General features: G+C 47.2%; 1 long non-coding RNA gene across 1 annotated transcript; it reads right to left on the bottom strand.

Moving 5' to 3' along the window:
* Nucleotides 1–4354: 4354 nt before the first annotated feature.
* Nucleotides 4355–52356, bottom strand: LOC101678268. Its single transcript, XR_199902.3, has 4 exons — nucleotides 51724–52356; nucleotides 48965–49087; nucleotides 41970–42084; nucleotides 4355–9617 (listed from the first exon to the last, which is right to left on the bottom strand). It is a non-coding gene; the product is annotated as an uncharacterized LOC101678268 (long non-coding RNA).
* Between the last annotated feature and the right edge of the window lie 8592 nt (nucleotides 52357–60948).

Raw genomic sequence — 60948 nt, 5'->3', positions numbered from 1 at the left:
CCACAGCCCCAGGCAAGTCATTTCTCCTGCCTTAGGCCTGTTTACACCCAGGAAAAATGAGCAGCTGGACCAAGTGACCTCCACGTGCTCTTCATGCCTCTAAATCTTGGCTTCGCATGGCTTGTTGGAGCACAGCGAGAACTGTGGGTTTTCTGAGACTCATTCGGGGCATAGTGAACAGATACAGACTTTGGAGTCAGCCGATGGATGTCTGATTCCCAGCTTAGCATCTAATTGGCTGTGTGCTGTGGATTAAGTGGCTTAACATCTCTGAACCTACATGGCTTATCTGTAGATGAGGTCACAACAGAGATCCAAGGGGTTAGGGACATGGCTAAGGACAGGGGAGAGAAAACTCGATCCTCAGAGAGGGGCCAGCCATGGGCAGGGAGAGGTCACAGGAGATAGTTCTCACTCGGCAGCAGTGCCAAGATGGGCTTCTAGGAGGAGGTGACCCTTGAGTAAACCCAGCAAGATTTAGACTCAGGAGACTGCTTTACAGGCACAGAGAGGCCACTTTGGACAAAGCTATGGAGTCTGGAAGGCAAGGCTGGTGCTAAGAAACTGCTCACTGTTTCATCTGGCAAGGGCCCAGGGTACCTGGAGGGGCATTCAGAAGGATAGGTCTGGGAAGGGTTGTGTGATTTTGATTGCCAAGGGCTTTCACTGATGGGCAAAGGGGTTTTGATTTCACCCTTCAGAGAGTAAGGGGCCAAGGGAGCAGGACATGGGACTCTAGCAGGTAATACCGTGGGGAGGTGCACCTGCCCACTTTGTATCCTCTCCTATGTCTGGCATGGAGAGGGGCACCTAGGAGCACATGTGAGTCCTCAGTGGTCTTAGGAATATGCCGATTCTGATTAAATAGGTCCAGCACTGGGGCCACTGTACATTTCTAACCAGCTCCCAGATGATGCTAATGCCTCTGGCCCGTGGGCCACACTTTGAATGACAGTTACATCAAGTGTGCCCTCTTGTGTGGGTAACCTCAGGGTCAGCAAATGACAACATTGTCAGGAAGATGGTGCTTAGGCTAGATACCTTCCTCTCCTCTTTCCTCCTAGTTAGTCTCCAGGCCCCAGATCCACAAAGCCAGATTTCCTGTGCCCGGCTGCCTAGGACTCAGCTGCCAACGCACTGCCCTATCTGGGCTGCCCCTTCCAGGCACTAGAGAGTTTGAAAGTCTCACTTTGCATCGCTCTCATCTTAACTTAGTACATCTCATTCCCTGTAGGCTCTGGGAGGTGAGATGCATGGGACCGCTTTTACCTAAGCCCTCCACGGAAGTTCACGGAGCAGGTGGCCATTTAGCTAAGCCTGGAAGGAAGCCAGCAAGAGGCAGGGGTTCATCCTGCAGAACTAGCCCAGACCAAGTTGTTAATGGCTAACAAAAACCTATAGTCCGTGCCTCCCAGAATACATTCTTGACTTTGGCCTGGGGCTTTGAGTGCCTTAGACCAAGGGAACTGATCTAATGTTGGGCATCATGGAAGACTTTAAGATGAGAGCACATCACACAGGTGCCTCTCACCAGGACTCAGCTGGGACCCTCCTCCTCCAGGCCCTCTCCTCAGTTCCCAGAGTGCTTCATGCCCTCCCACTATCATCCCCCCAATGGCCTGCCTCCCGTGCTACAGTTGGGAACCCCATGAAGAGAGGCAACTTGGGATTTCCAGCACCAGCACCTGCTTCACGATGTTTGAGAAATGGATGAGCGGCTCTACCCAGAGCCCACACCTCTGTACAGATCGGTGGTTCTCAGTGTGGCAACTGTGCCCCCAGGGACACTTGGTACAATATCTGGAGGCAATTTTGGCTGGCACATCTGTGGTGTTGGGTAGGGGGGGTGGGGTAAGAGAGGATGACTGGTGTCCAGAGGCCAAGGACATGTGCTGTAAACAGCCTCTAGTTCAGAGGGCAGACTCCACACAAAGGATTCTCCAGCCCCAAATGCCAATAGTGTTAAGGTGGAGAAATCCTGACATGGGGGAGGGGCAGTGAGTACATACAGGGTACTTCTGGGGTACGGTCACAGGGGCAGTGATAGAGTCCACTGCAGAAATCAAGACCCAAAGTGGGTGAAGTGACTTTCTCTGGGTCATACCACAGGAGAGCATTTTGAGAATTTCTCTTCTCGAAAAGAGAAATGTGTCTTTGGAATCATTCTGCCACCACACCCACGGCCCCCCTTTTCTTCAGCCATGTTGCCACATCTCAAAGTCATCCTTGCCCTGCCTCCCTGACACGGTTTACTAAGAACACTTCAGCAGCAGAGGTGAATGTGTCTTGGAAGACACCAGATGGTTTAAATCTCTGAGACTCTGAGCCTTCACAGGCAGCAAGAGTCTAAGTCCTCTTTCCCCAGACCTGCATCTATGGGAACATGCCCACACAAGAAATTTAAGAAAAGTGTAAATGGTGACAAGTAGAGGCAGGCAACAACAAGCTGGTAAGACGACACCTTGGGGTGTTCATTATGCTGGATTTCTAGACAGTTCTGTTGGTTAACGCATTTCCTTCCGGCTTGCGGATCAGTCTGGGTGAATGCAGCAGCCACCTGGTTACACAGTCCAGCTTAAATGCCTCAGTGACACCAGTGACACCCGGTGACACTCGGTGAAGTCCTCTCCAGGTAAGACCCTGATTCATGAATGGCAGAGCGGAGCAGACCCATGACTCTGTGCCCACCGTTCGGGCTGCTGGGGGCCTCCCTCTAACTCTCCCACACCCTCACATGCACGCAGCGTCCCCCCCAACAAGCTGTTCCATACATGCAAGTGAAAGTAATTTACTCAATTATTTCCTGCTGTTAATTAATTAATTCCTGTAATTATTTCCTATAAGGTTTGGGCATGGGGAAAATCATTGTGTCCTCTCTGCATGGAGTTCCTTTTAAGGAGCTACAAACAGCTAGTATGGCCCAGGGAGGGAGTGGCAGAGGGCGTCAGGGAGATGGTTTGGGGCACTGAGCGTCATGAAAACCCAGCCAGGGCTGCAGTTCTATGGAACGAGCCTGACTTTCAGTTTCCTGGTCTGTCAGAGGGGGGGCTAACAGCCGGGCTTCCAGCCACCTTCTCTTTCTTCCTTTAACAAACATTCATTAAGGGGATGCCTGGGTGGTTTAGTCGGTTAAGAAGCCAACTCTTGATTGTGGCTCGGTCCTGTGCTGGGCTCCACGCTCAGTGGGGAGTCTGCTTGAGATTCTCTCTCCATCTCCCTCTGCCGTCCCCCCCCCCAAATAAATAAATCTTAAAAAAAAAAAACCAACAACAACACTCACTAAGGTCCTGGTGTGTGCAAACTCTGGGCGAGGCACTGGAAATATAATTGGAAGAGAAAGAGAAAGAAGAGGGGTAGGACGGGCCAAGGACAGCGAGATCCATGGAGAGGGTACAAGTTGGGTAAGCTTGAGGTGGGTATGTTATTCAGTTGGGACAGGGCCCACCTGTGAATGCCTGGCCCTCCCCACTGGCCCACAATACCCATGACCTGTCTCCCCTCCCCCAGCCCCAGTATCCCTCCCCCAGATAGCAACCAAGGCCAGATACCCACCCCCAAAGGTCCCTGCCCCCTAGGGTGACACCTTCTCCTGGATCTGAGGCATCCTTCACCCCTCACACACCCGTCTTTTCCAGTGTCTGCAAGGTCCCCCACTCTCCCTCATGGTTGTTGAGCCTTCTACGGTGTTCTTATTCTGCTAGTTAATTTTCACAGGAATTTGCCTTGGCTCAAAAGCTGAGCTAGGTGACCTCACCCCATCAGGACAGCTATTATCAAAAAGCAGGAAAACAAAGGAGGAGGTGGAGAGACTGGAACCCTCGTGCACCACGGGCAGGACTGTAAAATGGCACGGCCACCCTGGAAAACAATACAGCAGTTCTTCAAAAAATTAACCATAGGGGGTGCCTAGGCAGCTCAGTCAGTCAAACGTCTGACTCTTGCCTCCTGCTTTCGGCTCAGGTCATGATCTCGGGGTCATGGGATCAAGCCCCGCATCAGGCCCCGTGCTCAGTGGGGAGTCTGCCTGAGATTCTCCCCCTCCTCTCCCCCTGCCCTTCACCCTCTCTAAAATAAATAATTAAATAAAATCTTTAAATAAAAATGAAGTTAAACCTAGATTACCATTTAATCCAACAACTCCACCTCTGGTATATACACAAAAGAAGCAAAAGCGGGGTCTCAAATGGATACGGGTATACGCGTGTTCCTAGCAGTATTCACGATAGTGTGAGGTGGAAACCACCCAAACATCCGTCCACGGATCATGGATAAACAGAACGTGGTCTCTATGTACAACGGAACATTGTTCAGCCTTGAAAAGGAATGGAATTCTGACCCCTGCTACAAAACGGATGGACCTCGAAGGCATCATGCTGAATAAAGCCCAATCAGCCAGACATGAAGGGACAAATATAGTAAGATTCCGCATACAGGAAGTACCTAGAATAATCAGATACGCAGATCTGATACATATACAGCAAGCATACTGTTGGATATCAGGAGCTGGGAGAAGGGGAGAACCGGTAGCTACTGTTGAATGGGGACAGAGTTTCAGTTTGGGAAGTTGGAAAGGTTCTGGAGATTGATGCTGGTGATGGTTACACAACATGCACACTTCACTGGTTAAAATGATCTGTTTCATGTGTATTTTACCATGATTAAAAATTATCACCTGTATTTAGATTTTAAAAAGAGAAAGAATGAAATCTAAACTGTGAGCTCCTTGGGGCCAGGCCTGTATTGTTTTACTCCTTTGGTTTCTGTTCAGTGATATTAACAAAAGCAGTGGCTGTGTGGAGAGAAGAGGAGGGAAGGAGGGAGCGCATCTCTGGGTCAGTGGTCCACTAGGACTAGAGCTGGGAGCGGCAGTTCTCTGACACCCATGGCAGGCATCTCCTGCGGGCCCTTCTTCTGGAAGCAGGCACTGTAATCACAAACCCCAGGCCTCTGCATACCTGACTAGGCCTTCCCTGCTCCATTCCTGCAGACCAGAAAGGCCCTGTCACTTGTCACTCCCCTGTGCTCCCATGCTCAGATCACACTGGATGGACAACCTCATTCCCAGTTGTGCATATCCTCACTACCCCTGCCCCTTTGCTCGGGCTGTCTTTCATCTGGGAAGTTCATCCTCATCCTCCAGGCTCAGCTCACACCCACCATCTTCCCCTGAACTCCTCCAGAGCTCCTGCTCTCCCCTCGGGGCCCCCACAGTGCCCTGCTGCACATTCCCTCACTCTGCACTGAACACCCGGATCTGCAATTGTAATCGTGGGCGTCTCCAGCTGGAGGGGCAGCTGGACGGTGGGGCACACAGCCCTGATGGGACCTTTCCCCTTCTTCCCACCTTGCTTGCAGAACCTCCCTTTTGTTCAGCTGATCCCCTTCTGCCTGGCCCTGGGAGCGAGGGTGCCTCAGCCCCGGGGAGATGGAGCCTGTTTGATCTACACTCATCACTTACCCCACTCCCCTCCCCAATGCTGTTGCTGAGGAGTGATCATGTGATCTAATTCCGGCCAAAGAGATGGGAGGGAAAATGGGGGCAGGGGTGAAGCCCCACTCCCACTCCCCCCTCAATATGCCATTCTAGGCCAGTTTCCAGCTCTCCCAGCCCCCATCTTCTCATCTATGAAATGGGGATGTTAAGAACAGTAAGAGGAGCGTCCTCCTTGGATCCTGGTGAAGGTGATAAGAGGCTAAGGTCCAGAACTGTCTCCCTGCCTCACACACAGCAAATAGTGGGAGCTGTCCTGACTGGTCAGCGGCTCACACGCCGCTGTTCTGACACATGGGCTTTACACTGGCTCCCCCAAGACCCAGTGCCACCCTGAGCCCCATCGGGAGAGCCAGCCTCTGTGCCTCACCTCCCTGGCTCAGGGCACCGGCTTGGTGCCCCCCACCTCATGCCCACCCTCAAGGCCCAGGACACCTCGCTGTGTCTCTGGGTCAGTTCACCCCGATGCCTTTCTGTTACCACAGCCCATAGCCCACGCTGTATTTGCTGCAGGGGCCACATCCCCTCAGCCTGGACTGCCTTTCCCTCTGCTCTGCTTCTACATTCCATTCCCTTCCCTGCAGATTAGACCATTCCCCCATCCCATCCTGAGACAGCTCAGGGATGCTCATTTCCATGGTGTGGTCCTTCAGCACTGTACAGGGATCCTAGGGCTTCTGTAACAAATAACCACATGTTTGGAGGCTTATGGCATCAGCTGTTTGTTCTAGAGGCCAGAAGTCCAAAATCAAGGTGTCAGCATGGCCACACTCACCCCTTCCTTGCCTCTTCCCACTCTGTTCACCCCACTCATTCCTCAGCATGTCCAGCCTCGCTCCAATCCCTCTGACCTGTCCTGGCTTGCACCTCTCTGTGCCTTGGTGTGTCTTTTCTGTCTCCATGAAGACACTTTCATTCAATGTAGGGCCTGCCCTAATCCCATATGATCTCATCTCAATCCTGAACCTTCATCACATCTACCCTATGTAACTTTCATTACAAAATGTAATGAAAGACCCTATTTTCAATGAATCTGGGGGACACACTCTTCAATCCTCTGTAAGTGGCAAGATCCAGATCCAGAGAGAAAAGTGGAAGACAGAGCAGTGGCTGTCCCCACCAGACACAGGGGTTTCTCTTTCTGGAGCCAGCTGTCACCTGTGAGCCAACATTTCAGCCCTTGTAACCACCCAGACCCTGGCAGTCGGCGGTCACTACTAGAATCCTCCGGCAGGTTACATCATAGCCCCGCTTCTGTCTCACCTACAGGCTGTTGGTATGTTCCGTCTGTCAAAGCACACACTGTAAATAAAGCTGATTCCATCTGGGGACTGGCAGTACAGTAAAGGGAAAAGGGAAAGAATTAAACAAATAAAGGCAAAACCTTCGTCATCCACCAAACAATACGCAAAAACCAGGGCATTCCTCCGGACCATCGATAAATAATCCAGACCACAAAAATAATCTATTAGACAGCTTGTGTAATGGTAGCATGTGAAAGACGGTGGAACTTTCTAAAATTAATTTTCTTCATTTTGGTTTATTAAAATTGCACTCATCTATCTCCCCTGTTAAATATTTTATTTTTTCATATTAATGGCTGCAATTTCAGCTTGTGCCTGTTTCTGTCATTAACACTGTACAAACTTAATATCATTAGTAGTTTTTCCCTTAATTATGTGACTAGAGAAGAAAAACATCAAAGTTTCCGTGAAATTGGAATAGTATATCTAAATTGCCTCATGTTTATTTTAACATTAACAGTAAATGAAGCTAATGGGCTTTTATATTATTAAAAGCACTCATTTGTGTCCTGCCTGTTCTAATATATAACAAAGCTTTAAAAGATGTTAAATAATTAGTTATTTAATAGGGAAGGGTGGAATAGATCAAATGGAAGGAAAAGTTGAGGGTAACCAAGGCACGCGGTTGAGGGGTCTGACCCTTTTTGGGCTTTCAAGAGGAATTCCCTCTCCCCAGGATCCCTACCCCACTGTAAAGTGAGAGCTCTAATTTATAACTACCCTGGAGAGTTAAAGCAACAAAATCTATTGCCCCAGCCCTGCAGAGGACACATGTATATGGTGGGGGGGGGGGCAATAATGTTTGCAATTACTTCTGGGCAATCTCCATTCATAATTCAATACCTGCACAGGGCCCGTGTGAGGCTGGGGCTCAGAGGTCCTCCGTGGGAGGGAGAACTGCTTTCTCCCTTACAGCATCCTCACCTCCTAGCAGGCTCTCCTTGCCTTCGGGGGCTGCTAATGCATGTAGGCCTTCAGCTGCCTTGGGAGCCCAGTGAAACCTCGGGAAGGACTCTGGCCCATGGGTCTGAAAGAGGTGCCAGACTGTTGTCACTCTCCCACTCAAAAACCTGCAATGGCTCCCATGGCCTGCCCCGCTAAGGCTGACCTCCTTCTTGGTACTTGAGGCCCTACCTCTCTGACACTAGCTTCTACTCTTCCCAACATCTGTACCTGTTTCAGCAGCTGGCTTCCTCTCCAGGCCCAGCACAGGCTAAGTTGTCCTATCTCCTCGCCTGTGCTCATGCTGTTGCCGGTCCCCAAAGCCACTTTCCCCCTTCCTTTTGCCTCTTCATATTTGAGTCATGCCTTATGGTTCAAATTCCAGATCCTCTATCAGGCCTCTCCTGGTCCCTCTGTATCTTGATTCCCTAGAGCAGGGGCTCTCAAACCTGAGCATGATCAGAATCCTGGAGAGAGAGGGCTTGCTACCACATGGGCCACTGGGCACCACTCCTTTGCAGGTCTGAGTTCCTAGTTGGTTCCATAGGTCTCAATTTCTAACGAGTTCCCTGGGGATGCTGACTGATGCTGCTGGTCAAGGGAAGCACACTGGGAAGACTCTCCGAGCATAGACAGTCTCTCCAGACCATTAGGCACTGTTCTTGTACTCGCTGGAAAGGCTTTCTGATAATGGTATGTGGCCACTGTTTCCTCAAATAGACAGCAAGTTCCTTGAGGTCAGGGGCACTAGGATACTTCTCCACATCCCTCAAAACACCACCAGCTCAAGGATGGGCTCATGGTATATGGGACAATGATTCCCGATAAACTGACTGATTAGTTGCCATGGAGTTTCATTCAACCATTAGAGAAATCTCTATCATACAGGGAAGGAAGCTGAGGCTTTTAAAAATGAGTTACTGATGTTCACACAGATCTTAAGTGACAAATTTGAACCCAAGTTCACCTCCAGAGCTCAGGCCAATACTTCTTAGTTGAGTGATTTTGGACATGAAGATTTGGAGGACAAGGCACCTGTGTTAGGAGACCAGATGCTTCTGTCACTGCTGTGTAAGGAGCTTGGGCTTCCAAAACAATTCTATCTAGTTGGCAGGGGTGGTGGGGAGGGATTGAGATAATGCCCCCTCCATGGATTTAGTGATCCTTTAGTCTAGGGAAGACACACATGGTAAATGAGCTGCCCTCCAGTCAATGGCTGCACTATGATCTCGATGTTAGGTACAGTCTCAGAATCCTTAATTGATCGGCCTTTCTAATGCAAGATGATATATATTTTCTATTCACAATGTTCTCTGCTACACAGTTGAGAAAACAGGGATTCCAGAGAGGAAATGCAGCGTGGCCAACAGCCAATTAGTGACGTGTATTAGTTATCTCTTGGGCTTAACAGATTAGCCCCAAACTCAGCAGCTTAAAACAAAAGACATTTGTTGACACATAGTTTCTGTGTGACACGAGCAGCTCATCTGCGCAGTTCCGGGTCATGGTCTCTCGTGAGGCTGCAGTCAGGACGTTGGCAGGAGCTGAGTGTCATCTAAGTATCTTGACTAGAACTGGAAGATCTTCTTCCAAGGAAGCCCTTTCACTGAGCTGTTGGCTGAAGGTCTCAGGGCCGCACCGGAGGCTGATTGAGTGCCCTCACAACATGGCGTCCCCCAGAGCAGCAATCCAAGAGCAAACGATGAGGAAGTTACAGGGCCTTTTCCATCCTCGTCTCTGAAATCACACGTCATCACTTCCACTTTATTCTACTTGTAAGAAAGAAGGCACTTAGTCCAGTCCACATCCAAGGAGAGGAGAAGTAGTTTCCATCTCATGGAGAGAGGAATATCAAAGAAGTCAGGGGCAGGCAGCACATGCTGGAAAAGGGGCCAGAACTCAGTATCCAATTTTATTCAGTTGTGAAACAAATCGTGCACACATACATTAATTCTACATACACAGTGTGAAGGGTAATTATAAAATGAGCCCCTGAGCCACCCAGATTACTAGACCTAGAACTTCATCAGCATCCCAGAACACCTGTGTGCCCCTTGTGATTTCAACTGCTTTCCTCCCAATATGTAACCACTATTCTGACTTCTGTGATTTTTAATTCCTTGCCTTTCTTTATAATTTACTAGCAATTATGAGTCACTAAACTATGTAGTTGTTTTTCCTGGTTTTTTTGGAACTTTGTGTCAATTGAATCATACAAAATGATTCTTTGGTGTCTTGCTTCTTTCACTCATCATTATGTGTTGAGTTTCACTCGTGTTTTCAGGTAATTGTATTTTATTCATTTTTTTGTTGTTGTACAGAATACTTATCTTAAATAGTTCTTTTTGCCTTAAAGACTATGCTGTTTGACATAAATATAGCTATACCTGCTTTCTTCTGATATTCGTATGACATGTTTTATTTCATCCATTTGGATGGATCCTTGCACTTTAGATGTTTTTCTAGTAGTTTTAAATGCAGTCCGCTAATCTCGTTTTTAAACTGGAACATTTGCTCTGCTCACATTTGATGTAATTTCTGAAATATCTGGATTTATTTTGCTACATTACTTTGTGCTTTCTATTCCTTCACCTTACTGTGTTTCTTTTGCTCTCCTTTCTTGTATTTTTTGTATTAATGGAATGTTGCTGCTGCTGTTTTTTACCACTCAGAATTGCTCCTTCAATTAGTTCAAAAGCTCTGTTCTCTGTTTTTATTCTTTTAATAGTTAACCCAGAAAATACAACAACTTGCAGTCAAAAGTGATCAACAGCTAACATTAATCGATACATTCTCCTGGACTATACAAACATGTTAAAATACTTTAAATCCATCTGACCCCTATATGTTGGTATTTTCAAATGTTAAATTCTATCTTTTTAAAAATCCCAAATAACACTATTAATTAGTTAAAGCTGTTAATTCTGTCCACATATATAGCTGCTGGCTTCTCTGCTCATCATCTGTTTATACATTTTATTCCTCATTCCAGGATAGCTATCTTTCTCCCTTTAATACAACCTTGCCATTCATCACCTTTGCTAAGTCTCTGCTAACAGCAATTTTTTTTCTTCTTCTTTTTTATTTAAAAAAAAGCTTAATTTTATTTTATCCTTGAAAGATACTTTTACTGACCACAGAATTCTAAGTTGATGGTTGTTTTTTTTATCGATGATGTGCTAAAATAGTCTCCTATCTTCTGGTTCCCATAGTTGCTGTTAAAAGTCAGATGCTAATCTACACTTTTCTTTTGAATAGACTGTAACATGTTTTCCTCCTTCTCTGGTGGATTTAAAAATATTTCCCTTGTCCTTGGTGTTCTCCATTTTCATTTGGAGGAATCTACATTTATTTATTTATTTAAACTTTTAATTTATTTTATTTATTTAAACTTCATTTATTTAACCTTTCATTAAGTGTCTCAAAATGATGGATCAATACCTTTCTCTAGGTCTGGAAATTCTTTGCCATTATTTCCTAAATTATTGTCTTGGCCCCATTCTCTTAAGCTTCTCCTTTTGGAACCCTGATTTGATATAGATTAGATCTTATCATTTTATCTCCCATATTTCTTAACTTCTCTTTCATAGTCCCCATCTCCTTTTTGTCTTTGCTGCATTCATCCAGTTCTCTGATTCTCTCTTCAGCTGTGTCTAACCTGCTATTATACAGATTCACTGCATGTTCATTTCAATTAAGTTTTTCTTTTCTAAATGTAACATTCCCTTCTTTTTATAATCTGTTAAATCTCTTTTTTTAAACATGTTCCTGTTCCCTGCAGATATTATACTTGTCTTTTTACTACTTTTAAATAGTAAGCACCATTGTTTTATATTCTGTATCGGATAAACCCAGTATCTGAAATCTTGCTGATCTGTTTCTGCTGTTGCTTCAGGTTCTCATTCCCAATGCCTTGCTTCCTTGTCTACTTGGTTATTCTTTTGTCTGAGTTGTTCATTTTCCTTAAAAAATTATTTTTGGTCATTCTTTGAAAACTGGGGTGAAAAGATTTGTGTTTACTTCTACCAGGTAGCTTAAAGGCATTACCAGTCCAAGACTACTTTACATTGAGTTCATGGTTACAGTCATTCTGACTATTCATGTGATAAGTAGCTCTTTTTCCCACCTGCCCTCCTCAGAATGAAGGCAACTTTTCTTGCAGTCCCTGGGTGTGAAAGGAATCAGACAGTTTTTCTTCTGGTTCACACATACACTGAGGGTTTCCCTTTGGAGTTCCACCTTTATGAGGGAGGACATCTTATTAGACTCCCCATCCTTGCTGAGCCTTGGGTTTTAGATTCACTTTCCCAAACCCTTGGCAATGTCAAAACTGAAGCTCAAGTTTGCTGGTTGAGCAAATGTCCATAAGGGACAAGTAGCTGCAGCATTCTCAGAGCCCTGGCTTTCAATTAGATTTTGGCCTTACTATCTTGTCAGTTCTTCAATGTCTTTAAGAAGATTTTTTTTTTTCACTTTTTTCAGCATTTCTAATTGTTTCTACCCTGAGAGTTAACCTAAAGGACCCAAACTGCCATATTGCTGGAAATAGAGTGTGCTCTATGCTTTCTCCACAACCCTGGATTAGCATGTTTTCTCAATGGGGGAAACCAAAACAGGAAGTAGGATGATCCAGTCTGGGGGAAGGGGGTGAAGGGTGGTGGTTATTGGGCAAAAAGTCCTGCTCAGGATGGTGGGGGTTCCTAGCTCACTAAATGTAAGCCCTGCCCATACACCTAGGCAACTAGTCTGTGTTCTGCAGAGAGCACGGTCCTGATTCTCCTAACCTCCCCCTGTTTTGTCAAGGTTCTTGGAGGCTTTTAAGCAGGATGATAATACAGTCAGATGTTACTCCAAGAAAAATCGCTGTGGCTGCTGTGTGGAGTTGGAGACAGTGCCAATTTAGATGGAGTAGTCCAGAGGCTGTTGCAGTGGTTATGGTGAGAGATGATGGGAGCTTGGATGGAGCTCAGGGAAGGGGAAGAAGTGGAAGAGGGACTGATATCAGGAAATCTCAAGCAGACTCCACACTGAGTGTGCAGAGCCTGACATGAGGCTCAATCTCACAACCCCAAGATCACAACCTGAACTGAAACCGAAAGTCAGTCACTGAACCGACTTCACCACCCAGACGCCCCAAGAGGTGCATCTCTTCCTAAGTCTCAACTGACATGAATGGCCAGGAGGCAAGTTGATCCCAACAAACCCATCCTGTGACCACACTGAGTTAACTGAGGGAGGCAATGCCCCTTCCTTAAATGGGCACGCCAGATTGATAACCACAAACACAGTGGGCGGCTGAAGCATCCCACCATCCCCAGGTGTGCACAGGGCCCTTCTTCATTTTGATTCCCTCGCACCCATTCATCTTGCTTCCTGGCATAAATACCCATTCCAGGTAAAGATGATTACAAAGAGGGAGCAAGAGGAGGAAAAAATAAATAGAGAGATAATAAAGGTAGGATAATAAAATTATAAAAAGTTGGGATACCTGGGTGGCTCAATGTGTTAAAGCCTCTGCCTTTGGCTCAGGTCATGATCCCGGGGTGCTGGGATTGAGCTCCGCATTGGGCTCTCTGCTCAGCGGGGAGCCTGCTTCCCCCTCTCTCTCTGCCTGCCTCTCTGCCTACTTGTGGTCTTTGTCTGTCAAATAAATAAATAAAATCCTCAAAAAAAAAAAAAAAAAAGAAAAGTCAAAATTAGAATGAGACTAAGAGGATAAAAAATTTTTTAAATGATTATTAAAAGGAACACAAGAGAAAAAAAAAAAAAAAAAAGGAACACAAGAGTTGAAAATAGTGAGTTTAGGGGCGCCTGGGTGGCTCAGTGGGTTAAGGCCTGCGCCTTTGGCTCAGGTCATGATCCCAGGATCCTGGGATCAAGCCCTGCATTGGGCTCGCTGCTCCTCGGGGAGCCTGCTTTCTCCTCTCTCTCTGCCTGCCTCTCTGCCTACTTGTGATCTCTGTCTGTCAAATAAACAAATAAATAAATCTTTTTTAAAAAGAGAGAATAGTGAGTTTATGGATAATAATTTCAATTGGATTTTAAAAGCCAAGATATCAGAAGCTGGGAAATAAAAAGCTGTCTAAGTGAGGGGGATTCCCTTGGAGCAACTGCAAGAGTGGCTTCAATTCAAACAGTGAGAATGATAATAAATGAATTGCTCAAGTGCAAAAAATGGGAGGACTGGTAAAGGGAGTTCAAAGAGGAAGATGGGGAAAGAAAAAAATGAGGTAGGTGGTAAGAATCTAAAATGAGAGGAAGATAAAAGATGATTTAAGGATAATAATTAGGTTCAAAAAGATACATGCACCCCTATGTCTACGGCAGCTTTATGCAGAATAGCCAGGACAAGGAAGCAGCTCACGTGTCCATCAGCTGATGAGTGGATAAAGAAGCTGTGCTCTCTATACAACGGAATATTACTCAGCCATCACAAAGAATGAAATCTTGCCATTTGCCTCGCCATGAATGGAATAAGAGTATTAGGCTAAGTGAGCTAAGTTAGTGGGAGAAAGATAACCACCACAGGATTTCACTCCTATGTGGAACTTAAGAAACAAAACAAACAAAAAAGAAAGAAAAAACAGAATCAAATATGAAGAACAAACAGGTGGTTGCCAGAGGGTCGGTGGGCAGGGGAAGGGCGACATTGATGAAGGGGACTAAGAGTACATTTACCATGAAGAGTACCGGGTGATGTACAGAATTGCTGATTCACTATATTGTACACCTGCAACTAATATAACACTGTACATTAATGATACTTTAAATTTTAAAAAAGGATAAAATTGGGAAACCAAAAAGGAAAAATCCAATGAATGTAAGGCCTAAGAGCTCCTGGGGAGAATGGGGGGGCCCCATCCAGAAGGCTTCTACTCTTTCCGCCTCTCAACCCCCTCAGTTGCAGCACAAAGAGGGAGCATGTGATAGAGAGATGGTTGTGAGAAGGGTCGGGGAGCCCCAGTCTGAGAGGCAAGAGACCTGGGTCCCGGCTGGGTCTAACTTCATTCCTTCAGGGTCCACACCAGCTCCTTCCCAGCCAGACCTCAGACTCCTTGGCTATCCGGAGCATAGAGTCAACTTGATATGTGTGGGGTTCCCTCTGCTCTGATGTTCTGGGTTGGAAGGGGCACCAGCAGGAAGCAGGAGACAGGATCTTTGCTTTATGGCTTCTTAGGGGGAGCACTGAATCTGGAATCTGAAGTTTGATTCTGGTTTTGATTCTCTAAGGCTCCAGAACACAGCAGAAAGCAGAAAATGAGAGGTGTTCAGCAGGCAGTAGGGCTGGGGCGGGGGTGGGGAGGGTGGCAGGACGGGGAGTGCTGCCTTCTCCCAAGTGCCCAGGCCACAGCCACCCATGGAGGTCACCCCACCGCTAGGACATCTATCTGTGTGCTGCAGCATGAGCAGTGCCCCTGGGCAGGGCTGCTTCAGCTTCTTACTCTCTGTGTCCCTGGGCACTCAGCTCCTTGAAGGCAGGCCCTTATCTTATGAAGGTCTGTATCCCACTCCCAGCACAGACCTTGCTAACACACTGCTCTGTGTCTGTATGAGGGATAAAGACAATAAAAATGATAATTCTATCTCTTGCCAATGCTTACTAGGTGCTCTCACTAATGAATGGGCCCATTTAATCCTCACGACAGCCCTAGAAGTAGGAGTATTTTCCCATTTGACAGATGGGTAAACTAAGACTGAGAGCACTGAAATAACTTGCCCCAGGTCACCCAGCTAGGAAGGGGACAACCCGGGGTTTAGACTCAGGTATGCTGGCTCCAAAGTGGTGAGATTCCTCATTCTGCTATGAGGTGAGTGGGAGGGAGCCACCCTGGACCTCAGAGCCCAAATGGTACAGGCATGATTTGGAGAGGAGGTTATGTTGAGCCCCACAGAAGGAGGCAGCCATAGTGTGGCCAGAGCATGGATGCGGTGACCTGACTACATTTGGGGAGCCGGGGCTCCCACATGCTGGCTCAGCCCTCTGAGGTCCCCTCTTCATGGGAGCTGAAGCAAATGGAATCTTCTACAACAGAACAGAGCAGCCACTTTAGTACAAAACCCAGGGAAGAAACAGCCAAGGGACTGGTGTCCCTGGCAAAGGGAGATGGAAATTTCCCTGTGAGGAAGGAACTTTGAGCCTGGAGGACCACAGAGCCTCCTAAGGGCCCATGCCCCCTTCCAGTGCATTCTTCTCAACATCTTCCTCCCCAAGGTCTTCTGAGACACGGTCTCCCCATAGCTCCCACCAACTTCACTGGCTCTGGGCACTCAGGATGTGTCCAAACTTGCGTCTGAGCCCCCTCTCCCCCATCCAGCCTCTTGCTGGGCCTCGCACTTGCTCCAAGCCCTGTCTGGATCCTTAAGACTCCCTCGTCAGTGTGGTGAGAATCCCACAGCTCAGCCTCAAGTCCCAGGCCAGCACAGCGGACAGGCAGACCTAGTTCCCTCTGCATTTAAGGCAAACCTCTGGTGGAGGCTGCTGGTTCTGCCTGTAATTATCTCCTCATTAACCCATGAGGACACTGCAGCCTCCCTACAAGGACTTGACCCCACCTCCACACAGCCTCCAACAGATGAGCCAATGCTCCCCGGTACTTTCCTCTCCGCCTCCTGCAAATGTCACCATGTCCTCCTTCTGGGCTCCCCAGGTGATGAGCTGCCCGATGTCCCTGCCACAGTTCCTGAGTGGGCCCCTCCCCTCCTCCCCTTCCGAAAATATTTCTGGTCCTCTCTGCTGCAACCTCTGACCTGATGAAGGCCTGTGAGCCCAAGCCGGCCCCGGCCTCTGGGAGACACAAGGAGGGAGGACAGGTGCCCGAGAGAAGCCAGAGAGAACTCCAGAACAGAGCCTGGTGAGGTAGGGAGGCCAAGAATATAGGAACGGGGGCCCTAGCCACAGCACTGATCTATTCATTCAATAGTTCCTGGGGGGCTGCTCCATGCTGGGCATGGGGCAAACACAGGGCAAGAACCAGGCAGATGTGGGACTTCCCCCAAGGAGCATATGGTATAGTGACAGTTGAGACGCTGAGCCATCACAAGCCCTATGGTCAGAGCCACTCCTCCTTCCTCAGCCTCTGTTCCTCGTTTCTAAAAGGGGCACACCACTACCCACACCTCCCCGGCAGGTGCGCTGCTCAAAGGAGACAGAGCACAAAAACTCTCCCACAGGGTGGCAGATGCGGACGGCATTTTCCAAACTGAAGACTGGGTCTCAAGAACAGGTTGCAAGGAATTTAGTTAGCTACAAACAATTCTTTTACAAAAGAAATGAAATAAGAACATTATATGCATCATAGGTAACAAGGGTGTCATCTCAGTGAAACTTCTACCTTAGTTGTAAGGGTGTGTGTATATATACATATGCTGGGGCATGTGGAGAAATGTAGGATTTTTCCAAGAAGGTTGAAGGCCACTGACCTAGCCGTTCAGAGCAGGGGTCTGGGATGGCAGGGGTCAGGTTCAAATCCCAGCTGCACCACTTATGACACTGTGTGATGGGAACACCTGCCTTTTCGTCGGACCCTCATGGAAGACCAGCTGCTCAGAACAGCACCCAGGACCTCACAGCATCTCAGAACGTCAGTACCTGGTCTTTGTGCGAGTATGGTTTACACATCATAAGACCTCAAGTAAGGGCTAATGATCTCTGATTTAAAACAAGTAAAAAAAGGAACTAGTATTTTTGTTGCTGGCTTTTTCTCTGTCAATAACCTACATGCTTAGGCATTAGTGCACCAGGAACCAACTTCATGTCCTCACAGTAGCTCTGTGAGGTGAATTCATATGTTATTCCCATTTTACAGCTGAAGGAACAAGGAGTGGAAGGTTCAGATTTTTTTTTTTTTTTAAGATTTTATTTATTTGAGAGAGTGAGCACCGGTGAAAGAGAGAGCATGGGCCGGGGGTTGAAACAGAGAGAGAAGCAGACTCCCGGCGGAGCAAGGAACCCAATGCCAGGTTCGATTCCAGGACCCTGGGATCATGATCTGTGCTGAGGGCAGATATTTAACCAAATGAGCCCCCCAGGTGCCCAGGGAGGTGCAGATTTAGTGAGTCTCTAGTCCGAACAAAGTCACACTCAGTGCCCAGCACCAGAGGCACTGCAGGCCCTGGTTCCCTGCCTCCTCCCACCCCAAGCCCCCCACAGTGGCTCCAGTTTTGAGGCCCCTGGGCCAGCCCTCTCTACTGGTCCTCCGTCTGGCTGCCCGATCTGCAGGTGCCCTGGGCTGGACCGCTCTTGCTATCACACTCCTGCTGTTTCTTATTTAAAACCCCTGCCCCTCAGGGTTCCCAGATAGAGGCCACCCTGAGTGCGGGCAGCAGCCAGCCAGGGGGCCGGGGCCAGGCCTGCTAGCCTCCACTCCCAGGAGAACGGGGCTCAGCTTCTGCCACGGTCTCCAGAACCACCGAGAAAGCCCTGGAAAGGGAGGTCTTCCCCCACCCTCCTCCCCACCACTGGAGCCCCCAACTGGAGAGCTGACCCCTCCTCGCCCAGAAGTTGTGAGCCGGTGCAGAGGCCAGACAGTGGGCCCAAGGTGCCCGTGTCACCAAAGCGAGGCTTGCAAGTGGCATCCCATCGCCATGTCAGCTGCCGGCTCCCACCACATCGATCATCCAGTCCTTAAGACATATTAAAATGGATTTAAAAAGACATTTTGCATTTTCTCTCCTTAACACCCACATTATTGCCACACATCGGCTTTTGTTTTAATTAAAATCGGTTTTGAAATCCTCCATGAAACTTCAGTGGGATTGTTAAAGGCGGCAATTTCCTTATCGGCAGTACGTCCCCACAACATACTGTAATAGTTATTTTGCAACAAAGCACAAGTCTTATTAATTTAGCTCAATCAAATCAGCACCACGTTAATTTATGGGGCTGTAAAAATCTGGCAGTGCTGCTCTAGATCAAGGAACTTAGGGCAGGCAAGACACCAAGTGGGATGTTTATTTTGTACAATGGTCCCTAACTGCATTTCTGTGATTTAAAAGCTTTCCGAAGCGTGCGATGATAATATTACATGCATATAGAATTGTGTGTTTGCTATGCCTCATTACTCCCCACAGAGACCCAAAATCATTTGGTATTCAACTCCTACCTAAAATATTTCCTTTTACATACAAATATTTTTTCTGCTTTAAATGGCTTCCCTATGTTAAAATTTTTTTTTTCCCCAGGGCTGTGGAGCAAGATCATTTCCTACGTGGGATTCTATTTTGGTCCAGTATTGATCTCTAGTGGTGGTGACTAAGTAGGTCTTCGGCTCCCCCCCCCAACCCATTCTTTTCCTCTGGCCAATCCCTCCCAGGTGGTTTCGGTGGGGTTTATTTTGCCTTTTCTGCCCTTCTCCCTCCTCCCCTTCCAGGTTCCTGGTTCTGGGTTTACTTTTACTAATGTCTTCTCTGGTGACTAGGAATGCTTCTCTCTCACTCTCTTAACAACAAAGCTTCACAATAATAATGATAATGATTTGCCAGGGGAGGCAGCTTAGCAGCTAGGAGAGAATTTGAAAGGTAGGGTGGGGTTGGAACTGCCGCAGAGATGAGGCGGACATCGGGAGATGGAGGCTCAGAGAGAGCAAGTGACCTGCCTGAGATCACACAGCAAATTAGGAAGCGCAGTAGACATTGGGATTCAACCTGGATCCTCCGCGCCCTAATTTTCCATCAGCTGAATGAGGACCATATAAATTAGAGGGAGGTCACTCCCGTGGCAGGTGGGTGCTCTGGATATCAACGTGCTCGCCCTTCCTCGGCAAGGCCTGGCCCAGTTTTTCAAGCACCTGACTGTGAATTGCAAAGACGGACTCTGCAGGTGTAAACAAGAAGCACCGACATCTCAGACATGTGCACTGCCCTGCTGTTCTCAGCCAACAAGACGCTCCCATCGACTCCGGGAGGGCACATGCTTGCTCTGGAGATATAGATGGGCCACTGAAATATGATGTAGGCATTAGCCAGCAGGCTCAAGATGGCCTGTCTCAAGAGTTTTGACGGCTGCCCTAGGGTCAGACGATCAATGGTGGAGGGAGATTCCAACCCAGGACTATGGCCAAGGTCAGTGCCCTTCCTAGCACACTGGTGGTATCTGGCACCCTGGCCGGTTTACAGGGACCCCAGGGAGATGGTGGCTAACGTTTGGGGACAGCATTCGAGAGGCCCCAGAAGGCACCCCTTGCTCCTTTCCTGGCTGGAGCTAAGCCTTCAAAACAACTAGCCTCTAGGGTAAGCCTTGCCTTTTCCCCACACCTATGTATTTGCTTTAATTATATATCCCACACTGCCCAGTTCCTTCTGTGTCCCATTAGTGAGAATGAGTTTCTAGTTAGTCTAGCAACAGGAGAGCTCTCGGTGCCGGGTGGGGAGCTGTGCCTTGGGGTGGAGATTCTGATGTGTGACTCCCAGATGTCATTGCATCTTTAGTGACAACAAGGTGGGACTCACTGCCTGCAAAGCCATTAACACCCACAGTACTGGTGGGCAAAGCCCTTGTTGGAAATTCACCCTTCTTGGGTGGAACCCAAATCAGCCTCTTCAGTAAAACATTATGACTTCATTACAAATGGCCTGGCATCCTCTCTGGCCTACCAGAGTCGGGAGGTTCCAGAGCCACCGGGAGAGGGAGGTGTCTCGGTGATGCTGGGTAGCAGCTCAGTGCCAGGTAAGTAAGTGGAGGTGGAGAGAGCTGTCTCTGGGGCCAGGTGGGTAGGGGGCAGGGGTGATGCTACTGGAGGTGAGAAGGCATAGGGTGCTGCTGTGCGTGGCCTTGAGGTCTCCACTGAGAGGGCCAGAAAAGTCACAGCCAAGAAGCTCGGTTCTAAGCAAATGCAAACCCTTTGGCTAAGTTCCAGAAAAAGACCATTGACATGGAAAGGCGCGGCATGAGCGGAGTCTGCTGGATCTAGTTTCAGAAGCGGCTTCCCCACTGGGCACAGATCACTGTTGACTTCATTCAACAAGTATGTGGGGAAACCTGCTGTGTGCCCAGCACCAAGGTGGGCTCTGAAGAGAAAAGAAGAGAAGAGAAGAGAAGAGAAGAGAAGAGAAGAGAAGAGAAGAGAAGAGAAAGCAGAAAGCACTCCCGATGCCGCCCCTGACTTCCCCAGGATGTCCGCAAGTGTGCCAATCTGGGCCCACCTGCCGGCCCGCCTACAGTCCATCCTCATTTCCTGCTGTGTTTGCTTTCTCCTTACTTTGGGAGCTGGGCCCAGGAGGAAATGAAAATGTTTGCAGAGGACACTGCTCTTCGGACCCGCCTGTTCAGCCCCTGCAAACAAAGCCAGACCCCATGGCTAAAGCAGTCTGAGAGGTATCAGTGACCACAGAAAAGAGGCAGCAAGCAACTTGGTTGCTTTCAAAATGGCTTCTGTCAGACAAGGCCACAGCTCGACCACAGAGTGTCTTTGTGTGAATTTGAAGACGGTGACCTCTGGGGGCAGATGCTGCCCTTCAGGACCTCAGACTGGCACATGGATCCCAGGATGGACCTCAGTTTTTACAGCTCCTGGGGCTCGGCACACTTGTGCAGTGAACAACTTGTACAACTGGCGCTGGTGGCTTTGCCCCAGACCCCAACTGCATGGTCAAGACCACAAGGCCCTTTTCTGTATTAAGTATGAGAAGACACGGGCCTAGGCTCCCCCTATACCAAGGCATCACCCCAGATCTAAACAAAAACGCTCCCCAAGAGATGAAGGACGCTGTGTCCTAACACCCACCCTCCTTCCCACACAACAACCAGCTCGCTCAGGCACCAGCATCACACCCAGGACCTCCGCAATCACTGCAACCTTCCTTTCACGGAGGGACAGGTGGACAGGAAGGAGAGAGGGCCCCGAAACTGCTTCCCCCCAGCCAGTGCTAGGCCTATCCCCTCTCCTCCGCGGTTCTTTAAGAAGGTTTTCTAAAGAAGAGGAACCTTCCGTGGTAGCAGATGGCGGATAAGTAGGAATGGTAAATAGTTTTAATTACTGCATAATGTAAGTGAGACAATAAAGGGGAGACAGTGGAAGCAAGCTGCTGCCGCCGAGGCCCTGGAACTGTTGTGGGGCCCAATTTGTCTGGCATGTGCTGTTCTCAGTCTTGGGAGGGCTTTAAAGAGAACGCCGAAAATATTAATTGCCCGCCTCACTGGCCCATCCATCTTCACAACCGAGTAACACGCTTTTTTAATTTCAGGGGAATCGTTTTCAAATGGGAATCATGCAAATGAGTATTTTAGCTATTCATTTGTTTTACTGCGAGCGCTTTGTGAGCAAATGGCCTACAGCTTGCAATGAATTAACAGACACGGGCACTGGAGACCGATTTTTAATACAAAGTCTTGACTCGGAGACGACCCCGACCAGCAGCACAGAAAATGTTGGCATAGCAACTTTGGGCATTTTCATGCAAATTGGCTTCTATATAGATGATACGAATGCAATGTTTTCCTTCAACTAATCATCATAAAATTAGTTTCACTATATTTAAATGCCTCCACTTAATGCATTATATCCATATGCATGAAATTGCCTCCACTAATGCAGTACATAAAATGCCAAAGATACAATGAATAGCCAAATTGCAAGCAGTTATGTTATCTCCCATAAAAACGGCTCCCCTCCCCCCTTCTTTTTTTGTGAGTGTGGGTGTTACTGAATGTGTGGGTGCCAAAGGCATCTATCACAAATTGCTATTAACACAGACACACACACACACACACACACACGCGCGCGTACACAGACACCCCCCCCCCCACAAAGTCCTCTTTGGTTAAGTAACGATAAGGTTGTAACCCAATGGAACAAAAGCCAGACAGCGCCAGAGCCAGGCTGGTCATGCTCACCTGGGCTGGCCACCCTCCCTCACACCACCTCGTCTGCTGCCAGAGGAGATGGCAGGGCGCAGAGCACGGCTGGGCCTTGGAGTTTGCGCTACTGGGGGTGATTTCATGCTGCACCCCTGTACCCACTGAATGGGGAGGCCCAAGAGAGAGACGCAGCTGAGCTAATTGGGGACCAAGAGGACAACCAGAAATCATCAAAGGTAGAACCACTGTGGGTGAGAAACGGCCCCTTGGAAGACTGGCCCTGGCAGCCGGGAGAGCTGAGAACTCAGGCAGAACACAGTGAAAGTCAGTAACTGAAGAAGGACCAGAGGAAGAAAGAAAGAGATGCCCATGGAAGCCCTATGTTCTGGATGCTGGGCCTGGAACTTCATATTCTCCATGTCATGTCATCCTTTCTCCAGGGGAAAGCCAACATGATCGTCGTTGGTCTTATGGACTCTGAAATGAGTCTGAAAGAAATTGGGGAAACACGTCCAAATTCACATGACCAGCAGGTAACAGAGGGAGGATTTAAACCCTGGTCTCCTCTCTGGCCAAAGCCCTGCTTTCCTCCGTGCCAGGCTGCCCCCTACAGGTTGCTTCGAGTAAGGCAGAAATGGGTTCCATGAAGCTTTTGGCTTCAAGAGCTGTCCTCTCTCCAAGCAAGCTTGGGGCTCTGAGGGCAAAAGGAGACAGTGGTGTGGGGGCATGTTCCTTCAACACGGACACTTGATTCTCTTTGAGTATCATGAGTCCTCACGATAGATCCCAAATCCCCCCAGGATGAGAAGATTCGTTTTTATGGACAGAGAGCTCCCCAACTCACTGTTAGGACCTCTACCTCCTCCAATCCTGCCATGGGAGTCAGCATTCTTCCCAACCCCGGCCTTGGTGGGTTTGAAACCTGACTTCACTATGTGGTTGCTATCCGCCACATTCAGGGTGGGGGTTATGAGAGAGAGAAGCAAGAGGCGAAACCTGAAAAATGCAAGCTCTTTTTTTCCACCTGGGGATGACGTTCCATCTCAGGAAGCCTCCAATTCTCATTCCTCGGGGCACTTTGTGCTTGGCTGAAGCCGGGGTGGCATTTCCTCATAAGAACGCATGAGGTCGCTGTGGAAACAGTACGGTGGTTTCCCAAAGAATTCAAAATAGAATTACCATATAATCTGGCACATTCCCTTCTGGGTGTTGTACCTAAAAGAAACGAAAGCAGGGACTCGACCAGATGTTTGCATAGCCATGCTCACAGCAGCATTACTCACTACAGACGCAGGGTGGAAGCAGCCCAAATGTCCAGGAAGGGATAAATGGATAAGAAAATATGTACGGACAACGGAAGATCATTCTGTCTTACAGAAGGAAGAGAGTCTGACGCAGACTACAACAGGCGGAACCTTAAAGACATTGTGCTAAGTGAAATAAATCAGCTACCAAAAAGACAAACCCAGTATGATGCCACTTACAGGAGGTACCTAAAATAGTCCAATTTGTAGAGACAGAAATCGCAATGGTGATGGAAGAAGGGAGGACGGGGTGTTAGTATTTAACAACGACGGAGTTGGAGATTGGGAAGATGAGAAGAGTTCCGTGGATGGATGGTGGTTTAGTTGCAGGACAGTATGAATGTACTTAGTTCTACTGAGCTCCAGACTTCCAAATAGTTAAGGTAACAAAGCTTACATTATGTGTATTTTGCCACAATTAATAATTTTTTTTTTTTTAAAAGAATGCATGAGGGCGCCTGGGTGGCTCAGTGGGTTAAGCCGCTGCCTTCGGCTCAGGTCATGATCTCAGGGTCCTGGGATCGAGGCCCGCATCGGGCTCTCTGCTCAGCAGGGAGCCTGCTTCCCTCTCTCTCTCTCTGCCTGCCTCTCCATCTACTTGTGATTTCTCTCTGTCAAGTAAATAAATAAAAATCTTTAAAAAATAAAAAAATAAATAAAAGAATGCGTGAAGTAGGAAGACATTTCTCCCAAGACCCCAAGCATGCCGCAGCATTCAGGGGCCAAAGTCAGTCGGTAGCTTGAGGAAGAGGTAAGAACAGCTCCTCCCGATTTTCAGAACTGCCCACCTATCATGAAGCATGTCTGTGTTCAATACAGGCCTGCTGAATTAAATTAAGTGGTAAAGTGAGGGAGACACCAAAGAATGACAGGATTAGCTGGGGAGAAGCCATAGCTCAAGAATCCCTCCAGTCTCATTCAGTTGGTCCATTTCCATCTCCTTCTTGTCTTTCTCCCTTTTGTCTTCTATCTTGTGTGGACAACCCCTTCCAGCCATCTCCAACACACGAATACTCCTATTACATTTCCTTTCATTGATCTATTTTGTTCTTGTGCTCCCTCCACAAATGTTTTTCTCACCACCTGGAATTGTTCATGGCCACTGTGACTTCAGAAACACTAAATCTAATTGGCTTGCTTTTTTGCAAATCCAATGATTTATGCGATGCCTTGTTATCCTTATCCTGAACATCGCTCCTGTGGTTCCACTAGTAACCACCAGGTGGCACAAATGGGGAAACCCAACCTGTATCGCTAATGGCAAATAACCACCTCCGGTGGCTATAGAGAGATTTGCAGGCACGGTGCCTAGGTGGGGATTAACCAGGACTTGAAGGGGGTCACATCTGTATTAAAAAGCCAGCCCTTGGGCGCCTAGGTGGTTCAGTTGGTTAAGCGACTGCCTTTGGCTCAGGTCATGATCCCAGAGTCCTGGGATGGAACCCTGCATTGGGCTCTCTGCTCAGCAAGGAGCCTGCTTCTTCCTCTCTCTCTGCCTGCCTCTCTGCCTACTTGTGATCTCTGTCTGTCAAATAAATAAACTCTTAAAAAAAAAAAAAAAAAGCCAGCCCTTTCAGTGACTGCAAGCATAAGTGCTCTGAGGATGCCCCATAGCTCCTGCTGCTTCTCACGTTCCCTCTCACACCTTAGCTCCCAGAAGAACCAGTACTGTTTTAGGTCTTTGGTATCGCCTGCCTCTAGTGTAGGACTGCATGCTTCCGCCTTCCTAGTACTGGATAGACCACTCTCTTCCATGCCCTACACCCCAAGGTTCCATCTCATACTGTTTCTACTAGGTATTCCAGATCTAGGTTTTAAATTGTTTTCTCCTGGAAAACCTCTCGTGGCTTTGTTCCTAGCATGTCTTAGCCTAATGCGACTTCCTGTGCTAGTTTCTCCCAAGCCCGCCCCTCCCCCTGCTGCCAGTAGGGGGGGCTGGATCTCTTGCTGCCATGGAAGCAAGTGATCCCTGACCTGTGAAGTTGTTGCCTTCCTTTGAAGAACTTTCTTTTGCAATTCAGAGTATCCTCCTAGCTGATAAGCAGTTAGGAACCAAAGAAATGATGACTACAAGGAATTAGTGGGAATTCGTCAAGAAAAGGCATATAGATGCTCAGCTTACCTGGTCTCCCTCTGGTAGGATGCTTTAAATGTAATGCATTTTGATTTCAGTGAAGCATTTTCTAAGTCTCCTTGTGAGACCTGTCGGCCTTGTGAACAAAATGGAGAGATGGGGCAAGATGAGAGCCTGGAGACGCAGATTCCAAGTTGGCTAATCCACCCCACACAAACAATATGGGGCAATTGATCGGAAGGAGGTCACTGGTGAAATGTCGTCAGGCCTATCCTTATCTCTGTTCTGGTCTACATTTTACTACCTCGAATGAAGACTTTCAAAGCAGACTTTCCTCGTTTCTAGGCACTGCAGAAACACGTCAGCGACAGAATACAGACTAGAAAAGTACTTATTAGTCTACAAAAAAAAAAAAAATAGACTGGATGCAATAATGTGAAGTTTAACAGACACACACACACACACACACACACACACAAAATGTAGGGACGCCTGAGTGGCTCAGTCAGGGAAATGTCCAACTCTTGATTTCAGCTCAGGTCATGATTTCAGGGTCCTGGGATTGAGCCCCACATCGGGCTCTCTGCTGAGCAGGGAGCCTGTTTCCCCCCCTCTTTCTCTGCCTGTCTCTCTGCCTACTTGTGATCTCTGATTGCTGAATAAATAAATAAAATCTTTAAAAAAAAAAAAGAATGAATACATGAGCGATTGGAACCTCATTGGAGGTTCAGGGGGCTTTCTTTGAAGATGGGAAGGTGTTCTCAGGAAAGAGGGAACCAGGGCCTGACCGTGCTAGGGGCCCCTAGTATCTTTAGTACCCTCAGCCCCCTTTCCTGTGAGCCCACCCACAAACCTATACATGACAGTCCATTCCTGTGATTCCAATTATAAATGGAATTATAGTAGTGAAAGGAGATATCCACTCCTGGGTCCAAAATCTTTTCCTCCCACTTGTGTGAACCTGGGCATATTAACTTCTCTGCGCCTCTTTCCACAACTGCCAAACAAGCAAGAGAGTGCCTCCTTCATAGGGTTGTTGTGAGCATTAAAATAAATGGGCTATGTTTATTTTAATGGCTCCAAAGGGCTCCAAGAAAACTGTATAGAATGAATGAACTTGCCCGGAACATGTCTCCTGCACCTACTGGTTTCTGATTATAAATATCCCCTGTCCACTAAATTCCATTCTCCAGGTACAGAGCCTCCTTTCCCTTGAGGGAACCTCCTGACATCACTCAACCACGATTTTCCTTGTCTCTTCTGGTTCTGCACACTGTTCTCCAGTTGCCCTGGGGAGCCACCTGTAGGGACGGTCATCTGCAGGCACAGCCATCTGGGTCTAATCAACATCACAGTAGCTGGGAGCTGGACCAGTGGGGGGGGGATGGGGAGTTGGGAACCGCAGCCTTTCTGGGGCTTTGTGCACCCAAACTCTAGCCCTGGCTGCTAGAGAACTGGGCATTTCGGGGCCTCAAGGAAGGTTCTCCAGACTGTCCCTCACACACGGTGATTCTCTGTAATGATCTGGCTGTCAGCTGCTCACTTCCAGGCACAGAGTGCAAGTTCAAGACATAAAGGGGGAAGAAAAACAGGCAAAAAGATCTAAAAGGACATCAGCTGATTCTGATCCATTAGTCCCAGCCAACAACTTCTGCTGTGTCCTTATGGCCATCCTGAGGGCATCCTCAGTAACTACAAGAGAAAGACAGCTCCTTGACAGAGGGGACACCCATGTGGCTGGCATTTTCACCCTCCAAAGACAACTCAGGGGTCTGGAGATAATGACATGCTGCCCCTTCCCATCATATTTGTCTAAGTGTTTCCTTAACTGGTGAGGAGATGTGGCTCTTTAACTCCTTCAAGATACACTGATGGCCATGTCAGAAAAATGCCCTCTGAGGCTCCTTGAACCTCTTGCTGGTTTTCTCAGAAGCAGAAGTGCCCTAGTGCCCTAGCTGGGGGTCTATAACCCCTGGAGGATGAGGGGGAAGCTTCTTTCCCTCGCTGGGCCTTATTATCTCCATCTATAAAATGAAGGATGTGGGTAGAGGAGCTCTGAGGTCCCTACTAGCAACAACGGCACAATTATTTATTTCAGTGTGACCCTACACCCCAATAATCGGGACTAAAATATCAAAACAAGATCTAGGGTTAGTAAACAAAGCTTATTAAATGGAACCCTCCAACAATTATTTTTCCAATCTTAATCAAGAGACCCAAATAATCTGGCTTCTCAATTTGCAGTTTCCTTGAAGGAACTGTGTGTTGATTAGTTCGGGTAGCCAGTTAATGGAGTCTGGCAAACCAAACCCATTCATTTTGTTTCCTTAGAGGCAGGCTCCCATCTTGGAAATTGGAACCAGGAGGGAAGGGCTTTTGATGTACTGTCAACGGAAGAGTCAGGAGTTCCCACAGTGTCCTCACTGCCCTGGATCCCACAAGGACAATGACACTGAGAATGAAGATGAGGAAGGCTGGGACAGAGGTGCCCAGCCATCAAGGGGGTCAAGTAGAGTGGATGTCTGGTGAGACCAGGTAGCAACAGAGTCCATAGACAAGTTGACTAGGAGCTGCAGTGTCCAATGGTATCCATTGCAGGAGAGCAGAGGGTCAGTAAGAGGCATTCTCCACTGGGTCCCGAGAACCGGCACCAGAGAGGAAGTGGAAATCCTAATTCCAGGGACCAGGTTAACTTGCTGGCAGATGTCAGAGGCAGGAGCACAGGCTCAGGACCAGCTCAGGCTCAGACTATGTCCATTCATTCAACAATATTTACTGAGGACCTACCACATGCCAACTACTGTTTCTAGGCACTGTAGATAGAGCCATGAAAGGAGACAGAAGAGCCTTGCCCCCATGGAACTAACTCCTGTGGAGGATTTCAAGTAACAGATAATCACATCACACAATGTCTAGGAGAGGTCGACAAGAACCATTAAAAACAAGTGCAGAGAAAAGGAAAGGAGAGTGATGGGAGCTGCTATTTAGACAGGGCAGTCAGGGAAGCCTTCCCCGAGGAGGTGACAGGAAGTGAAGAAGAGTGAGCCATGTGCATACCAAATCACTTTCACCAAAAACTGCTCTTGTCATCGTGGGTGACGGAGCTGCTAGGATAGCATGCAAGCTGTGAGTGCTGTAGAAAATCCAGCTAATTCTGGCCTGAGCAGACAGCATGAATTTAATTCATTGGAAAGGGGGTGGGGGTAGGATCCCATGGTTGGAACGGAGGGTTCAAGGGGCCTTGGGGCCCAGTCTCCTCCTCTCTTTCTGCTCCACCATCCTTAGCATGTGGCTTTTGTCCTCAAGGTCATGGGACAGCTGCTTACTTCCAGGCACAGAGTACAAGTTCAAGACAGGAAGGGGGAAGAGGAACAGGCAAAAAGATCTAAAAGGACATCAGCTGATTCCGTCCCCATTAGCCCCAGCCAACAACGTCTGCTGTGTCCTAATGGCCAGACCTGGGTCACAGGGCTACCTCTGCACCAGTCACTGGGAGGGAGAAGGGGACTGTAGGTGAGACCCGGGCCCCCCCATCAGTACCATCCATCCTGGGTCACTTTCTTAGGGCCTCTTTTCATGGAGGGGAGCTCTACGATGGCATTTACCCTGAGTCACCTGAAAAGCCCATCTCTCTTCTGATGAATAACAGCCCTACTGTAGGGAATCAGGAAAACCCAGCACTGGGTTCTAGCTCTGCTACTTGCTGTGTGACCTCGGGCCAGTTTCTTCTAGTCTCTGGGTCTTGCTAGAGCAACCAGGAGACTACTGTCTGCATTCATGGTCTAAAGTCCCAAAGGCCACTCTCATCTCTGCCACGATAAATTCTACCACATAGAGCTCCTAAGAACCCAGCTGGGTCCTAGAGAGGCACACCGAATGGTCACTTTACCGAAGAACACACAAGCGCTAAGAGGCAAACCCAGCCAGCAGGGCCAGCACAACGGTGAGGAGGGGAGTGAGGCACTTGCCTACAGGCATACAAGGAGCTGCCAAAAAATGGAGTCATCGAGATACACAATATTTTTTTTTTAAGATTTTATTTAGTTATTTCACAGACAGAGATCACAAGTAGGCAGAGAGGCAGGCAGAGAGAGAGAAGGAAGCAGGCCCCCTGCTGAGCAGAGAGCCCGATGTGGGGCTTGATCCCAGGATTCTGGGATCATGACCTGAGCTGAGGCAGAGACTTTAACGCACTGAGCCACCCAGGCACCCCAAGATACACAATATTTTAATGCAACATTTTCTAAGTCCAAGTTAATCCCCCAAAATCCATGTTGAACAAAGTAACAACTTTTTAAATAAAGACAAGATCAATGTTACTGATTTTTCCTTTTGCTTCAGACTTCGGCATGGCTCAGCATGGCGTGGCCTGATTACTGACCCTGGTTTATTTGAAATGTTGAAATTTTATCAACTTTTTGCATTGATTTCAGCTTTTAGGAGTCCATTCTGTTAAACTGTTATTTGATTACCGAGTATTTTGCCCTCCCCCGTCCCCGCCTTAAATTCTGCACCCAATGCAAATCCCTCCCTGGCCTCTCACCCTGTCCTTGCCAGCTTTAGGGAGCGTGAAGGGAGCCTGATGCTGGACGGGGGCCAGCCTGCCCAGCCAGGCATTCTGGGCCTTCAGGGACTTTGGGGTCACAGAGTGGGCATGTCCAATTTTTAGCGCTTTGCATGAGGTGTTTGGATTAAAGGCCCTGGTATTTCTTTAATAAGAAAAACAGGCTGTAGCCATTAAAAATTTAGTCCTACAAATAGCTCCTAGGAACTCCTCTCTGAGGTGCTGTAGTTATTTAATCATAGTAAATTTGGGTCAAATTCTCTCCTGGGGCTTCCAGCACCTGCTTCTATACCCCTGAGGAATGTGTCACTAGGACCATGCTATTTGCTCAAAATCCCCCTGCCTTTGGCTCCCCTGGCCCGCTGGCTCACAGGGAGATAAAACACCTTAGCCTCATTACTCAGATGGCTAATTGCGAACTGATTTAATTAAAGTATACAGATATTTCCCCAAGTTAGTTACATTTCATATCACTCCATTAGGAGTAATTGGCTGGAATGAGAAGCTATGGAAAGGGAGGCTGGCCAGGTGGGTTGGGAGCAGGGAGCCCCCTGGTCTGTGGAAGGCTTGCTGCCTATGGGGATGCTCCAAAGGCGTGCCTGGAGGGACAGGGTCACTGAGACACACCTCCCCGCAGCAGCCTACTGGGGACATCCCTGGGTCATTTTAACCACAGGCACCAGACTGCTTACAGTCTGGGCCGGGAACCTGGGTTTCAAGCCCATTCCATACCTATGAGCTCTGTAACCTGGAGCAGTCCCCTCACTTTGTTGAGCCTCGGTTCCTTACCCTGTAAAATGGGAGGAATAGTAATGCCTGCCTGGAATGGTTGGCACCAGATGAAATGGAACAGGCTTGGAAAGCCTTTAGCATAGTACCTACCACACAGTTAATGCTTAACAAATAATATTATTATTATTTGGGCCCAGGAGTGTGGTTAGGGAACGAAGCAGTATGGACAGGAGAGGAAGTATCTATCTCAAAGAGTCAGAAACCTTGGGGTCTGGTCTCAGGTATGCCCCCTCATTTCCTGTGTAATCTTGGGCAGGTTGCTTCTTTCCCTGGGCCTTAGTTTACTCTTCTGGCCAATTAAGAAAAGGAGATAGAGACTAGATCCATTCTCCCCTTCTTCCTTACTAGCACAGTCCTGATTGGAGCAGCCATGACCAGTTAAAACATCCATGTTTCCCAACCTCCCTTCTAGATAGGGCCAGCCCCATGAATTCTGGTCAATGAAGTGAAAGCCAAAGTTGTACCCTTCTTGGGTGGGGTTCCCAAGAAGTCTCCTTTAAAAGGGGCCAACTCAGTTGGCCAGCACCCTTCCCCTTCTTCCTTCTTTCTCCCACCCAGAATGGGATCCTGATGGTTGGAGCTCTGGTAACTATCTTGTGACCAAGAGGTAACGTTGAGTGTAGAAGCCCCTTGCAGAGCCACCTGGCCAAGCAGAAAAAATAAAAGATGCCAGAGACTCTGATAATATCTTGGAGTTGTTGCCCCAGCCATGGCCACCCTGGATTTCACAGTACCTAAGAAAAAAATAGATATGATCTTTTGTTTTATTTTTTTGTTTGTTTGGTTTTTGTTAAGCCTTAGCCTTTTGGGGTCTTGATGACTTGCTGCCAAACATTATCCCTAACTGATACAGGGTTTCCCTGCTCTGTCTGAATACTAAAGCTTGATCTCCGAGCTAATTAGTACTGCCTCCCATCCTCTTTCTGCACCAGAAGGGGGATCCTTCGGCCAGCAGCAATGTCCCTTCACCCCAATCCCGACTCCAACCCCAATCTGCCTACCCACTTTAGGATCCTCACTACACAGCCAAGATCCCCACATTTCCAGCCCATACATCTCTTCTCACAGAGAGATCAGGTCCCCAGTCTACGGACTTTCAAGCCCCGATAGAGCCAGTCCATTTGCTCACTGCGATGGCAGGAGCAGCTAGCCTGGGGACAGGTGACAGCTCTGGTGTACTGGAAATTGCAACAATTCACTGCTGAAATAACTGGTGTTAAGCACTGCTCTGTCCCTTACTGGTTGTGTGACTGCTGGACACTGAATGTGTCTCCCCCAAATTCATATGTTGAAACCTAATGCCCCATGGGTGGGGATTAGGAGGTGGAGACTTGGGGAGGTGATTAGGTCATGAGGGTGGGGCCCTCATGAAAGGGATTAGTGCCCTCATACAAGAGGTCCAGCAGAGCTCCCTTGCTGCTTCTGCCTTATGAGGTTACAATGAAAAGATAGCTGTCTATGAGGAGGCAGGTCTCACTAGACACTGAATCTGCCAGTGCCTTGAGCTTGGACTTTTCAGCCTCCAAAATGGTAAGAAATGAATTTGTGTGGTTTCTAAGCTCCAAAGCCCAGGGTCTTTTGTTATAGCTGTACAGCAGCCCAAATGGACTAAGACAGGGACCTTTGGAAAGTCTCTAAGTTTTTCTGGACCTTGGTTTTCTCCTCTATAAAGTGGGCATAATAATAGCACACCATTTTCTAGGGGATGGGATGACGAAATGACACATGTGCAGGAGGCACTAAAAATTACACAGTAATAGTACGCTGGTCAGAACTTTTATTGTCAGAGACCATTTCTCAAGCCAACCCACAAGTCTTTCCTGAGCCAACCCTGCAGGCATGGTGAGAGGTATATCCCCCAAACCGCACATGCCACTGTCCTCCATTTTAGGAAATGGAGGAAAACGGATGTTCAGAGAGATTAAGTAACTTGTGTAAGTCTGCACAAAGAGTGGAGGTGCTGTGTTTTCAGTCCAGCTGTCTGAGTCCAAAAACTTCCATGGTCTCGCCACATAGGGGTGAAACACTGTGGCCAAACCCAGCCACACCTGATTTTTAAAGATACAGTCTTCTGGGACCACAGACGCACTCATTTGCGTACCTCTTGTCTCTGGCTGCTTCTGCACTCCAGTGGCACAGTTGAGGAGTTGTGTGGCTCACAAAACTCAAAATACTTCCCTACCTGGGCCTTTTCAGATAAAGTTCTCTGAAGACTTTTCTATATCGTCCTGTTTGCCCATCGTCTGGTCACTAGTGACCTGGGCCTGACGCTGCAGGCCCTGATGATGGAGAGACAAGCCCCATGGGAGTCTGGCTACTTCCCAGGTTACCAGTGAGGCTGGCTGGTCCCAATTCATAGATGAGACCTCCCCAGGTCCCCGACAGATTTGTGGCAGAAATGGACCAAAATCCCATGTGACACCTCGCTCTGTCCCCATACCCACCACCTGGGAGCTCTGCAGGCTCCATGAGAGGGCCCTGGGACCCACCTCACACAATGAGGACACAACAAGGAGAAATGGATAGAGGACACGGAGGGAATCCATCTCCCTCTCCTGGTGTCTCTTTCCATCCCCTCTACCAATTCTCTCTTGTCAGAAAGTCGGGGCAAGGAGAGGTGCCTGGGTAGCTCAGTCACTTAAGTGTCTGCCTTCAGCTCAGGTCGAGATCCCAGGGTCCTGGGATGGAGCCCCACATCTACTCCTTGCTCAGTGGGGAGCCTGCTTTTCCCTCTGCCCGCCACTCCCTCTGCCCATGTTCTCCCTCTCTCTTTTGCTCACTCTCTCTCAAGTAAATAAACAAAATGTTAAAAAAAAAAATCAAGTCAGTGCAAATTGCACCCCCTCTCCACTCCCTCCTCCAACCACAGACATCACCTCCACTCAAAAGACAAGCTGGGTGTTGGCTCTGTGCTCTGCACGGACACCTAAGCCACCAGCCTCTGCCCTTCCTCGGCCTCCCAACCTGCGGCCCCTTCCAGATAGGGTCAAGGTCCTGGGCCATCCACCTTGCTCACCACACAAACCCCCAGAGCCCTTCCTGGCCCCTCTGCCCTCCCACCCCCGACCTCGCTGGTGTGTTTACTTAAGGCTGAATTCTATATCTGGAAGTTCATTAATTTTTTTCTTGTGGGTGCCAAAATGCGGATCATTTGTGCTTATCCTCAACTAAATAAGTCAGGTCATAAGAGGTAATGCCATGGGTAGTGGAATGTAAACAAACACATTCTACCTCAATAAACATGCTAATTTCCAGCTATAATATTCACAAGTAAAAGATCCATCACGCCGACCCTATTTGGCAAAGGCAGCGGGCCTCATCCGTCAACGAGGGAGGCTCCCGCCAGTTCTCTGCGGGAGGGAAATAGTACAACTTAACTTGCTTGATGACGCCCTCGGGGGGAAACATGAGCCTCATAAATGAGTCTGGAAATGTGATAAAAGGATAATCTTGCATAAATGAGCCTATATCATCATTACCTGCACCGACCAAGGCCAGGCGCAGGATTTGAGTGATGGAGTCACATTTCATATAAATTAAGGCCGAGGAGTTGGTGCACCAGACCAGCGGGAGCTCTCTGTCCTTGCTGTGTCCCACTGCCCACCCTCGCCCGAGGCTGCCACATGGGAGGCATGGAGGGCCAAGCGCAGGTTTCAGTGCTGGCCAGGACTGGCGTGTTGGGGTGGGAAGGGCAAGGACTACTCAGGCCCTACCCGAACACAACTACACCCTTGACAGGTGGCAACATCACGGCGGGTCTTGAGCCTTCCTCCCACCTCACAGAAAAATTAAGGAATCCATTATTTTATTTGCTCAATGGAGTGGACATCAAGGCCAAGGCAATGAGAAAGGCACTTGGAAAATCAAAATAAGACGAAGCCCTCACTTACAAGAATTCGCTCTGGGCTCAGTGAGCCTGCTCGGTCTGTGGTCAAGTGTGGAGAGAGCTTAGAGGATGGAAGGACCCAGGTGCCGGGTAAGGCAGGGAAGGTCAGACCCACAGTACCTGAAGGACAGCGGGACACTCTCAGTGAGTGGTAAAGAGCCAGGCCCATCCTCCTGTCACTGCTCCTCCCCAGAGCCCACGGGGACACTGGCCCTGGCTCATCAGATGTCTGCAGAACTCTGATGAGTTCCTCTGCTCTACCTGGTCTTTTAGCCAAAGACAGAAAGACAGGAGACAAATCCACAGAACACGTGCGCCATCTCAGAAAGGGATCTTTGCCCCTCTCCCCCTGCGAGCTGGTGGAGGTGACCTCCACCTGGTGACCCAGGTCCCCTCCACAAGCGGCTGAGGCACGCATCCCCCACTGCTGGGAGTGTTGGCAGCCACCGCTCACAGCCAGCCTCCTCTGCAGGGAATTGTCCTTGGCCAAACCTCCCACCTCCTGGGAGGTGATCCCCGCCTGTCCCTCTGATGTCAGACAAGGGGACTCAGAGGTACAGAGGCTGGACTCCATGACTGATGGCCTTGTCAGGGCTCCTGCCCTGAGGTGAGTTCTTGCTCTGATCCGTCAGGCTGAGGCTGGACTCCAGCTGAGATTACATCCCTGTTGCCCCATCCTGTTCCCCTCCCTCCCTTCCCCCAAGAACATGGCCCTCGCCCCTGAGGCTAGGATGGAAGGCTCCGCTTCTAGGTAGCCTGACTGAGGCGCTCCATCTTCCCTCAGAGGCAGACTTGGACGCAGCCCACCACAAGGCAGTGAAGGGGGGGCAATATCCTGGTTGTGATGAACATCCTGGAGGGGGCCTCGGGAGGTCAGGGACCTTCTCTGGGCTTGGTCCTGCATCCTCCAGGTGGGTGAGGCAGGAGGGGGCTTCTAGGCAGAGGGAACAGCATGTCCTTTCATTCCCAAGCACTTTGTGGATCGCTTCACAACAAATAGAAGCAAATAGACAGCAAGCCTGTCCCACGGAAAGGGCCTGCTTTGGAAGCCCCCAGAACCACCACCAGGGAGGAGGGGTGGCCAGGCCCAGTAAACGCTTGTTGTAGGAATGGGTGAATATGCACAAGCGAGCGAATAAAATCATGCTGAAAGTTCCTCCGGTATTTTCTCCATCTGACATTTTCCCTGTGGTGCCTGTTCCCTCGCTAGACTAGAAAATCCTTTACAACAGGGGCTGGGGCTGGACATGAGGAGCTACCCCTAGCTCTGCTTTTCACACAGAGTGGATGCTCGGGGAATATTTATTCCATGGCCTTGAACTGTTGGCCTGAGAGGAGAAAGGGGTCATGAAGAGCAGAGGGTGTTCAGCAGCATAAAGACCTTCATTCATTCATGCATGCATTCATTCACCAAGCAACTTTGTCATGAGATAGGAAAATCCACGAATCAGAGATAGGGTAGAGGGGAAATTATTGTGCATCTACGGCCTGCAGAAATTGTACTAGGTGCTTTCATAGGCTGCACTTAAATTTCACGATAACCTGGAATTATTACTGCCCATTTTACAGATGGTGAAACCAAGCAGGAGTAGATGTATCACTGATATCTAGGTGTACCCAGGTCCAGAGCCCATGGTCTTTCCCTCCTCTCTCCCTCCCTTCATCCCCATGGGAGGATATTCTAAAATCAAAGTTACAGAAGTCTGGAATGGGTTAACCAGATCTTTCTGGAAGCAGAAGATCTGGAAAGACCTCTGGGCATCTCTTTCAGCAGAGAATCATCCGACTCAGGCTACCTGGGTCCACGGAGCCCCGATGGGCAGCAGATCCCCCCAACCACCACCTCCCAGGCCAAGGCCAGCTTTCCTGGGGTGCACACAAACACCTGTAACAGAAAGACATCCTTCCAGGGATTGCATGATTCAGAACTGGCTTTAGGGTTAATTTTTTTTAAGGGGAAAAAAAGAAAGGTATAAACACTGCTGAAAAACTGAGCTGACAAGCTCAGGGGAAACCCGAGCCACAGAAGTCTTAGTCAAAAGCGCTGGCTGAGAAATTGCTGGGCGCTGCCAAGCCCAGGGAAGGGAAGCTTGCACATTCCCGGGCTGCGTGTTTCAAATACTTTCCGCGGTTTCGCCAGTGGAGGGCCAGGAGAGAGGAATCTGTCATTACCAACTTGGGTCTGCAAAACAGCTTGGCTGGCAGGCAGCAGTGAAATCGCAGGAGGCAGGAGGTGGAAAACCTGACTCATGAGCTTCGGGGACGGAGGGAATGTGCGGGAGGGAGGGGGCGAGACGCAACCGACCGCAGACCCGAAGGGCAGGCGCGGATCCTTTGACTCATAAAGCATTCTTGCCGGCTAACCACCGTGACTGCCCCTTCCCGGTGGGGTGAGAGCCGCATGCAGTTTCCCAAACGTTCTTCACCAGCACAGACATTTGTGGAGCACCTACTACGTACCAGGCACTACACTGAATATCCAACAGGACAACCCATGGAAGTCAGCAGAGGAGGCACAATATGCCCAGTTTCCAAATGAGAAAACAGAGTCAGAAAGGCCAAGGAATTGCCCCGATTCTCCATGCCAAGATGGCCAAAGCATCAGTTGAGCTTTGGTATGCTGAGGTCCTGCTGAGTGTGGGGCACTGGGTCGAGGACGGGTACAAAGATGGAGGCGATAAGGCTTTTTCCGGGAAGGGCTCAAAGCCTTCTAGAGAAGAGCCATCTGGTGTTTTTTCAAGATACATTTCCATGTGCTACCAAAATTTTCTTATTACCCCATGTGTGGAAGGAGGGGCAAGGATGATCTGGAGACCTGGCAACATGGGGGGTGGAGGGAAAGGCAAGTGATGGCAGAAAGAGCCCTAGGGGACGAGCCCTGAGGCTTGGCTTCTCTGTTCAGCCTGCTGCTGATGTGCTATGTGACCCAGAGGAAGTCACTTCGGTCCCTCTGGTTTTGATTTCTAAAGAGGATGCTCTCCGTGCCTGGCCAACCTTCCTATTGAAAGTACTGTTCACTACACACCATTGCCTTCATCCCAACGGCTTCTTATTGCCAGACTCCATCACTCGGCCTGAAGACCTTCTCGGGCTGCAGGAGGATGGCACACCCAACGTGGGATAGGCCAGAAGAGGGGGCACTCTGGCCCTCAGAAACAGCCCTCAACAAAACAGTGACAGGAGTGGGGGGTGTGAAGACTGGCCTTCCTGTCCCCTTGAACAGGACAGCTCTGAAGGCGCGTGTTCACAGCCTCTCCAGTGGCATGGAGCCCCAGCTGCCCCCAGGGGTCCTCTGCCCGTCAAGCACCCCTTCCTTCCACCTCTCACATCCCTACCGCTGCTTCCTGAGACCACCTCCGAAATGAAGAACTTGCACTCAAATCCTGTTCCAGGCTCCACTCCTGGGAGGAGCCAAACTAAAACACGTTCCTTGATTGTAAAGGAGGACTCCAGCCCAGAAGAGTCGCACCCACCATCTGCAACAACCACATTATGGTGCAGAAGGGGCAACTGAGGTCCCCAGGGAGAAGCTGCTGTCCCACTGGTGTGACTTTCACCCTCTTCCCCAGATCTCCAGAAAGCAGCCTGCTGAGCCTCACTGGCCCCACCTCCAGCCAGGGGCAAGACCTAGGAGTTGTGACCCAGAGTCGGGGAGAGCACAGAAGCGGGGGCACCGATGCGGGGATTCTCCCAGGCAAATAAACCCCCACAGACCCCTACCCACAGCCTATGCTGTTCCTTAGGGTGCCCCAAGGGGAAGGGCCCTGTGGAGAAAACCAGAGAGGGGGTGGCAGTAACAGGGCCCAAGGGCCATGGCCCCTTCCCTGGGCTCCTGGTCCTGGCTGCTGCCAACCTCACCAGCCCTCCCTCCCCCTGCTTCCACTCTGTCCCATGTACCCAATTAAACCACACAGATGCCCTCTGCCCTCCTATGTTCCCTTCAGCCCTCATATGTTCCCTTCAGCTAGAATGTGCTTCCCTCCCTTCCCACCAGCAAACTCCTCTTCTTCAAAGCAGACCAGCCTTCTCCAATTCTATGTAGCCTTCTTGAACATACACCCTGTTCTGGCCACCAGGAGTCCCCTGCTCATTCCCTTCCATGGGATCTGGAACACCCTCCACCACCGCAACCAGAACGTGGTCTACGGGGAACCACTGCTGATGAGTCTGTGTTATGTCTCCCCAAAGGTCTCTGAGGGCAGGGCTCAGGCTCATTTTCTTTTTATGCTCAGATCTTCAGAGCACTAACAGCTCTACAAATGCGTGCTACATGACTAAGAGTAGGAAAATCACTCCAAGCTTGTGGAGACCCCAGAATCGCCCATTTCCCCCAGCTACTAGGAGCCTGATGGGGTCACCAAAGGCCAGGGAGTTGGGACCACCAATCAGAGCCTAAGAGAGTCAATTAGGCCACCATGGCATAGATTCTATTCATAACTAGAGACACACATTGAAGTCACCCTATAACAGGTTCCTTCTTGGGACAGTTCTATGCAAGTACAGTGGTTTTCAAAGCTTTTCTAGCTGTGGAATTCAAACAAAACCCTCCCTAGAAGTCCAGCAGGTAAACAGCTGCCCTGAAGAGGGGAGTATTTGTGGATAGAGTCTTCTCAACAACCCCTGATCCTTGAGGCAAATCACTCTGAGAGCACCCTGGGACGCCCCGGAGCTGTTTAGAAGCCACTGGCCACGTGGGGAGAGCTGGGTCCCACTCTGCTACTCCCAGGCTGAGCAGCCCTGGGCCAGTCACTGCACTGGGCCTCAATTTTCTCAACCCCATGATGGAGAAGACAGTGTCTCCCTCACAGGACTGCTGAGAGGCTCAAAGCTGATAACCAGGGTAGTTTTACACTCCTTATAGTCTTACATAAAATTTGCTGTTAGGGGGCCCTAACACGAGAAATCTCATGTCATTTTGAAATAGGCGTTCTGAGAGGCGCTGGGCCCTGGTCTGGAGAACAGACACATGGCTGTGAGACTCGTGGTTGCCTTTTTTTCTTGGGGCTTTAGGCCCCCGCATGCTCACGGGGCGCCTCTTTGCCCCAGACCTCATTACCCAGCCAGCTGGGGCCCTCGCACAGGCATTGTTTCTCATCCCTGGGTATGGAGCTGGAACACGTGAGCATGGAAAATTCCTCCCCTTGCTGCCTCACCAGCCAAACCCCAGTCCCAGCCTGGGATGTGGACCCCTAAAGGGAAATGGAGGCAGAGTGTTCTGGCTCCAGGAATCAGCTGATGGAACCTTGTTAATTACTATGTAAATTACTTTAATAGCCTGGATCCCCCCCAGACAATTGTTCAGGGGTTTGAGACTCTAGACTGGGGAGACGGGGTCTCAGGTGAGGGGAAAGAGCAGCCTTTCCTTGGCCCAAAGAGCTCCCACGTATGGTTTCCACTGGGCGGGAGTAGAGGCACAGATGGACAGATGGAGAACCGCAGGGGAGGATGACCTCACGTCTGACCATGGCCCAGGACGATCCTGAGAATGACACTGGCAGATAGGAATCCAGTCCATCCTTGAAGGTTGGCACTAAAAAGGCCCCCAGATGACCTCTGATCCACCCTCATGCCCTCTCTGCATCCACAGAGAACAGAAGCCCAGAGCAGGTGAGTGACTGGTCCAAAGGCAAACCTCAAGGTGATGGCCAGCCAGGGGCTGGAATGCCAGTCTCCCATCCCCAGCCCAGGGCTTCTCCAACTGGTACCTGTGGATGAGCTGGACCTGGGTGTCTTGCCTGAAACATCACAGAGCGAGACTTTCCCATAAAGTCTCAAAATAAATAAGGGAGGCATTCTCTCGATTTTAAGCTCTACATGTAGGTTTTTTTTTAAAGATACACTATCCCAAAGACATGATAGGTAGTTACATTTTCTTCCATAAATGTGCTCTTGTACCATGGAACGACGTATGTCCAAGTGTCACAGCATTCTAGGAAGGGCACCACGACTTTAAGGTTTTCTGACTGGAAGAAAACCCTCCTTCCTGAAGCACTTCTTTTTTCATCTCAATTTTCCAGATAAGGGAAGAGACACAGAGAGATGCTAATGACTACTGCTGGACCAGCACTCTTTCCCCACAGGGGCCCTTTGTTAGGAGTCTGTGTAAACCAGGAGTGAGTAAGTGCCAGGAAGGGAGGTGGAGGTGGGGAACGGGGCTCTTGCCAGAAGATGGATTTGACAAGCTCCCTGACCTCTCTCCTGGCTGTCTGCAGGCACACTACTCCCTCCCACAGCACAGGCTGAGTTTCAGACCATAGGTCTGCTGGCTAGACAAACGCTAGGCTGGAGTGGTTCCTTTGTAACAAGGTTGGCTCTGTTGCTACTTGCTACCTGTGTGACCTGAGGCCTGAGGCATCATCTCTTTGACTCTTTCTTTCCTCATCTGAAAAAGGAGAATAAGAAATTTGCCTCACAGGCTGGTTGAAAGCATGAAATAAGACGGTGCTGTGTATCTGGTGTGGCGCCCAGCACTCACCTTCTCCCTTTTTGTCTCCATCTCTCTCTCTCCCCAAGATGTTGATGTAAATATTTTTAAGTTAGGGCCAGGCACAGGGGACTGGGCTGTGTCGCTAGGTAAATGCAGTAGGCCATCAAAGCTCCCCCTGGCATCCAGTGCCTTCCGAGCACCCCCAAGGGCACTGTATTCAAACAGATGCTCTCAGCGCCCAGCAAGGCCAAAAGCCCAAAGCATCTCCCTCATGTGTCCTGCAGGCCCAGCTCTGCCCTAGGCTTGGTACTGGCTGTCAGCATCCCCTCTGCCCATCCCCAAGTCTCCCATCACCACCCCCAACTCCAGAGGTTTCCCACTGCCCCAGAACCTGGTTTCCTTGGTTCTCAACACCTCCGTGGAGGTGCTTCTGCCTCCTGTCCTCTTGATGGACGTTTCACTGATGCCTCAGCCTCGGGTTCTAGGTTCTGAGTACTTCCTGGAGTCTGCTGGAAGGAAAAGGTAGGCCCATCTGAGACTTATCTCTGCCCTTGGGAAGGGAGGAATAACACTGTCCCCACTTCGACCATGTGCGGGGAAATGCATGGGGACTATGAAGCTCTTCAGCAGCAGAGATGGTTAACGTTTATGACAGGTATAAAGGTACACATATGGATGTCGGTGCATAGCATATGCCAGACTCTCCTAGAAGTGTCTGATGACCCCCTGCTGGGGCTACTGTCTCCTCCTCCCTTCTTCACCTCAGAGACCATTTCCTTGGAGAAACACTTTTCCCTCCACTTCTCAAAGGGGACGGTTATGGACTGTTCGCCTGCCTATCCCTGCACTTGGCTGAGCTCTAGGAAGGGAGGGCCGTGTCTCATTTACCGGGCTCTGAACTAGTTTTGGCAGCATTAGTAAGAGAATCCAACCAAAGCTATTTAATCAAAAGGGGAATCTGCTGGAAGGCTATGAATGTGCTTTAGGAGGGGCCCAAGGAGATGCAGCTGGCCTCAGGAAGGGCCAAAATCTGAAATGGGTCACCCTCCACACTTCCCCTTCCTCTCTTACCCCTTTCTCCTCCTCTTCTCCATTAGGATTTTCTTCTTCTGTGGTCTTTTTTTTTTTTCCCCTTAAGATTTATTTATTTGAGAGAGTGTGTGTTAGCAGAGGGAGGGGCAAAGAGAATGAATCTCAAGCAGACTCCCTGCTGAGCCCACCTGGGGCTTGATCTTAGGATCCTGAGATCAGAACAGGCCAAAATCAAGAGTCCCAGGCTTCATCAACTAAGCCACCCCGGTGCCCGTTCATTAGGGTTCTTTTTTTTTTTTTTAATTTTATTTATTTATTTGACAGAAATAGCAAGAGAGGGAACACAAGCATGGGGAGAGGGAGAAGCAGGCTTCCCGCTGAGCAAGGAGCCCAACGTGGGACTCAATGCCAGGACCCTGGGATCACGACCTGAGCCAAATGCAAATGCTTAATGACTCAGCCACCCAGATGCCCCCATTAGGATTTTCTAATTAAAGTTTTTGGGTCAGCCCCTAAAGTGTTAGAAATACCATTGTCCAAGTGAGAATCGGTTCACTGTGCACAATTTTAAAGTAAGTGGTCAAAAGCTGCTTGAATAAACCTAAGGCCCTCGCCTTAAGCCCTACCCCACATAGAGGTTGTGAAATAGGGGAAATCAGAAGTTTAGGAACTGGTCTATGGGGTGTGTGTCCATACCGCCAAACCCAAGAAATGATAATGGCTGCTAACCTTAAAAATCAAACTGCCAGTTAGTTTACCAGAAGACGATGGGTTTATTCGGGCATAGCAGAGAACTGCAATCGGAAACAGTTAACCGTGGCAATCCTACAGGTACAGCTACAGACCAACTAGGAGGAATACCCTTTTATAGAGGCAGGGGTGGGGTTGAAAGGTTGTAAACAAAGAGCCCATTGGAGTAGACTGGGAGTTGAAGTATAGCGGCTTCTCATTGGCTGAGCAAGACAGTCTCTCTTTGGCAGGGCTCTGGGGAGGCAAGGAAAGCCTTTCTCCCTACCACTGGGGTAGTAAAATTGCATCCACCTGCATGCTCCCTGGCTTCCTGTTGGATTTTCAATCGGCTATGAGTGGTAAGACTTGCGAGCTCCGCCTGCCCGACCTCCTGACTCCATTTTAGTGAGCTTCTCCTTAAGAATGTTCACGAAACGAACACTGATGGAGCGCAGATGGCGTGCCAGGCCCCTTGCTAAGCACTATGCGTCAGTGATCGCATCAAACCCTCCCAACAGACATCTGAGGGAGGTTCTATTAAGTAACCCCCATTTTACAGATGAGAACACTGAGGCACGGAAAGGTTAAGTTTCTTGCCTGGGAAGTTTTGGAGTGTGGATTCAAGCCACTGCCCGACTCCCAAGCCTCACGTTATAACGCGTCCTGTGTCAGCCCGTGGCTGTGGCACACGTCATCCTTGTGTGTGTTAAGCACTACTAGGACAGTGCTGACGTTGGTGTGCACTTGCCTGGATCCTCGGGGCTGTTACACGCTCGTGTGTGTGTGCAGGAGACCGAAGAGGGAGGCCGCGTCACACTTGAGCACACTTTTGGGTCTGGCTCCTTCATCTCCCATGCAGTGCTGGTGAAACTTTACCCAGCCGCTGCTCTTTGGTGACCATTTTTCTTAATGAAAAATTCAGCGAGCGGAGGAAAGGTTGCCGAGCACTGGGGAGCCCTGCACGCTTGGCGGCTTCAGCAGATGAAGCCCTAGGGAGAGGGGCAGGGCCCACAGCACTCACTATACCCATGTCAGGGGGTTCCTTGAGTGAACCGCAGCCACAGAACAGGAAGCAGTAGGGGCTCCGAAAGACCCCGGACTGGGTGGCAGCTCCCTTCCCTTGGCCTTCACCACCCATCAGGCAGGCTCCCCCCAGCCTTGTTTCTAGGCGCCTCCTCCATACTAATTAGTTCCAGAGCTGCATTCTAAACGCCCTCTCCATTCTGATCACAGCCCTGCTCCACAGACCTCCATGGCTCCCTTCTACCCTAAACATCAAATCCCATGCCTGTGCTTTGCTTTCCTCCAGCACCCAGGCCCAACATGCCTTTATAGAAAATCCTTCGAGGTAGGTGCCAGGGCCGGCACAGTGTGAGGGCATCTCTCCCCTCACACTGGTGGTCCAGCCTGTCCTGCTTTCCCGCATATGCTCAGCTGTCCTTGTCTCAGGAGGGGGATAGCCATGACCTCTCAGAACGGAACTACAGGTGCTGCAGGAAATTCAACTCAGATTCGGCAATAGTTCTGAGCACCAGCTCAGTGCTGTACCCTTCCGCCTCCCTCCTGTCACCCAGCCTCACAGCACCTGTTCTGAAAGCACCTCACTGTCCCAGAGTCTGATGTGCTGAAGTCACAGAGCCAGGGAATAGTGGAAAAAGAGCAGTGACAATGACCATGGACTGAGGACCTACTGTGTGGCAAGCCTCATAGTAGGGCCTCTTTCTCTTACTTTGTTAACCCTTGGGTCAACCCAAAGAGGTCAGTCCCAGTTTTCACTGATTCCATAATTACTCATTCACCTGCTCAATGAAATGTCTTGAACCCCCCAATCAATACTCCTTGTCTTTCAGGATCGTTTATAGACATGCGCAATGTGGCAAAAAATTTGAGTGCCCCTATTCCCACGTTCCCAGATGAAGTTCAACAAGGTGACACCCTGCTTTATAGTCTCACACTGCAAACAAGTGGCCTTTCTGCAGTCTATTTAGAGCCACACTTTTCAAATTTTTGTGTTTTTTACTGGGGATTTCACTATTTAAGTTGGCCCGAAATTTAGTGTTGAAGTTCTGTCAAGTGTTGTTCTAGGTGCAAAAAGGCTACCGTGTGCCTTCCAGAGAAAATCAGCATATCAGATGAGCGTCCTTTTGTTAATGAATCCATCATTTATATTAAATAAGCTGTCTAAACAGTAACCCACATAAAACAAGGCTACACATTGATCAACTGACGAAAATGCAACCAGAGGCTTGCAGAAAACTAACGCTGTATTTTCCCTAGAATAAGGGTTCAGTTTTTGCTGGTTTGGTGTTCCCAGCTGCTTTCAAGAACATGGCTACCACAAATAATGACTATCTTTGTCCTTTGCCAGTGAAGAAACTATTGGCTCAGAGAGGCTAAGTCACCCATCTGAGCTTCCACAGCTAGTGAGGGGCAGGCCATTCTGAGAGGAGTCACACTTCAGTGCCCCCCTCCACCTGGTTCCTTCGTGAGGTGTGGGGCTGGGACATGCTGGTGGCCTGGGACATTAAGTGCGGGGTGGGGGCCAAGGGGAGGCCGATTTCGTATTAAGTAACATTATCTAATGTTCTTTTTCATTTATGACCCAAGCCTCATGATTAGATACAAGTGAAAGCCTGGGTCTGGTGCAAGTCAGTCCTTACCACCTGTCAAATCCTCCGCTAATTCCCCCTTTTAATAAAGAAAACAACTGTCAGGTGCAGAGTAGGTAGCAAGGAGGAGGGTCTGCCTAGAATTTAAGTAACAATTATCTTTATACTTGCCTTCAAATAGAATACTTGCCATCAATATTTTATGTAATCATTTGAAAGATGTGGGGAGAGAGAGCGCACAAGCAGGCATGAGGGGCACAGGGAGAGGGAGAAGTCGGCTCCCCGCTGAGCAGAGAGCCCGAAGTGAGACTCGATCCCAGGACCCTGGGATCATGACCTGAGCCGAAGATAGACGCTTAGCGGACTAAGCCAATCCAGGCTCCCATAAATAATGGCTCTTATTAGTAGTTTTTAATTTTCAACAAAGTGATAGAAAGTTTCTTTTCAAATAGATTCAGTTAAGTAAAGATGTGAATCAAGAGGGGGGAGCCTGGATGGCTCAGTGGGTTAAGCCTCTGCCTTCGGCTCAGGTCATGATCTCAGGGTCCTGGGATTGAGCCCTGCATCAGGCTCTCTGCTCAGCAAGGAGCCAGTTTCCCGCCACCCCCTCCCCCGCCTGCCTCTCTGCCTACTTATGATCTCTCTCTGTCATATAAATAAATAAAATTAGAAAAAAAAAAGAAAGAAAAGGAAAAAGAAAAAGATGTGAATCAAGAAAAACGTTGAGTAAATAAGTTCAAGAAAAATCCCGAAGGTGACGTGCAGTGGTTTCTGAATGAACCAGAAACCAAGAAGGTAATATATGAATGATTACTGTTTCGGGGGTGCTGGCAACATTCTATTTCTTGATCTTGATGCCATATACACAACGTGCATGAAGACTTTTAATGGTGTTTAAACCATAGGGGCTTCAACCAGCAACAAATTTATTATTTTACAGTTCTGGAGGTAAGAAGTCCAAAACAGGTCAGAAGGGCTGTGTCCTTCTGGAGGCCAGAAGAGAATCTGTTTCCCAGTCTTTTCCAGCTCCCAGAGGCTGCCTGCACTCCTGGGCTTGGGGCCTCGTCTCCTATCTTCAGAGTCAACACCAAATCTCTCTCCTGCCTCCTTCTTTCATTTATAAAGAGGCCTGTGATTATACTGGGCCCACCTGCAAAATGCCGGCGACTCTCCCCATCTCAAAATCCTTCAGCACATTTGCAAAGTCTCCTTTGGCCGTGAAAGGTAACATTGTCACAGATTTTGCAATTAGGATGTGCGTGTCTGTTGGGGTCTTTCTTCCTCCTACCTCCTGTGGTTAGTGTGAGTGCATGGAAGCACAGGCAGGGAGAGTGACAGCATGTGGGTGTGTGTGCCCAGAAGCATGTATGTGCCCAGAAGCATGGGTGTGTATGGGGAAGGGCGTATACAGACCCTGCAGGGCTGGGTACCAGTAGCTACGGCTCCCCCTGGCTCATAGTATTCCAGCACAGCCAAGCAACAGCTGCCATCCACCCCCATTCCTGAGAAGCCTCTCTCTGAGGCCCAGCTGCAGCCAGTGAGGTGGCCACTTCCCTCCCAGCGGGGATCAGGGTAGAGGCGAGGGCTGGGGAATCCCATGATGGAGAAGGGCAGTGCTGGCATACCCTCCCATCCATGTCTTCCCAGGGTTGGCCTAGGTGGGGAAGGTGGCCCCGGACCCCCCCTCAGCAATCACCCCCATTCAACTGCTCTTTAAGGAGCTCCTCCTCCCACAGACCTAGGGCAGGGTCATGGTGTCTATTCACAGCAAGTTATTTGGTCACATTTCTGGGCACCATCGCCGTCCCCAGCCTAGTTTGGCTGAGGTTGAGGGTTTTACACACTGCAAACCCATCTGCCTTTATAACTGCACCATTTATTTTCAAAACCGAGGTGCCCCTTGAAACAGTTTGTTAGTCATTGCAAAACACAGTAGCAGCAAGCTATCACTGATGGGCTGCCTACCTTCCTCATCAGGGTTCTACACCCTTCACACACATTATGCCCCTTAACCCTCGCACGGACCCCACGAGGGAGGCATTTTACAGGTCAGGAATCCAAAGCTCACAAAGGTTAAGAGGCTTGCCCAAGATTCTGAAGCAAGTGATCGTGGGAGCTGGGAGCTGGGGGCAGGCCCCAGGGGTCACCCATACTGCCTTGTTTCTGGGAAGGGCATGCCTGGGGACCCATTCCTTGGCTTAGGCTAGGCCTTCCTCGAAGTTCTCCTCCAAAGCTCCCCATGCCCTGGGGAGGGGAGGAAAATAGCCCAGGTCTGGAGCTGTGCTTCCATCCGTTTAGCCCCAGAACTCTTGTTGACAGGCATCCCAGGCCATGGGCCCAGGGCCTTGGAGAGGGAGCCAGCCTGAAGGACTGGTCTCCAGCCATCCTTCAAGAATAGGAACTAAATCTCAGGCTAGAGACTTTTACACCTAATTTCCCTTCCTCAAAAACAAAGAAATCAACATATAAACTATAATTGCCAAAGTGTCTAAAATGCTCCAGTCCAAACGCTCCCACAAAAACCTCACAATGAGGGTTACGTCAAAAAGACACAGGAGCCAACTGAAAGAGCTTCAAAAGGGCAGAGCTGGGACAGTTTAAGCAACAAAATAAAAAAGTATCAGATTATAACCCGACGTATAAAATACATATCCATGGGGCCATGGTGCTATAAATCAATGCTTGAATGAATAAATAAATGCGGGAGACGAGACAAATCACCGGTGTGAAAGAATTCCAAATAACTCATGCAGATGCTCTGGGCTCAGGAAAGAAGGGCACAGGCCCCTAGCCTTCAGTGGAGGTTATACCTAATGGCTTCCCCCCAGAAGGCATGGTGGAGAAACCGTGAGAAGAGTAGCATACCCGTGGAGACAGCTGACGGGATCAAGGCCAACATGAACAGTGTATGCTGATAAGTATGATGAGAAAGACGCTTGACCTCTGGTCTTCCTCCCCAAAACTCATAACCCTGGTCTAAGCTTGAGAAAAACAGCAAAGTCCAGGAGAGGCGTACCTGACCAGTAATCCCCCAAACTGTCAAGGTCGTCGAAAACAAGAAGGCTGAAAAGCTGTCACTGCCAAGAAGAGCCTAAGGAGACTTCACAACTAAATTTAGTGCGACAGCTTGGAGGAGATCCTGGAAAAGAAAAAAGAAGGCCAAAGTGAAGGAAATGTGAATGAAGCAGGGTCTTTAATTAATAAGAATGCACCAATATTGGTTCATTAATGATAACAAATATACCACACGAGTGTATGATGTCAGTATGGGGTGGAGCTGGGTGAGGAGGTACATGGAAGGTCTCTGTACCATCTTTGCAATTTTTCAGCCAATATAAAGCTATTCTCACGTTGAAAATTTATTTTTAAGAAACATTAAATTGTTATTTCATATATACATTAAATTGTTAGCAACTTACAGTATTTATTATCTGAGCATTAAAGTAACAAAAAGAAGAACTTTGGTATATATGCACATACTTCAATCAATTTCTTAGGCACATCTGTTTCTAATATCATGTTACTGGTATTTTTCTAAAGAATATGTGTTGTTGTTTTTTTTTAAATATGGTCTCCTACACAGGCAGCAACCTCTTCGACCTCAATCGCAGCAAATTCTTCCTAGAAACATTGCCAAAAGCAAGGGAAGCAAGGGCAAAAATGAACTATTGGGACTTCATCAAGATCAAAAGCTTTTGCACAGCAAAGGAAACAGTCAATAAAACCAAAAGACAACTGACAGAATGGGAGAAGATATTTGCAAATGACGTAAAAGGGCTAGTATTCAAAATCTATAAAGAACTCATCAAACTCACCACCCAAAGAACAAATAATCCAATCAAGAAATGGGCAGAGGACATGAACAGACATTTCTGCAAAGAAGACATCCAGATAGCCAACAGACACAGGAAAAACTGCTCCACATCACTTGGCATCAGGGAAATACAAATCAAAACCACAAAGAGATACAACCTCACACCAATCAGAATGGCTAAAATTAACAAGTCAGGAAATGACAGATGCTGGCGAGGATGCAGAGAAAGGGGAACCCTCTACACTGTTGGTGGGAATGCACGCTGGTGCAACCACTCTGGAAAAGAGCATGGAGGTTTCCCCAAAAGTCGAAAATAGAGCTACCCTATGACCCAGCAATCGCACTACTGGGTATTTACCCTAAAGATACAAATGTAGTGATCTGAAGGGGCATGTGCACCTGAATGTTTATAGCAGCAATGTCCACAATAGCCAAACTATGGAAAGAACCTAGATGTCCATCAACAGATGAATGGATAAAGAAGATATGGTATAGATATACAATGGAATACTATGCAGCTATCAAAAGAAATGAAATCTTACCATTTGCAAAGACCTGGATGGAACTAGAGGATATTATGCTGAGCCAAGTAACTCAATCAGAGAAAGACAATTATCATATGAGTTCCCTGATATGAGGAATTTGAGAGGCAAAATGGGGGGGTTGGGAGGTAGGGAAGGAAAAAATGAAACAAGATGGAATTGGGAGGGAGACAAACCATAAGAAAACTCTTAATTTCATAAAACAAACTGAGGGTTGCTGGGCGGTAGGAGGGTAGGGATAGGGTGGTTGGGTTATGGACATTGGGGAAGGTATATGCTATGTTGAGTGCTGTGAAGTGTGTAAGCCTGACGATTCACAGACTTGTACTCCTGGGGCAAATAACACATTATATGTTAATTTTTTAAAAATCTATTCATAAAATATATATATATATGTATATATATATATATATATATATATGGTCTCCCTTTTCCTCTCTCAAAGAATTGCTATAATCATCTTCAAGATTATATTTTTGGATTAGTAAAATGGGAATTGCTGATCTGCTTTGAAGATTCTTCTCTGTAGATCACAATATTTTTTTAATTTAAATTTTAGTTAACATAGAGTATAATATTGGTTTCTGGGGTAGAAGTCAATGATTCATCACTTACATATAACACTCAGTGCTCATCACAAGTGCCCTCCTTAATGCCCATCAGCCACCTAGCTCAGCCCCCACCCACCTCCCCTCCAGCAACCTTCAGTGGCCTGTATACCTTTCTCCTTTTTTGCTTTTCCCCCTTTCTATATGTTCATCTGTTTCCTTTCTTAAATTCCACATATGAGGGGCGTCAGGGTGGCTCAGTGGGTTAAAGCCTCTGCTTTCGGCTCAGGTCATGATCCTGGAATCGAGCCCCGCATCGGGATCTCTGCTCAACAGGGAGCCTGCTTTCCTTCCTCTCTCTCTCTGCCTGCCTCTCTGTCTACTTGTGATCTCTGTCTGTCAAATAAATTTAAAAAAAAAATTCCACATATAAGTGAGATTATATGGTATTTTCTTTCTTTCTCTTTCTTATTTTTCACTTAGCATAATACACTCTAGCTCCATCCATATTGTTGTAAATGGTAAGAGTTCATTCTTTTTTATGGCTGCATAATATTCCACTATATACACACATACCGCAACTTTTTTATGCATTCATTAGTCGATGGACATTTGGGCTCTTTCTATAGTTTGGCTATTGTTGAAATCACAATATTTTTAATAAGAATACTCTTCAGTAAGAATATAGTTTCTCTGCAGATGCCTAGGAAGCTCTGAGCAAATTTTGTCAACTGAAGGATATTTTCACTTCTAATTTCTTTAGATAGGAATGGTCAACTATTTAAGCCCAAATATTTTCACAGGTAGTGTCTTTTTAACCTTCATTTAAAATATCTTTCTTTAACAAATATGATGAGAAGATAAAACTCACCACATAACTTGACTTTGTAATTCTTTTTAATATTTTGCCAATCGCAGATGCCGCAAAATGTCAGCCCTTCCGTCTTCCCTGCAGTTCAAGCACAAAATATAAATTTGCCCAATTAAAAATAGGCACTCCATCAAAACATTCTTCCCACAAGTCAAAGAAAAACTACTGAATTCCTAATTTAAATCTTGGCCACCATTTAAGGTCCCATCAGCTAATTTATTCAACAACTCTCTCGCTTTGGAGGGATAAATGTAAATGTTTTCTAGTGTGAAATCACTGAAATTTGCTCAGGGCTTTGTTTATAATACCTAAAATTTGATACAAGTTTTAAAAGTTACAGAGTTTTTTGGCACACTTGTGGAACATTGTGATTAAAGACTTTGTTTCTTCTGAACACAATTTAGAGGACTCACAAAATTCCACTGTAAACACTTAAAATGACTTACAAGGTAATTCTCCAAAGGTTCAAACATTAAAAAATCTGACTGAGGGCAAACAGCAAAAACAAAACCAAAACATCTTGCTTTCCAGTGCTGTACCAAATCATACTGGATGACTGAGATAAAAGGAAAAATCGATAATCCTGATCCTGTCTATTCAAAATGTTGATATTTTTTCACATGGATTTTTACATTAATTCTGATTTTTAAAATACTATTTGTTGGGGCACCTGGGTGGCTCAGTGGATTAAGCTTCTGCCTTCAGCTCAGGTCATGATCTCAGGGTCCTGGGATGGAGCTGCACAGCAGGCTCTCTGCTCAGCAGGGATCCTGCTTCCCCCCGCCTGCTGTTCTGCCTACTTGTAATCTCTCTCTGTCTCTCTGTCAAATAAATAAATAAAATCTTTTTAAAAATATACTATTTGTCTTGACTACTATATTTTTTGGAGACACCCCCCTTGAACTTTGCCCCAGAGATGGACACCTTCCTCCCCTACCCCTAGTTCTGGCCCTGCTACCATATTGAAACATGTTTTCTATTAAATATCATCTTTGCCACAAAAAATGTTGTAATTACTCTCCATGCATGTGTGTACATACAAATAAGTACAATATCTATTTCAATTGATATACCATTACAGCTTGTTTTATCTCTATTTTCAAATATGTGCACCAGCACCAATTCCGAGTTCATTTCTGCTCCATGAATTTCCTAATTGGATGTGAATATTGTTTTTACCATGCTGCTGTGTTCTACTAAAATTTATGTCCGTGTTTGCCAGCACAAATAACCCTCTCTTCCATATTAAACTTTGTAAACAAATGTGGAAGACTATTGACAACAATGTGAGATGTTTTGCCTTCACCAGAATGAACTCACAAAAACTTCCTCTGATTCCATTATTGACATAAGCTGAATTTCTTTATAAAGCACTCAGTGATCTTGACTTAAAACTGCTAAAGGCCAGTATGTTTGGTTGCAAGGAGCAGAGGGTCCGTCCAGCTAGCTCAAACTGGGTACTCTGTGATGGGAATGGTTCTACCAGGAAAGATTCTGGGCCCCTGGTGGCATCAAGGACCGGCGGCATCAGCATTGGGTGGGTCTGCCTCCATATTTCTTTCATTCAAGGAAGGAAATGAAACTAATTTGTTTTAAATTCCAGAGCATCATTCCTAATGGATCCAGCATCCAACTCTCTCCTTTCCCACTGAATCCAGTGCAGGGTAAACTTGACAGAGCCACCAGGAAGCTCATATACAGTTCAGAGTGATGACCCCCTTGTTCCCAAAGCCAATGGCAAGAAGCAGCAGCCCTTTGATAGAAAACACAGTTGTTGGAATCATTAAGCAGGAGGGTTCACATCCCAGCCCTGCAGGAACTCCTGCTCTGCTGGGACAGGGAGGGAAGGGACATTTATTAACCATCTATTGTGGCTGAGATGCATCAGCTGTTATGGCTTATTAAATACTTGCAAAGAAGGGGCTTATTCTTTTTTATCCATCAAGAAAGAGGTTTCCTGATTCATTTAGAAACTAAGAGACTAGATCTCCTTTGTGTGAAATTTAAGAATGGGTGAAAGTACCCAGTGGTGACAGAAGTCCAGAGAATCGTGACCTCTGGGGGCAGGGGTGGTACTGACCAGGAAGAGGACACAGGAGACCTTCTAGGGTGCTGGGAATGTTCTAGATCTTGGATACAGTCGAAGTTCTATTTGTAAAATGTCACTGAGCTGCACATTTAAGATTGGAATGTGCAGTACATTTCATCATATGTATATTAAACCTCACATAAAAATAAAAGAGGTCAGTACATAAAATTCTGAGGCCAGTCTTCACAGGCCATATGCATGCAATGAATGGTTGTTTGCCTGTCATTCTCCTAACGGGTGAGCGGATGGGGGAGCTTTGTCAAAGCTGGGTTCTCACTGCCTTGGGGCTCAATAAGTTGGAGATTCAAACTAGTTTACATGTCTGAAGCAAACAGAAAGTAGAATTTTTAAAAGGAGAGAGCAGGGGCGACTGCTCAGTGGGTTAAAGCCTCTGCCTTTGGCTCAGGTCATGATCCCTGGGTCAGGTCCTGGGATCGAGCCCTGCATCAGGCTCTGCTCAGCGGCGAGCCTGCTTCCCTCCTTCTTCTCTCTGCCTGCCTCTCTGCCTACTTGTGATCTCTGTCTGTCAAATAAATAGTAAATAAAAATCTTTAAAAAAAAAAAAAAAGGAGAGAGCAGCAAGAGAAAGAAAATCTCTCACACCTCAATGCTTCCTTTGGAAAGGAAGGATTTTATCCTTGTTCTAGGAGATCTGAATCAAGTGCTGAGCTGAAGCCTCAAAACAGTGACAAGGGAACGAGAGGCTTAAAGATCAGATCCCAGGGACCCACTCTTCTCTGGTTCATGGGTCCTTTTGCTCCCCACATGTGTTTCTGACCCAGGGAGTCATTTTACCTACTCAAAGTGAAGTTACATTCAATTCCTGTCAAAGACATTCCTAAACGGGTGTGAGGGGCAGAAGGCCCGGACAGGGACGGAGAAGAGAGGAAAAGACGGTACCATACCATAAACTGTTTTTAGAGACTCCACATTCCTCTGAGGTAAATTAAACAGTAACACGGAGTCAGAGCCGCCGAACCTTCTGTTTGGTGCGAGGCATTTGGCATCCCTGATTTCATCATATCCTCCTGGCAGTTCTGTAGGCTATCATTATTATTCCACTCTTACAAGAGAGTAGATTAAGGCTCAGAGAAGTTCAGTGACGTACCCAGAGCCACACAGCAAAGACATGAGCTGCCCACATTCCTCCCTGCCTGCTCCCCCACCACTGAGTCATTCTCCCCAGTGCAGTGAGAACGATCTTTTCATCCTGCCTCCCTGTTCCAAAAGTTTCAATGTGTTCCCAGTGCTATTACCGACAGACCACATCCTCGCCCTGGGATCCGGCCCCTACCTCTGTCCCGTCACTTGGCCACTTGCCTCTGCCACCTGGAGCCACAAAGATTTGTGCTTTCTCTTACCACGGTACTCTCAGCCTGTGTTGTCCCCTCTGCCCAGAATGTCCTACTCTGCCCCCTTCCCCTGGGAGACCACGCATCATTCCAGGCTCGGTGTCATCTTCTGGAGGAAGCCTTCCCTAGGCTCTCACAGTCCCATGCTCTATCCACGCTCAGAGAATCCTGCATACTTTCCTCACGTCACTTACCACAGTTTGTAAGTAGACATTTGTGGGACTCTAAGTTAAATGTCTTCCTCTCCCACTAGGACGTAAGCTCCCCAGATCTGCTTGGCTGTCCTGTATCCATCCACAGGGCCTACTAGTGGCTTCTCGAACTTTGCGGGATCTCCGAAATTTGATGAGTGGCTGGCATGAGGATGGATAGGTGATGGATGGGGCAGAGAAAGTATTCCAACCCAAGTCCATCTGGCCACAGCACCCCGCTCTCTCTACTCCATTTCACCAGGTCCGCAGTCCTAGGCTCTTCATTAAGACCAAAGAAAACCAACATGGTTTTCATGCCACAAGAGATCTCAAAGACTTCCGGCCACCAGTCCAGGGAAAGGAAATAACTTGCCAAGGTCACACAGCAGAATGGCCCTAGAAAGACTCAAACCCAGGCCTCCTTATGATTAAAAAGAAGAATAGGGATGCTCAGATTCCTCAAGAATGATTTGTGAATGTGGTATTTTGAGACCTTGCATGTTCGGAACTATCCTTTTGCCTTTCTATATATGTTCACTTGGATCTAAAAATCCATGGTTTGTACTTTTTCCCTTGAGTTCCTTGAAAATGTCCCATTGTTGTCCTTCCTTGTATGTTTCTATGAAGAAGTCTGATGCCAAGCTGATTTCCTTTCCATCATAAGGAATTAGTCTTTTCAAATTCAAGGTCCAGAGGATTTGTTTCTTTACCCCCAAAGTCTAACATCTTGGAGCTGAGTGTTCCAGGTCTATTACCCCAGGTACAGTTAGAACACAGGAATTCAGATCTTATTTTATTTCCAGAGAGTGTTATTGTATTATCATTTTAATTTTTTGTTGTCTTTTTCTTTCTTTCTTTCTTTCTTCAGGGACTCTAATTACATACAAGTTGACACTTCTCTGCCTGCCTTCTCCAGACAAGTTTCTCTTTGGTGTTATTAAATCTCTTTCCTTCATGAACTTGGCATTCTTAGCTGTTTTCATCCCTCCCCTATTATATTGTTCGGTCAAATCTATTCCGCCCTGGGCACCTTGCAATTTGTTTCATTTCTGAGATTGTGTTCTTTCCTATTTCTTTCCTGAATTTAGTAAACACTCATTTTGCATCTACCATTTCTGTTTTGCCCACTTCCTGTCTGAGTTTTCAAATTCATGATTTGAGGTGGGTTGGTTTTGGCTTTTTTTCCTCCTATCTGCAAATATTTGTTTAAGAAACTTTCATTCAAGTCAGGGTGTTCTGCAAACATTTTTGCTCTCCTTCACCACTGGTTTTGGAGGGAATTATATCAGCTGAAAATATTTTGACTCTCATTCCCTGTCTTATCATAGGTTTGTGTAGATGTTGGCTTCCATGTTCTATTTTAAATATCTGATGTTTTTCTCAACCAGGACTTGCAGGTGGTTCTGTGTAGACAAGGGTAAAGTACTTGAGAGGTTCTCTCAGTTTTAGTTCAAGAGTATTCTCTTCTGGGGCACCTGGGTGCCTCAGTGGGTTAAGCCTCTGCCTTCGGCTCGGGTCATGATCCCAGAGTTCTGGGATCAAGCACATATTAGGCTCTCTGCTCAGTGAGGAGTCTGCTTCCTCTTCTCTCTCTCTGCCTCTCTGTCTCTCTGCCTACTTGTGATCTCTGCTTGTCAAATAAATAAATAAAATTTTTAAAAAAGTGTCCTCTTCTGTTTCTACAGTAAGGTGAAGTAGTTTTCACAGGTTTCCTTTGTTTCTATAGAACCTTTCATTTCTACCTCTCCCTTCCTTATTTTCCTTCACCATCAACCATCCAGAAGATTCCTCTCTCTCCAAGTCATCTCTCTCCCACAAAAATGACTCCTCATAAGATTGCCACCCTTGGTCTCATAGTCTCAAGCCCCTTTACTAAATGCCCCAATAGACAGGACACTATCCTTCAGTATTACACCACTCAGGACGAAACTCCTATTTTCCAGGGGTGGCTTTGTTTAAGCTCCACCACCATTAGACCTTGCTGCCATCTCCTCTTTTCCTTGTGGTACCCATCTGACTCTGGCCTTAGCAAAGCCTCTGTCACTGGCTCTGTTGGTCTCAAATACTTTTTCTGCATTGCTGGATTATATGTTCCTGTGGTCTTTCTTCTTTAGATCATTAATAGAGTGGATTACACTGACTTATCTTCAGCACCTTGCATTCCTAAGACCACTCATCTTTTTATGTATTGCTAGATTCAATCTGTGAATATCTTCTCAAGGATTTTTGCATTTGTGTTTGTGAGGGATACTGACCTGTAGTTTTCTTTTCCTGTACTATCCACCTGGTTTGGGCATCAGGATTAAATTAGACTCATAAAATTAATTGGAAAGTGTTCCCTTCTATTTTCTGTATATATTTCTGGATTATATGTCAAAAGATTGGTTTAGTTTTTTTCTTTAAACACTTGGTAGAATTTGCCAGTGAAATCTTTTGGGTTTGGGGTTCTCTTTCTCAGATGGTTTTTAACTATAAATTCAGTTTCTTTAATATAGGATTATCTGAGTCATTTATTTCTTCTTGGATGAGTTTTTAGTGGTTCATGACTTTCGAGGATTTAGTTCATTTTATCTAAGTTGTCCATTTATTTTGTAATGTTCATATCATTATTCTCTTATTAGTCTTTTTTTAAGATTTTATTTATTTACTTGACAGACAGAGATCACAAGTAGGCATAGAGGCAGGCAGAGAGAGAGAGAGGAGGAAGCAGGCTCCCCGCTGAGCAGAGTGCCCAATTCGGGACTTGATCCCAGGACCCTGAGATCACGACCCGAGCCGAAGGCAGCGGCTTAACCCACTGAGCCATCCAGGTGCCCCCTTATTAGTCTTTTAATGTGTGTGAGGTCTGTTGCGATCATTCATTTCTCATTCCTGATACTGGTAATAATGTGTCTTCTCTCTTTTTTTCTTAGTCAGTCTGTCTAGGACTTTGTCAATTCTATACATTTTTTTCAAAGAATCAGCTATATTATAAAGATTTTATTAATTATTTGAGAAAGAGAGAGACTGAGAGTATGAGTGGGAGGAGGGGCAGTGGAAGAAGCAGACTCCCTGTGGAGCAGGGAGTCCGATGCAGGACTCCATCCCAGGACCCTGGGGTCATCACCTGAGCCAGATGCAGACAGTTAACTGACTGAGCCACCTGGGGGGCCCCAAAGAATCAGCTTTTTATTTCATTGTTTTTCCCTATTGTTTTCTTATTTTCAATTTCATTTAATTTTGCTTTTGTCATTACTATTTTCTTCCTTCTGCTTGCTTTGGGTTTATATTTCTCTTGTTCTGGTTTCTGAAGGTGAAAGCTTAGATTGTTGATTTGAAATCTTTCCTCTTTCCTAATACAACCACTTAATGCTATCAATTTCCCTGTAAGCATTGTTCAAGCTGCATCTCACAATTTTGGTATGTTTTCCTTTTATTCAGCTCAAAATATTTTCTAATTTCCATAACACTTTCCTTTGACCCATGAGTTATTTAAAAGTGTGTTTTTTAAGTTCAAAGTGTTTAGAGATTTTCCAGTTATTGCTCTGCTATAAATTTCTAGTTTGATTTCACTGTGATCAAATAACATACTTTGTATGATTTCAATTATTTTAAAGTTGTTAAGACTTGTTTTATGACTCAAAATGTGGTCTTCTTTGATGTAGGTTCTTCATACACTTGGAAGAATTTGTTTTCAACTGGTTTTTGACTGAATGGTCTATCACCATCAATTAGTTCCAGCTGGTTTATGGCTCAGCTCATATACATGCTTGCTATTTTCTGTTTACCTGTTTTGTTAATTATTGAGCAAGGAACAGTGAAGTCTCCATTATAACTGTGGAGTTTTCCACTTCTCCATGTATTTTGAAGTCCTGTTATTGAGTGCATACACACTTGGGATTGTTATGCACTCTTGATGAATTGGCCCTTTTATTGTTATGCCATGCATCCCTTTATCCCTAGTAATTTTCTTTGCTTTTTATTCTACTTGTCCAACATTAATATAGTCACTCCAGCTTTCTTTTGATTGGTGTCACATCATGTATCTAAATCTTTTTTAACTGTTTTTTTAGATATAATTCATGTATTATAATGTATCATAAATTCACCTATTCAGTGGTTAGTATATATGTCTTAGTCTTTTAACCTATCTATATCATTGTAGCAATATAATTGTAGGTAGCGTATAGTTGTATCTTGTTTTCTTAAATCCATTTTGACCATTTCCTTGAATTGGTATGTTTAGTCTATTAAGATTTAATGTAATAACAGTTATCTTTGAATTTAGGGCTGTCATTGTATTATTTGTTTTCTGTTTGCTCTCTCTGGTCTTTGTTGCTCTGTCTGCCCTTTCCTTCTCTGTTTGGATCATATAAACATTTTTAGCATTCCATTTTAATTTATCTTGTTGTATTTTTTACTGTATCTCTTTGACAATTTTCTTATGATTGCAACTTACGTACTTAACTTTTCACTGTCTACTCTGAACATATACTTAACTTATATGGAATGTAGAAATATCACCACCATGTAAGTCTCTTTACCCTCCTTTCTTTATATTATAGTTGTCTTATATAATAGATCTACACTGAAAATGTCATCAGAAAAATCAAATTTTTGCTTTTAACCGTCAATCATATTTTAGAGAACTCAAGAGAAAGTGAAGTCATTTACCCAGATATTTACTAATTCTGTTGGTTTGTCCTTTATCTCTGATGTTCCAAGTTTCCTATGGTATACCTCCATTCCATCTAAATAATTTCTTTTAGTATTTATTTTAGAACAGGTGTGCTGACAACAAAGTCTCTTAGATTTTTTTCATCTGAGGATATTTTATTTCACCTTGATTCCTAAAGGATAATTTCAGTGGATACAGAACTCTGGGTTAGTGGTTCTTTTCTTTCAGCATTTCCAAAATGTTATTTCATTTCCTTTTAGCCTTCATGGTTTCTGATAAGATATCAACAGTCATTCAAATATATGTTCTCCTATAAATAAAACACATTTTTCTCTGACTACTTTCCAGATTTTCTTCTTTGTCTTCAGTTTGAAAACATTTGATTACATTTATGATCAAACATTTGTTCTTGGGAGGTGATTTTTTTTTTTTTTTTTTCAAAGAGAAAGAGGGAGAGAGAGCGAGCACAGGCAGACAGAATGGCAGGCAGAGACAGAGGGAGAAGCAGGCTCCCTGCCGAGCAAGGAGCCCCATGTGGGACTTGATTCCAGGACACTGGGACCATGACCTGAGCCGAAAGCAGCCGCTTAACCAACTGAGCCACCCAGGCGTCCTGGGAGGGGATGTTTTTGAGCTGATCCTGTTTGAGGTTTGCTAAGTTTCTTGAACCTATCAATTTGGTAAGTTTTTAGCCATTATTTTTTAATTATTTCCTGAATGCCACTCTTTCTCCACTCCTTCCAGGACTCAAATGACATGAATGTTTGACATTTTAGTATTATCCCACAGGCCCCTGAGATTCTGTTCAATTTTTTTTTTTTAATTTTTTTCTCTCCATTGTTCAGATTGAATAATCTCTACTGATGTATCTTTAAGTTCACTAATACTTTCCTCTGTTGTCTCTATTCTGCTATTGAGCCCATCCAGTTTTTTTTT

This window comes from Mustela putorius, unplaced genomic scaffold, assembly GCF_011764305.1.
Source record: "Mustela putorius furo isolate JIRA1106 unplaced genomic scaffold, ASM1176430v1.1 tig00003896_pilon_pilon_pilon, whole genome shotgun sequence".
In the NCBI taxonomy this organism is placed as follows: domain Eukaryota; kingdom Metazoa; phylum Chordata; class Mammalia; order Carnivora; family Mustelidae; genus Mustela; species Mustela putorius.
Note: the sequence above shows the minus strand (reverse complement) of the source record. Positions and strands in the feature narration are given on the sequence as shown.